The sequence below is a fragment of the Ovis canadensis genome, chromosome 10, assembly GCF_042477335.2.
Source record: "Ovis canadensis isolate MfBH-ARS-UI-01 breed Bighorn chromosome 10, ARS-UI_OviCan_v2, whole genome shotgun sequence".
Taxonomy (NCBI): Eukaryota; Metazoa; Chordata; class Mammalia; order Artiodactyla; family Bovidae; genus Ovis; species Ovis canadensis.
Window position 1 is genome coordinate 20825566 of NC_091254.1, and position 72089 is coordinate 20897654.

The following is a 72089-nucleotide window of genomic DNA, read 5'->3' on the forward strand; positions in this document are numbered from 1 at the left end:
TTCAATTGACTATATTCGTTGGCATTGACTTGCTCAGAGTAGGAAAGTTAAACAATTTTTGTCAATTTCATATGTTATTTGGCAGAACATTTTGCATTGTAACCATTAACTCCTAAAACACATGAAGCATTTGGATAAGACATGATTTGGTAAAAGATATGGAAGTTTTTGTTTCTGGATTTTTGGTAAATTTTACCTATAACTTGTCATTACAATCTTCATAGTCTTTTGAACAGTCCAATAGTTTTTATAACTACATTTTCAAATAAATAATATTTCTGATTCTGTTTGTGACTTTTTTAGTTCAGCAGCAGAAAACAGTTCTTGTTCTGAAACCAAAACATTTTAAAGTCTTTAACTCTGTAACAATTTTAACAATTTGTTCTGTTTTCATTTCTTTCTTTTTTCCTTTCTTCATTCTTTACTTTTCCTTCCTCCTTTTTAAAAATTTTCTTGCTTTTCCTTTTTAAAAATCTTAATCTCTTTTTCAAAAAGTACCAGACTTTCTTTTATCATTTGGCTATATTATTTGGTCTTCTAGGAGGTAAGAGCATTTCTTCTACAGTTTCTCATACAGTCATTATGAGATTAAGCTCTTTCACATCCTTATATGCCTACACCCTGTGCATGTCTCAGCCTGGATGGAATCTGATCTTTTGGCCACTTATTGTCTTAAGGAAGGCATATCTGCCAGAAAGTCGATACTTATCAAACACTTACCTTAAAATAACTCATGACAGCCCATCTACTTATTGAACGCTTACACTACAACAGCTTGTAAGTCCTTAAAGACAATCTTTCCTGCTTTTATCAGAATCAACAATAATTCCCACCAAGTTGAACTTTCTTATAAAATAAAAAAAGCCTCACAGACTTAGAGAACACATTTATGATTGCCAAGGGAAAGACAGGGTGTTTGGGGAAGGACAGCTAGAGTTTGGGATGGACATGTACACACTGCTGTATTTAAAATGGATAACCAACAACAAACTACTGTATAGCACATGGAACTTGGCTCAATGTAATTTGGCAGCCTGGATGGGAGGGGAGTTGAGGGGAGAATTGATATGTATACCTATATATAATGTATGTGGCTGAGTTCCTTCTCTATTCACCTGAAACTATCACATTGTTTGTTGATTAGATATACCCCAATAAAATATAAAAATTAAAAGAAAAAACAATACCCACCAGGCAACTTAAAAACATTATGCCTTCTTGCCATTATAAGATCTTTTCCCACTTCCCCAGAATATTCTTTCACTTTTACTAGAATTTGTCTCTAGAATTACTTAAATTTTAAGATCATTCAAGTAAGCTATTTTTTATTTGCAGAATGAATTTACACACGCACACACACATGCATGCAGTCACATAAAGAGAGAGAAGTGTTTAGAAAAAATTGATTCATTATTGGTGACACTATTATTATTGATTAAATCTTTAAATTTCTTTTTAAATTGCATTTAGTTTCTTTTGGAAGGAGCATGTTTAGCTCATATTCACTGAACTTTTTGTAATTAAGTAGCAATTTAAAAATAAAAAACATCTAAAGAGTGTTTAAATCTACAATGTTTCAAATATGGTTTCAATTTTCATGGATAGTAGAAACCTAGTAGATTTCCTATCTGCCTACATTTCCAGCAACTGTTGGGTTTCTAAGGACAAAAATTATAAGTAATTTCCTTCAATTTTATATTCAGAGAGATTAGTATAGTACTGATTTCATAATATGCAGCCTGTAACTAAATTATAATTATCTATAAAAATTAATAGATTATTAAAATAACTACTTTGGCTTTTAGAGATTCTTTGAATTTTATATAACATATTGAATGTAGATAATTTATTTAGGTATATGTCTTTTTAATATGAATAATAAATTAGAATGCATTACCTAAGATAAATACCTAATTATATACAGCATACAGAGTTTTCATTAAATATTTTTTCTATTTTGCTTTGATAAATATAACCTTATACTTATTCGAATAATTTACATAATATTGCTGATATTTTCCAATGAACCAGAAGGAATTTCTGTTAAAAAATGTGTTTTTTTTTTTTTAAAGGACTTATTTCAGTTACAGTTTTTGATTTCTGTTGTGCTCTGCTTAGTTGCTCAGTCATGCGTGACTCTGTGTGACCCCACAGAGTGTAGCCCGCCAGGCTACTCTGTCAAGGATTCTCTAGGAAAGAATGGGGTGAGTTACCATGCCATCCTCCAGGAGGTCTTTCCAACCCACAGATCAAACCCAGGTCTCCCGGATTGCAGGAGGATTCTTTACCATATGAAACATCAGGGAAGCCCAAGAACACTAGGGGGGGGTAGCCTATCTCTTCTCCAGGGGATCTTCCCCACCCAGGAATCAAACTGGGGTCTCCTACGTTGCAGGTGGATTCTTTATCAGCAAAACTACTGAGAGAGTAAATTCCTAGGCAGGTTGATAAGAAGTCTGCAGTGCCTGAGGGAGAGAAAGGGGTCTGGGGCTTTCAAAGAGGAGAGAGGGGACTGGAAATTCAAGGAGAAAAAAAGGGAAAAGTTTTTCTCTTTTTTTTTTTCCTACATTCCTTAGTTTTAGTCACATAAAAGCACAGGGCAAATGATTTCACAACAAACAACTCAGTTTAAACTAAATACTAAAGACTATTTCATCCAATTCCTAGGAATGGCAATGCCAAAGAATGCTCAAACTACTGCACAATTGCACTTATCTCAGACAATTGTAAAGTAAAGCTCAAAATTCTGCAAGCCAGGCTTCAACAATAGATGAACCGTGAACTTTCAGTTGTTAAAGTTGGTTTTAGAAAAGGCAGAGGAACCAGAGATCAAACTGTGAAAATCAGGTGGATCATCAAAAAAGGAAGAGAGTTCCAGAAAAACATCTATTTCTGATCATGAACATCTTTACTGATCATGGCAAAGCATTTGATCACAATATACTTTGAAAAATTCTTCAAGACATGGAGACACCAGACCACCTGACCTGCCTCTTGAGAAATCTGCATGCAGGTCAGGAAGCAACAGTTAGAACTGGATATGGAACAACAGACTGATTCCTAATAGGAAAAGGAGTACGTCAAGGCTGTATATTGTCACCCTGCTTATTTAATTTATATGCAGAGTACATCATGAGAAACGTTTTTCTAGCAGTCATGTATGGATGTGAAGGTTGGACTATAAAGAAAGTTGAGTGCTGAAGAATCGATGCTTTTGAACTGTGGTGTTGGAGAAGACACTTGAGAGTCCCTTGGACTGCAAGAATATCCAACCAGTCCATCTGAAAGGAGATCAGTCCTGGGTGTTCATTGGAAGAACTGATGCTGAAGCTGAAACTCTAATACTTTAGCCACCTGATGTGAAGAGCTGACTCATTAGAAAAGACCCTGATGCTGGGAGGGATTGGGGGCAGGAGGAGAAGGAGAAGACAGAGGATGAGATGGTTGGATTACACCACCGACCCAACAGATATGAGTTTGAGTAAGCTCCGGGAGTTGGTGATGGACAGGGATGCCTGGTGTGCTGCAGTTCATGGGGTCGCAAAGAGTCGGACACAACTGAATGACTGAACTCAACTGAATATTATGTAACAACAACGTCTCTAGCTTGAGGACAGTTTCTCCTTCCTGAAATTCTTCTGACTAACCCTGTCACCTTAAAATGTAAATTGTAGGAGTGGGTCTAGTAGAATCTTTATAACATTGAGACATTCTTTTGATTTACTGTAATAACCAATTAAAATCAAATAATTCCCTTGCTAAGACTAGAGAGTGGGGCACTCTCCATGCTCTTTCTGATGTTTGTGTTAGAAATTTTCTCTGTTCCTTTCCATATTTTAATAAAACTCTGCTACACAGAAGCTGTCACTATGTTCACTGTTTCCTCATGTATTTGCCGTGAAGTGATGGGACCAGAAGCCACTGAGGTTATTGATATTTCCTCGAAATCTTGGTTCCAGCTTGTGCTTCTTCCAGCCTACTGTTTCTCATAATGTACCCTGCATATAAGCTAAATGAGCATGGAGACAATATACAACCTTGACGTACTCCTTTTCCTATTCAGAATCAACCTGCTGCTCCATGCCCAGTTTTAACTGTTGATTCCTGACCTGCATCCAGATTTCTTAGGAAGCAGGTCAGGTGGTCTGGTATTCCCATCTCTTTCAGAATTTTTCACAATTTATTGTGATCCACACAGTCAAAAGCTTTGGCATAGTCAATAAAGCCGAGATGTTTTTATGGAACTCTCTTGCTTTTCGATGATCTAGTGGATGTTGAAAATTTGATCTGTGGTTCCTCTGCGTTTACTAAATCCAGCTTCAACATCAGGAAGTTCACTGTTCTCTTACTGTTGAAGCCTGACTTGGAGAATTTTGAGCATTATGTTACTAGAGTGTGAGATGAGGGCAATTGTGCAGTAGTTTGAGCATTTTTAGGCATTGTCCTTTGGGATTGGAATAAAAACTGACCTTTATCAGTCCTGTGACTGCTGAGTTTTCCAAATTTTCTGGCATACTGAGTGCAGCACTTTCACAACATCATCTTTTAGGATTTGAAATAGCTCAATTGGAATTCCATCACCTCCACTAGCTTTGTTCATAGTGATGCTTCCTAAGGCCCAGTTGAGTTCACATTCCAGGATGTTGGTCTCTAGGTAAGTGATCACACCATCATGGTTATGTGGGTTGTGAAGCTCTTTTTTTGTACAGTTCTTCTGTGTATTCTTTCCACCTCTTCATAATTTCTTCTGCTTCTGTGATGTCCATACCATTTCTGTCCTTTATTGTGCCTATCTTTGCATGAAATATTCCCTTGGTATCTCTAATTTTCTTGAAAAGATCTCTAGTCTTTCCCATTCTATTGATTTCTTCCATTTTTTGCATTGATCATTGAGGAAGGCTTTCTTATCTCTCTGTGCTATTCTTTGGAACTCTGAATTCAAATGGGTATATCTTTTCTTTTCTCCTTTGCTTTTCACTTCTCTTCTTTCCACAGCTATTTGTAAGGCTTCCTCAGACGTCTTTTTTTTTTTTTTTTGCATTTATTTTTCTTGAGGATGGTCTGCATCCCTGTTTCCAGTACAATGTCACAAACCTCCATCAATAGTTCATCAGGCACTCTGTCTATCAGATCTATTCCCTTCAATCTATTTCTCACTTCCACTGTATAATCGTAAGGGATTTGACTTAGGTCATACCTGAATGGTCTAGTGGTTTCCCCTACTTTCTTCAATTTTAGTCTGAATTTGGCAATAATTCTTCCATGATCTGAGCCACAGTCAGCTCCTGGTCTTATTTTTGCTGACTGTATACAGCTTCTCCATCTTTGGCTGCAAAGAATATAATCAATTTGAATTGGGTGTTGACCAAGTGTAGAGACTTCTCTTGAGTTGTTGGAAGTGGGTGTTTGCTATACCTTTGTGTTCTATTGGCAGAACTCTATTAACCTTTGCTGTGCTTCATTCTGTACTCCAAAGCCAAGTGTGCCTGTTACTCCAGATGTTTCTTGACTTCCTATTTTGTATTCCAGTCCCCTATAATGAAAAAGATATTTTTGGGCAGGGGTGTTAGTTCTAGAAGTTCTTATAGTTCTTCCTAGGACTGTTCAACTTCAGCTTCTTCTACATTACTCGTCAGGGCATAGACTTAGATTACTGTGATATTGAATGGTTTGCCTTGGAAAGTAACAGAGATCATTCTGTCATTTTTGAGATTGCATCCAAGTACTGCATTTCAGACTCTTTTGTTGACTATGATGGCTACTCCATTTCTTTTAAGAGGTTGTTGCTCACAGTAGTAGATATAATGGTCATCTGAGTTAAATTCATGTATTCCCATGCATTTTAGTTCACTGATTCCTTAAATGTGGATATTCACTCTTGCCATCTCCTGTTTGACCACTTCCATTTTGCCTGATTCAAGGACCTAACGTTCTAAGTTCCTATGCAGTGTTGCTTTTTACTGCATTGGACCTTGCTTCCATCACCAGTCCCATCCACAACTGGGTGTTGTTTTTGCTTGGACTGCATCTCTTCATCCTTTCGGGAGTTATTTCTCCACTGTTCTGCAGTAGTATATTGGGCACCTACTGACGTGAGGAGTATATCTTCCAATGTCCTATCTTTTTGCTGTTTTCATATTGTTCATGGCATTCCCAAGGCAAGAATACTGAAATGGTTTGCCATTCCCCTCTCCAGTGGACCACGTTTTGTCAGAACTCTCCACCATGACCCTTGATCTTGGGTGGCCCTGCAGGGCATGGCTCATAATTTCATTGATTTAGACAAGTCTGTATTTCATGTGATTAGATTGGTTAGTTTTCTGTGTCATGGTTTTCAGTCTGTCTGCCCTCTGATGGAGAAGGATAAGAGGCTTATGAAAGCTTCCTGATGGGAGAGACTGTCTGAGGGGAAAACTGAGTCTTGTTCTGATGGGTGGGGCCATGTTCAGAAAACTTTAATCCAATTTTCTGTTGATGGGTGGAGCTGTGTTCCCTCCCTGCTACTTACCTGGGACCAAACTATGATGAAGGTAATGAAAGTAATGGTGGAGTGAAGAAGTGAAGTTGCTCAGTCATATCTGATTCTTTGTGACCCCATGGACAGTAAATAGCCTACCAGGCTCCAACGTCCATGGAATTTTCCAGGCAAGAATACTGGAGTGGGCTGCCATTTCCTTCAAGTGTTCTTCCCAACCCAGGGATTGAACCCAGGTCTCCTACATTGCAGACAGACGCTTTACTGTCTGAGCCGCCAGGGAAGCCCAAAAATGATGGTGACCTCCTTCAAAAGATCCCAAGCATGCACTGCTACACTCAGTGCCCCCAACCATGCAGAAGGCCACCACCAACCCACGCTTCCACCGGGGACTCCTAGACACTGACAGGCAAGTCTGTATTAGTCTCTTGTGGGGTCACTGCTCCTTTCTCCTTGGTCCTGGTGCACAACATTCTGTTTGTGCCCTCCAAGAGTCTATTTCCCAATCCTGTGTAAGTTCTGACAGGTCTATGGTGGGATTAATGGAGACCGCCTCCAAAAGGGCTTATTCCATACCCTAGTCTGCTGCAGCCAGAGCCCCTGCCCCTGTGGCAGACCACTGATGACCCAACCTCCACAGGAGACTCTCACAGTTATGTCTCAGTCTCTGTGGGTCCCTGCGTCCTGATGAACGAAGTTTGTTTGAGCCCTCTGAGCATCTTTTGCAGGAACGGGGTTTGATTCTAAATGTGAAATTGGCCCTCCTCCCATCTTGCTGTGGTTTCCCCCTTGACAGTGGAAGTGGGGTATCTCCTCATGGCCACTCCAGTGTCACACAATCACTTGCATATTTTTTATATTGAGAATTTAGCTCAAAGTTACATGATTCATCCACGGTTTCCTGGAAGGTGATGGGGCTGGCAGTGGAGTCCACGCCTCCTGACCCTAGTTGGTATCCAGTGGTGCATCCTTCTTCAACTTCCTCACCTTCCTCCTGTTCTTTTTCCCTGTTGTGTTAAATGACATTGTACTTGTGAAGTCGCTCAGTCATGTCTGACTCTTTGTGACCCCATGGATGGTAGCCTACCAGGCTCCTCAGTCCATAGGATTTTCCAGGCAAGAGTACTAGAGTGGATTGCCATTTCCTTCTCCAGGGGATCTTTCCTACCCAGGGATCAAACCTGGGTATTCTTCATTGCAGGAAGACACTTTACCATGTGAGCTACCAGGGAAGAACATTGTAGTTAACACAATGTAAATCATGATGCACTCTGAAAGTTTGGTTTCTCAAAAGTGTAAATTGAGGGGAAAATTATTATAGTTAGTGTGGAATTGATTCATGTGTTCTTTTTGAAATGTTTTAATCAAATAATTAAATTTAGAATAGTATTAAGCCACCTGAATGATCTGTGGTCAGTCAGATATTTACACAGTAATACTAATTTTAAATAGGGGAAAAATTTAAGGCATGTACTATTTTTATAACAGCAAGTGATATATGTTATCATAACTGACACACACGAATGTGTGCACACATATGTACATATATGCCTGTGTTGAAATGTTCTTTTCTAAGATAACCTTTACATTATCTGAAAATATCCTTCTCTTTTCTACCTCATTTTTCATATTTAATGTAAGTTATATATCCTGACTCAACATTATTCCATTAGTTCTCAACTTTTTATCACCTCTCATATTCTCACTTTTATTCTCAACCTCTTTTCTTTCCTTCTCAAAGAATTCAATTTTTTAACTCTTCTCTGGCTAATTTTCCCTTAGCTGTGTCCTATACTGCTTTCTATGATTACCTCAATTTTCTAAACTATAGCTTCCATGCCTCTCATCATTTTCTCAAAAGTTTACTCCAAATTAATATTACTTTAGAAAGCCCAAGTAGATGGGGGGGAGCAGAAATATTTGTCAAATGCAAGTTTTATGAATTGCAAAATGCCTTTTGAGTTATAAGAAAGAAAATAGACTAAATACATAGCAAAAAGAGAATTAGATGCAGAGAAAGACTTCTGATTAAAAGGTGTTTTTTTTTTTTTTCTTTTGACAATAAGGGAACTGTTATATCTACTTCCCAGAAGGATTTTAAGAATTGAAGAGACTCATTTCTCTGATAGATTAGGTGTAATTTTGCCTGGAGGTAGGTGATAGAAGAGAGCCCATGTACTGTGATATGAAATAACGAATAATAGGTTTTGAGTACCTTATAGCAGCAGTTCATCTCGTTTTTCTTCCCTGAAAATTTTTAAGTTGTCTACAGTTTGGATATAGGATTCTGTCATCTAGCAACTTTTGGATTAGCTACAATTTCTACAAAGGTGGCCTTGTCAGAATCTGTGAAATATTGCACCATCCAATGTAGGTGCTGAAAGAAATTTCCCACTTTGTTTAAAGTAACTGCTTCTTCCTTACCCCACTCCACCCCTTTTCGGTAGTGAACACCTAACTGTTGTAAAAGAAAAGTACGATGTATTTTTATAATAAAAGATTCTGAGTAAAAAAATAAGCAAATCAATTCTTTCATAAGAACAGTTTACATTTCATATTGTTTAACATGATAAGTAAATGCCAAAGAACATTCAAACTACCACACAACTGTATTCATCTGACTTGCTAGCAAAGAAATGCTCAAAATTCTCCAAGCAAGGCTTCAACAGTACATGAACTGAGAACTTTCAGATGTTCAAGCTGGATTTAGAAAAATCAGAGGAATCAGAGATCAAATTGCCAACATCCATTCGATCATAAAAAAAAAAAAAAGAGAGAGAGAGAGAGAGAGTTCCAGAAAAACATCTACTTCTGCTTTATTGACTACACTAAAGCCTTTGACTGTGTTAATCACAACAAACTATGGATAATTCTTAAAGAGATGGGACTACCAGACCACCTTACCTCTCTCCTGAGAAATCCATATGCAGGTCAAGAAGCAACAGTCAGAATAGGACATGGAAGAACACACTGGTTCCAAATTGGGAAAGGAGTGCATCAAGGCTGTATATTGTCCCCATGTTTATTTAACTTATATACAGAGTACTTTAAGCTAAATGCCAGGCTGGATGAAGCACAGGCAGGAATCAGGATTGCCAGGAGAAATGTCAATAAACTCAAATATGCAGCTGACACCACCCTTATGGTAGAAAGCAAAAAGTAACTGAAGAGCCTCTTGATGAAAGAAAGTTGAAGAAAGTGAAAAAGCTGGGCAAAACTAATACAGTATTGTAAAGTAAAATAAAGTAAAAATAAAAATTTAAAAAATAAATTAAAAAAAGCTCTGAAAAAAAAAAACAACCTCAATGTTCAATAATCTAATATCATGGCATCTGGTTCCATCACTTCATGGTAAATAGATGGAGAAACAACGAAAATAGTGACAAACTGTATTTTCCTGGGCTTCAAGTCACTGTAGATGATGACTGCAGCCATGAAATTAAAAGATGTTTGCTCCTTGGAAGAAAAGCTATCACCAACCTAGAAAACATATTAAACAGCAGAGACATTACATTGCTGACAAAGGTCCATCTAGTCAAAGCTATGGTTTTACCAGTAGTCATGTATGGATGTAAGAGTTGGACCATAAAGAAGGCTGAGTGACAAAGAATTGATTCTTTTCAATTGTGGTGTTGGAGAAGACTCTTAAGAGTCCCTTGCACTGCAAGGAGATCCAACCAGTCCATCCTAAAGGAGATCAGTCCTGAATATTAATTGAAATAATAGATGCTGAAGCTGAAACTTCAATACTTTGGCCACCTGATGCAAAGAACTGACTCATTTTAAAAACACTGATGCTGAGGAAGATTGAAGGCAGAGGTGAAAGGGGACAACAGAGGATGAGATGGTTGCATGGAATCACCAACTTGATGGACATGAGTTTTACCAAGCTCAGGGAGTTGGTGATGGACATAGAAGCCTGGCATGCTGCAGCCCATGGGGTCACAAGAGTCAGACACAACTGAGTGACTGAAGTGAACTGAACTGAAAGTAATAAGGGTTCAAAAAGCCATGGCTTTTTCTTATTTTATTTATTATCAATCATATGCATATTTACTACATCCTTAAATATGCATGCACCTCAATTACATTTCCTGTTACCATAGCTGACAAAATCTTTAAATTTAAAAATTATTAATCTACTTTTGGAGAAAAAGCAGTCCAATCACAATATTTCCAAACTTTAATGTCTACAATAATATAAATAAGGGATTACATAAAAGTCAAACACAATCACCAGAAGCTGCTGAAGAAATCAACTATAACTGCTATCATCAGTAATTTTAGAAAAATATAGCCTGGAAAAGTAATAGAAAATAACATAAGATCCCCATGAGGCTACCTTTCTCCCCCACCAGTTACACCTCCAAAAAGTAGTAAGTGAAGATAAAATAAACTACAGAATCCTGAGACTTTTTACTGATGATTTCCAAATGGATGATACTGGGTTCAGAAGCAAGTATATTGGCAACTGGATGGAATACTGGAAACAATTCAGAGAAGAAGTAGAAATACCTACTACTTCACTTCTAGGTACAAATGAAAATATAAGATTAATAGTTTGTTTTCCCTGGAACAAAAATACAGTGAAAGATAAAGAACAACTATAATGACTGATTATTATCTGCAGTTTTGCACAGAGATCACTAATGGACATTATTGATATGACTGAAGAAATTTTTGCATGTATAAGTGCTATATTAGATTTTAGTTTTTATCATGTGTAAATCAACATTTTACTTTCTAATGTAACAATTATGTTGGATTTATATAAGAGAATGCTTATGTTTTTAAGAAATATATGAAATGTTTTGGGATAAAATGTAATGTGATCCATAATTTTTGAAAGTTTCAAAAAAAGTGTGTGTGTGTGTTTATAGAGACAGAGAAAGCAAATTTTAGTAATTTTCTGAATTTAGGTGAATGACTTAAAAGAGCTCATTTGTTTAGTCTTGCCATACTTTTATCGGATTATGTTTTTTTTTTTTTTTCAAAATATGAAATCAGGAGAATACGGCACAGAAAAACTATCTAGGCAGGATACATATTATGGACACACACAGAGTTTGATTTTAGCACAGTTACCGTGAGTATTCTGGGAGGTTTTAGAAGACCAGTGAGATAGGCTTGTATTCAAAGATCCCTCAGAACTGTGAAAGGTGGACTATGTGGTGATTGTATCAAAAGACCAAGTACAGGACCAGTGCAGTAGAGCCAGGTGGAGTCAGTAATCAGACATGCAGAGGACGATGCAAAACATTTTTTTTTAAGTTGGTGAAGTGAAGTTAAGTGGGCCTTAGAAATCATCACTATGAACAAAGCTAGTGGAGGTGATGTAATTCCAGTAGAGCTATTTCAAATCCTGAAAGATGATGCTGTGCAAGTGCTGCACTCAGTATGACAGCAAATTTGGAAAACTCAGCAGTGGCCACAGGACTGGAAAAGGTCAGTTTTCATTCCAATCCCAAAGAAAGGCAATGCCAAAGAATGCTCAAACTACCACACAACTGCACTCATCTAAGACCCTGGTAAAGTGTTGCTTAAAATTCTCCAAGCCAGACTTCAGCAATACATGAACTTCCAGATGTTAAAAAAAAAAAAAGGAAGAAAGAAAAGGCAGAGGAACCAGAGATCAAATTACCAACATACTCTGGATCATGGAAAAAGCAAGAGAGTTCCAGAAAAACATTTATTTCTGCTTTATTGACTATGCCAAAGCCTTTGATTGTGTGGATCACAATAAACTGTGGACAATTCTGAGAGAGATGGAAATACCAGATCATCTGACTGAACTCTTAAGAAACCTGTATGCAGGTCAGTTAGAAGCAACAGTTAGAACTGGACACATAACAAAAGACTGGTTCCAAATAGGAAAAGGAGTACATCAAGGCTGTATATTGATATTCTGCTTATTTAACTTCTATGCAGAGTACATCATGAGAAACACTGGACTGGAAGAGGCACAAACTGGAATCAAGATTGCCAGGAGAAATACCAATAACCTCGGATATGCAGATGACAACAGCCTTATGACAGAAAGTGAAGAGGAACTAAAAATCCTCTTGATGAGAGTGAAAGAGGAGAGTGAAAAAGTTGGCTTAAAGCTCAACATTCAGAAAACGAAGATCATGGCATCTGGTCCAATCACTTCATGGGAAATAGATGGGGAAACAGTGGAAACCGTGTCAGACTTTATTTTTGGGGGGCTTCAAAATCACTGCAGATGGTGACTGCAGCCATGAAATTAAAAGATGCTTGCTCCTTGGAAGGAAAGTTATGACCAACCTAGGTAGCATATTCAAAAGCTGAGGTATTACTTTGCCAACAAAGGTTCATCTAGTTAAGGCTATGGTTTTTCCAGTGGTCATGTATGGATGTGAGAGTTGGACTGTGAATAAAGCTGAGCACCAAAGAACTGATGCTTTTGAGGTGTGGTGTTGGAGAAGACTCTTGAGAGTCCCTTGGACTGCAAGGAGATCCAACCAGTTCATTCTGAAGGAGATCAGCCCTCGGTGTTCTTTGCAGGGAATGATGCTAAAGCTGAAACTCCGGCACTTCAGCCACCTCATGCAAAGAGTTGATTCATTGGAAAAGACTCTGATGCTGGGAGGGATTTGGGGCAGGAGAAGAAGGGGACGACAGCGGATGAAATGGCTGAATGGCATCAATGACTCGATGGACGTGAGTTTGAGTGAACTCCGGGAGTTAGTTATGGACAGGGAGGCCTGGTGTACTGAGATGTATGGGGTCGCAAAGAGTCGGACACGACTGAGCAACTGAACTGAACTGAACTGAACTGAACTGAACATATTTTAAAGATAAACCCAGCAAAAATTGCCCATAAAATCCCGACGCCAGGGTTTGTAGCATAAGCTAGGATGAGAAAAATGTTTGCAAAAAAAAAAAAAAAAAACAACAAACCAAAACAAAACAAAACCAAAGACATACAGAGTAGTAGAGTTTGAGTGTCCATAACGATGGATTATCTGAGAGGCTTGTGTCTCAGGTGACAGGGTAAGCAAGCACGTTGAGACATGGTGCAAATTATCAATGGAAGTTTCTTCAAAAGGAGGGACTCAGTTAACATGTGGAGTCCAGATAGTTGCTGGTAATACGAGGATACCAGAAAACCACAGGTACTTCTAAGAGTGTGGTGTGTCAGTCAGAATGTGTATGCTTAGAGACCTCACTTATGAAGATCCCTGAGCTCTGTAAACTGAAGGAGGTACCATCTTACATCACTCTGTTCCCTTCCTTAGATGCTAATGTAGTTGGGAGAAGAAAATGAAATAAATATAAATGTATTAAGTAACTTAACTGAGAGGGCAGAAAATAAAATCAATTCACAGAAACAGAATAATGATTAAGATAATATAAATTAGTAAATTAGAGAACAGATAAATATAGAATTACAAAAGAAACTCAAGAACTGAGTCTTTATAAAACCAACAAAGTAAATAAACCCAGGGGATTCCAATAAATAAATAATAATGGAAAACAATAGAAAGCAAATAAAATGTGTTAAAATGCAAAATATGAAATTACCATGGAGTATGAAAATAATTCTGAGTGTATTTCCCCACAATCAGTGCAAATAAGATGAATGAGTCTGGGGAAAATTATGAACTATCAAAATTGTACCCAGATTTAAGCAAATGAATAATCAAGAAGGAAACTGGAGAAAACATTGAGTTATTTGCAAATAAACTCTGTGCTAAGATGACTTTACAGGTGAATTTATTCGCAATAATCATGAATGGTGCACATTAGAATCAACTGAAAGGAGGGAAGATTTTGAAAAAAAAAAAAAAATGACTGAGACTAACCCCAAGTTTTCTTGACTTAATTAAGCTCTGTGCTGCTTTTTTTTTAATATAAATGTATTTATTTTAATTGGAGGCTAATTATGTATAGAACAGTCTTTTGGTCTCCGTGGTTGCTGCTAAGTCTTAATATTTAAAAATACACTTAATATTTCTTATAAGCAGAAGCATTTACTTAAGTCATCTCCAACACTAACAAATTTTAATTATTAATCAAGTGAAACATGTTTCATAACTTGTTGGGATCTTCCACTATTTGCTTGTATTTTTCAAATGTTTTATTTTTGCATGGTTAAACATTCAATAATCACTTCTCAAATAATGGTTTTATCAATCTGTAAAATCTTCTGTTATTTTAACTTGAAGTCCAAATATTATAGATGATGAGTGAGAATTGACAACTTTCATAATTGGTGCTTTTTTAAATTTAGCATTCCTTTTAAGGCCCTCAATAGAATTGTTATGCTGTTTATGCCTAGCTTTTAAGAACTCTGTTGCTTTTTTTTTTCATTTTTAAAAGAGACATTTTTATATATAGAATAGCATTTGTATTGGTATGTTACTTTTTTGATCAGCTAATCTATTGAATTATTTTATTGTTTCTAATAGGTTTTTAGTTAATTTACTACACAAACAAGTTTACCATCTGCAAATAATGAATGGACATTAAAAGAAGAGTGAATGCAGATCTCTACCCATGGATGTAAGAAATTACACAGTTTAGCTAAATCAGAACTGCACAAATACTGTGAGTCAAATGGAAACACATAAAAAAATCTTTAAAGTATTTTCTGATGAACTTCCCATTTTAATTTTATTCACTTTCAGTGATAAAAGAGAACTAAAGTGTTTTGCATTTATCCTATGCAAAAAAAAAAAAAAAAAAATCAATGGCTCAGTGATGTGGCCAGAAATGGCTCACATTTCTACAAAATTAATCCTCTAAAATCTTAGTGATATTTATAAGAAGCATAAACATATATAAAAGTTAGGGGGCACTTTATATCAAAGATATCAATAGTTTCTGAGTTTAGGGAAAAAATAATGCTTTCATCCCTTTTATCTTGCAAAAGAATCCCTGAGTTTTCATCTTAGTTTCATATCATCATATGAGACTGGTAGTTCAATTAAATAATTCTGTTTTATTCTTTGCTCTTTCAGTCTTAAACTATGAACTAGAAAACCCCTAAATTTGACAGAATAAAATTAAATGAAATGGAATGGAATGTGTATTATTATCTTATATTAGGAAATTCACTGACTGCATGCAGAAAACAGAATAATATACTTTGATATTTTATATCTATGACATTGAGGTTATTTGGAGTACCATAATCATAGGTTCTCTGTCTGTATGTGGAATAATATTGTTCCCTCAATGTTTTATTTTGGGTTTTAAATGAAACTATATATATGAAAATGTGTCAATTATAAAAATATTTTTCTAATTCAATGTGGCATGGAACTCGGAATACGCTGCATTATAGTTTTTCCAGGAGATGCTATTTTTTTTTTCAATTATTTTGTATTGCTTTTGTGACTTGGTGGATTCATGTTGATGTATGGCAAAACAGATACAGTATTATAAAGTAAATTAAGGCAAAAAAATAGCCATCTGTGTTAAACACTTTAAAGTTAATTGCAATGGTATTCTATGTTGTCATATAATAAAGTTCAAGGTATTTAAAACATACCTTAAATTTTATAAACTCTTAGATGTTTAGAACATTCATTTCATTTTCAGTCTGTGAGTTGCAAGAAATAAGAGGCATAATTTGGGCTACTTCTGTTGAGCATGATTTCATTAGTTATGTGTTTTTGTTTTTTTTTTACCCTAGTTTTCTTTTTTGTTGTTGTTGATGTTGATGTTGTTGATATGTATAGCAGATGGCCACAATCATAGAAATCAGGACAGCAATCAAGGATCAGTGGTATGATGCAACTTTGTCAAGGTCACTGGACTCACCCACTGGGAAAATAGTGGCAACATCTGAACGCAAGTGCTGAGCACTGTATCTGCTTAGTAATCAAACAAGATCAGGACCAAGTGTGACCTAGAACTGCTGAATGAAATAAGAGAAGATAAAAAAAGAGACCAGAAGTTTATTTACAGCAAGGAGACTACATAGGCAAAAGCATCCTTTTTGCTACTTCCGTAGTTTAATGGTCATTGCACTCTTGATAGCTAGTTCCCTGTTCATTGGGATAACATGGTTAATTGCATGAGCCAAAGTGAAGATAGGCACAGATTTGCATAAGAATATTCTCAGCTTTTTTTTTTTTTGAGTACACAAGAATACATGCTGAAATCTGAGCATTTCTGAGAAATGCTCATCAAAATTCAAATTCTCATCTGAGTTCAAAATGATGTGGGTAATTGGAATGATTTTGTGCAAATTCAACATGGACACATTAATGAAAATTATATTATAAATGTCTGTATAACTTTTCAAAAATGTTCAAAGGATTTTAATTTTTATTTTTTTAAAACCATTCTCCCTTTTTCTTCTTGATTTCATTGTCCTGATATCCTCTGAAGCTGAAGGTTTTCTAATTTCAAGTAGCCAATCTTTTCTCCATCTTAAGTTGCTTTTATTTGTTTTTGGTTGTGCTGGGTCTTCATTGTTGTGCCACTTTTTCTCTAGATCCTGCAAGTGGGGGCTTCTAATTGTGATGGCTTCTCTTTGTGGAATCACAGGCTCTAGAGCACAGGGGCTTCAGTAGCTGTGGTGCATGGGTTTAGTTGCTCTATGACATGTGGGATCTTCCTGGAATGGGGATCTAACTAGTGTCTCCTGCATTGACAGGTGGGTTTATTACCACTCAGTCCCAAGGGAAGTCCTATGATGGTTAATTTTATGTGTCAGCATGACTGTGCCATGGGGTGCCCAGATTAAAGATTATTTTGGGTGTGTGTGAAAGCATTTTCAGGTGAGATCATTAGTTGAACTGGTGGACTCAATAAAGCAGATTTAGACTCCCCATCCCAATGTAGGGAACGTTTGCAGACCCAAATCCAACCAAAAGCAGAGCAACAGGGAATATACTCCTTTTTCTTTCCTCATTGCTTTAGTTTTTCATCAAAAATCTAATCAACAATCAAGGTGAGATGAAAAGAGGGGACTTTTATTAAGCCAAACTGGATATCATAACCTGGGAGACAGACTCTCAGAAACTCTGAAGGCTGTTACACTGGTCATGAGTTAGAGATGCAAGTTTATATATATATTGAGACAAAGACGTATGTACCATATTGATAGGTTAACATTAAATATAACCTCCATCAGAGATGTTTTATTCAAATGTACACCTTCAAGGTAGGGTTTCAGGTCAACACAGCACCCTGTACAAAATGAGAAAGAAATATTAATCTTAAAATTATAATGCTTGCCTCAAAAGAAAGGGACTATTTTTCTCCTACCTTACCATGGTTAATGTATAATGTATAATGCAGATGCACACTGCACATTGAGGGAAGCCCATCACAAATGGGGGCATGTTATGTGTGTTCCAATTCTGATTTAGTTTGTCTTGCTATCGGCAAATGTGTGATTTTTCCTCGCCAATGGGACACTGCTCTTCTTTTGCCCTTACAGCCCCTTCAATGTATCTCCTGAACTTCCTGTTCTGTAGACTAAGATTGATATTGCACCACCAGCTTTCCTGGGTCTCCAGCTTACATATGAGCCAGTTTTATTTACATATATACTTTTGGTTCTCTTTCTCTAGCAAAACTTGTCTTTACAAAGTCTCAACTGTCTGATTACTCTCTGCTCCATGATATGAAAAGATTTTCAAATTTAACCTAACACTTGACAGCATTTACACAAGAAATCATTCTTTCTGATTTTCATATCAGAGTTAGTACAATTTTACAGGATGAATACTGACCTTAAATCTTAAAACATAGTACCTACATGTCTTTTCTTGTAATTCCAATTAGTTATTATTTCTTCATGTATAAAATTTTGCTACTCTTTGTTTCTTTCCTAATGTCCACATTTTAATGAAATATTTTTAATTTTACTACAAACCATTAAAAAATCAAATCACATGATGGTTGCCTTGTGAGAAATGTCTTTAAACATTTAAGCATCTAGAGTACTCTTTGAGCCTTGTAAACAGTTCCTATAGCTCAAGGGACAAGACCTATAATTAGTCTAAAGGAAGAAGAATCTATTAATGCATATATGCATGCATGTATTTAGGTATAAATATATATATGAATATATCTGTTTTTGATGGGTCTTTTAGTTGCCTTGTCAAGCACATGAATAAAAGCTTTTTGTTTGTTTGTTTGTCTTTTATTTTATTTTTTTAATAAAACTTACTGCAGCTATTCATCAATCTGTGTTAATGAAGAGATTTGATTTAGCAATGTTGTTCCTTTGTTTGTTCATTTTTCTCTAAGTAATTATTTTAGATTTTTAGTGCCTCCAAATTATTTCACTGTCTTAGAAACTCTGCATTTTTTTTTTCCCCAGAAAGTCAGGAGACTAAGTGTGTGATGTAATATTTGTAATTGTGAGCTAATCTCAAACTTAGCCTTGAGGGAAGAGTGTGAAAGAAACTGTACTTAGAAAACTACTCTAGAATAATTCCTTCCATATATTTTATTTGAATAACCAAGCCAAGTTCTGATAACAATCGGGCATATAGATGCTTTGGATACATTATGCTCTTTACAGGTATTTCCTTTGGAAAAATAAATTGTTTTCTTCAAGCTCTAGGATAATTTCATACCAAGAGTAGCAAACAAACATATTTTAGTGATTGTTATATAAACTCAGTATAAAACAAACAGCAGCAGCATATGATAGGCAGATTGGTTATGATATAAAGATTCCTTAAACCATAAAACTATGAAAAAGTAAACCTTCTCTGGGATTTCATTTCCAGAATTTTTAATATTTCTCCTAGATTTGTTTTATTTGATGAACATAGTGTAAATGTGATTACATTGTATGCCACAAAGCACTATTGAATAGTAAGTAAATGAGTAGTAAGGCAATTGTGCTTTGATCCTTACAACAGTCATGAGTTTGAAACTCTACCTTTCAATAGATAATATTACACTGGCAATTCATTTTGTATCTGTAAAACTAATTCAATTTTTATGTGGTGATGTATATGATAAAACTAGAACAGCAGCAAATGTGGAGCAGAAAGTGCAGATATTATCATTATTGCAACTGTATTTATTTTCAATCTATGGAGTTATGTTTTGCTAAACACAATTTTAAAAAATGAGGTATGTGTGCCTTTAATTAGCACAATCTGTACAGGTTGAATTGCTCTTTATTTATTAATTTTTAATTATGAAACAAAATATCATAGAATACATTAAAGGGTAAATATAGAAGCAGGCGATTGCAATGAGAGATCTAATATGATATTTTTAGATGTGTGTTTAGAAAGCACGCTATTAAAAAAATTCAATGACAGATTCCATAAAAAAAGATACATTAACACAAAGAGACAAGTTAAGCTGCTATATATGTGCAATTAGAATGATTCCAGGATGGCAGCCTTGCATTGGGTCAAGAAATCAGTGTCATGGAATGAAGAGAAAGATAGGAGACACTTGAAAATATGTAGAAAATTATTTGAGACTTAGGGTGATGTAAATAGAATCTTAGACATGAACATTTTCAGAATGTTTTCTTTCTTTCTTTCTTTTTTGAAGTTGATCTGAATGTTTATTTTTTTTCTTTTTTTTTTTGATTGGAGCATAATTGTTTTACAATAATGTGTTGGTTCCTGCCATACAACAATGTGAATCAGCCATAAGTATATTATATCTCCTCTCTCCTGAGCCTCCCTGATCCCATCTCTCTAGGTCATCACAGGGCACTGAGCTCAGCTCCCTGTAGTATACAGCAAATTCCCACTTGCTGTCTATTTTACCCATGGTAGTGCATATATGTCAGTTCTAGGGTCTCAATTCTCCCTATGCTCTCCTCTCACAACTGGGTCCATACGTCCATTCTTTATTCCTACCCTGCAAAATAGGTTCATTATTACCATTCTTCTAGATTCCATAAATATGCATTCATAAATGATATTAGTTTGTTATCTTTCTGACATTCTTCAAACTGTACAGCAAGCTCTAGGTTCTATACCAGTCAAAAGAGAACTGAAATCAGAAACAAAGGGTGGAATGTAAGGAGCAATAAAAAGCAAAATATTCATTAAAATTTATTTTAAAAAACTGAAATAGTTATTTGGCCAATTTTTTGATTGGGTCGTTTATTTTTCTGGAATTGAGCTGCATAAGTTGCTTGTATATTTTTGAGATTACTTGTTTGTCAGTGGCTTCATTTGTTATTATTTTCTCCCATTCAGAAGGCTGTCTTTTCACCTTGTTTATAGTCTCCTTTGTTGTGCAGAAGCTTTTAATTTTAATTAGATCCCATTTGTATATTTTTGCTATTATTTCCAGAATTCTGGGAGGTGGATCATATCATAGAGGATCCTGCTGTGATTTATGTCGGACAGTGTTTTGCCTATGTCCTCCTCTAGGAGTTTTACAGTTTCTCGTCTTACGTTTAGATCTTTAATCCATTTTGAGTTTATTTTTGTGTGTGGTGTTAGAAAGTGATCTAGTTGCATTCTTTTACAAGTGGTTGACCAGTTTTCCCAGCACCACTTGTTAAATAGATTGTCTTTATTCCATTGTATATTCTTGCCTCCTTTGTTGAAGATAAGGTGTCCATAAGTGTGTGGATTTATCTCTGGGCTTTTTATTTTGTTCCATTGATCTATATTTCTGTCTTTGTGCCAGTACCATACTTTCTTCATGACTGTGGCTTTGTAGTAGAGCCTGAATGGATGGCTAAGAAACACATGAAAATATGCTCAACATCACTCATTATCAGAGAAATGCAAATCAAACCCACAATGAGGTACCATTTCACACCAGTCAGAATGGCTGTAATCCAAAAGTCTGCAAGCAATAAATGCTGGAGAGGGTGTGGAGAAAAAGGAACCCTCTTACACTGTTGGTGGGAATGCAAACTAGTACAGCCACTATGGAAAACAGTGTGGAGATTCCTTAAAAATTTGCAAATAGAATTGCCATATGACACAGCAGTCCCACTGCTGGGCATACACACTGAGGAAACCAGAATTGAAAGAGACACGTGTACCCCAATGTTCATTGCAGCACTGTTTATAATAGCCAGGGCATGGAAACAACCTAGATGTCCATCAGCAGATGAATGGATAAGAAAGCCGTGGTACATATACACAATGGAGTATTACTCAGCCATTAAAAAGAATGCATTTAAATCAGTTCTAATGAGGTGGATGAAACTGGAGCCAATTATACAGAATGAAGTAAGCCAGAAAGAAAAACACCAATACCATATACTAACACATATATATGGAATTTAGAAAGATGGTAATGATAACCCTGTACGTGAGACGGCAAAAGAGACACAGATGTATAGAACGGACTTTTGGACTCTGAAGGAGAGGGAGAGGGTGGGATGATTTGGGAGAATGGCACTGAAACATGTATACGATCATGTAAAAAATGAATTGCCAGTCTATGTTTGATGCAGGATACAGGATTCTTGGGGCTGGTACACAGGGATGATCCAGAGAGATGATATGGGGTGGGAGGTGGGAGGGGGGTTCAAGATTGGGAACTCATGTACACCCATGGCAGATTCATGTCAATGTACGGCAAAACCAATACAGTATTGTAAAGTAAAATAAAGTAAAAATAAAAATTAAAAAAAAAACCAAATAAAAATAAAAAACCAAAATATTGAAAATAAAATCATTGTGGTAAATATTCTCAGCCATTACTTCTAAAATTAATGCTTAGCTCTAAAATAATTCAGTTTTCTGACTTACTTTAACTCTAGAAGGAATAGACCTTCCATATTATAACCAGTAGATAATGAGGAAATTATAAACAGGGGACTCACAAGCTCTGTGAATACTGATGCCAAAATATTCAGATAAAAATGTGCAAATGTACCTAATCAATCAGTCAAACAATTCAGTCACTCAATGATGTCCAACTATTTGTGACCCCATGAACCACAGCATGCCAGGCCTCCCTGTCCATCACCAACTCCTGGAGTCAACCCAAAACCATGCCCATTGAGTCAGTGATGCCATTCAACCATCTCATCCTCTGTTGTCCCTTTCTCCTCCTGCCCTCAATCTTTCCCAGCATCAGAGTCTTTTCCAATAAGTCAGCTCTTCACATCAGGTGGCTAAAGTATTGGAGTGTTAGCTTTAGCATCAGTCCTTCCAATCAATGAACACCTAGGACTGATCTCCTTTAGGATGGACTGGTTGGGTCTCCTTACAGGCCAAGGGACTCTCAAAAGTCTTCTCCAACACCACAAATCAAAAGCATTAATTCTTATGCACTGAGCCTTCTTTATAGTCCAATTCTCACATCCATACATGACCACTGGTAAGTCATAGCCTTGACTAGACAGACCTCTGTTGACAAGGTAATGTCTCTTCTTTATAATATGCTGTCTATGTTGGTCATAACTTTCCTCCCAAGGAGTAAGCGTCATTTAATTTCATGGCTGAAGTCAACATCTGCAGTGATTTTGGAACCCCCAAAAAAAGTAAGCCATTGTTTCCACTGTTTCCCCATCTATTTCCCATGAAGAAATGTCACTGGACACCATGATCTTAATTTTCTGAATGTTGAGCTTTAAGCCAAATTGTTTATTCTCCTTTTTCACTTTCATCAAGAGGCTCTTTAGTTCTTCACTTTCTGCCATAAAGGTAGTGTCATCTGCATATCTGAGGTTATTGATATTTCTTCTGGCAATCTTGATTGCAGCTTGTACTTCCTCCAGCCAAGGGTTTCTCATGATGTACTTGGCATATAAGTTAAATAAGCAGGGTGACAATATACAGCCTTGACAAACTCTTTCCCCTTTTTGCAACAAGTCTGTTGTTCCATGTCCAGTTCTAACTGTTGCTTCCTGACCTGCATATAAATTTTCTCAAGAGGCAGGTCAGGTGGTCTGGAATTCCCATTTCCTTCAGAATTGTCCACAGTTCATTGTGATCCACACAGTCAAGGCTTTGGCATAGTCAATAAAGCAGAAATAAATGTTTTTCTGGAACTCTTTTTCTTTTTCCATGATCCAGAGTATGTTGGTAATTTGATCTCTGGTTCCTCTGCCTTTTCTTTCTTTCTTTCTTTCTTTCTTTCTTTCTTTCTTTCTTTCTTTCTTTCTTTCTTTCTTTCTTTCTTTCTTTTTTTTCTTTTTTTAAACATCTGGAAGTTCATGTATTGCTGAAGTCTGGCTTGAAGAATTTTAAGCAACACTTTACTAGGGTCTGAGATGAGTGCAGTTGTGTGGTGGTTTGATCATTCTTTGGCATTGCCTTTCTTTGGGATTGGAATGAAAACTGACCTTTTCCAGTCCTGTGGCCACTGCTGAGTTTTCCAAATTTGCTGGCATATTGAGTGCAGCACTTTCACAGCATCATCTTTCAGGATTTGAAATAGCTCAACTGGAATTCCATCACTTCCACTAGCTTTATTTGTAGTGATGCTTCCTAAGGTCCACTTCACTTCACATTCCAACATATCTGGCTCTAGGGGAGTGATCACACCATCGTGATTATCTGGGTCATGAAGATCTTTTTTGTACAGTTCTTCTGTGTATTGTTACCACCTCTTCTTAATATCTTCTACTTCTGTTCAGTCCCTACCATTTTTGTTTTTTTTATTGGGCCCATCTTTGCATGAAATAGTTTCTAGGTATATCTAATTTTCTTGACGAGATCTCTAGTCTTTACCATTCTGTTGTTTTTCTCTATTTCTTTCCACTGATGGCTGAGGAAGGCTTTCTTATCTCTTCTTGCTATTCTTTGGAACTCTGCATTTAAATGGGTATACCTTTCCATTTCTCCTTTGTTTTTTGCTTCCCTTCTTTTCACAATAATTTGTAAGTCCTCTTCAGACAGCCATTTTGCTTTTTTTTTTTTAACATTTCTTTTTCTTGGGGATATCTTGATCCCTGTCTCCTCTACAATGTCAGGAACCTCTGTTCAAAGTTCATCAGGCATTATGTCTATTAGATCTAGTCTCTTAAATCTATTTCTCACTTCCACTGTATAATCATAAGGGTTTTGATTTAGGTCATACCTGAATGATCTAGTGGTTTTCTCCACTTTCTTCAATTTATGTCTGAATTTGGCAATAAGGAGTTCATGATCTGAGCCACAGTCAGCTCCCAGTCTTGTTCTTGCAGACTGTATAGAGCTTTTCCATCTTTGACTGCAAAGAATATAATAAATCTGCTTTCAGTGTTGACCATCTGGTGATGTACATGTGTAGAGTCTTCTCTTGTGTTGTTGGAAGAGGGTGTTTGCTACAACCTGTGCCTTCTCTTGGCAGAACTCTATTAGCCTTTGTCCTGCTTCATTCTGTACTCCAACATCAAATTCGCCTGTTACTCCAGGTGTTTCTTGACTTCCTACTTTTGCATTCTAGTCCCCTATAATGAAAATGACATCTTTTTTTGGGTGTTAGTTCTAGAAGGTCTTGTAGGTCTTCATAGATCTGTTCAACTTCAGCTTCTTCAGGGTTACTGGTTGGTGCATAAACTTCGATTACCGTGATATTGAATGGTTTGCCTAGGAAATGAACAGAGATCATTCTTTTGTTTTTGAGATTGCATCCAAGTACTGCATTTCAGACTCTTTTGTTGACCATGATGGCTACTCCATTTCTTCTAAGGGATTCTTGCCCACAGTAGTAGATATAATAGTCATCTGAGTTAAATTCACCCAATTCCAGTACACCTTAGTTTGCTGATTCCTAGAATGTTGATGTTCACTCTTATCATCTCCTGTTTGACCACTTCCAATTTGCCTTGTTTCATGGACCTAACATTCCAGGTTCTTATGAAATGTTGCTCTTTACAGCATTGAACTTTGCTTCTATCACCAGTCCCATCCACAACTGGGTGTTGTTGCTGCTTTGGCTCCATCCCTTCATTCTTTCTGGAGTTATTTCTCCACTCATCTCCAGTAGAATATTGGGCATTTACTGACCTAGGGAGTTCATCTCTCAGTGTCCTATCCTTTTACCTTTTCATACTGTTCATACTGAAGTAGTTTGCCATTCCCTTCTCTAGTGGACCCCATTCTGTCAGACCTCTCCACCATGACCTGTCTATCTTGGATGGCCCCACACGAAATGGCTTAGTTTCATTGAGTTAGACAAGGCTGTGGCCCATATGATCAGATTGGCTAGTTGTCTGTGATTGTGGTTAATAGTATCGGAGAAGGCAGTGGCACCCCACTCCAGTACTCTTGCCTGGAAAATCCCATGGACGGAGGAGCCAAGTAGGCTGCAATCCATGGGGTTGCAAAGAGTTGGACATGACTGAGCAATTTCACTTTCACTTTTCACTTTCATGCATTGGAGAAGGAAATGGCAACCCACTCCAGTGTTCTTACCTGGAGAATCCCAAGGATGGCAGAGCATGGTGGCCTGCTGTCTATGGGGTCGCACAGAGTCAGAAATGACTGAAGTGACTTAGCAGCAGTAGCAGCAGCAGTGGTTAATAGTATAACAAAATGGGCACTTCTCGGGTGGCCCTAGTAGTAAAGAATCTCCCTGCCAGTGTAGGAGATGCAAGAGATGATGGTTCTGTTACCCAGGCTTCTTGGGTAGGGAAGACCTTTGGAGTAGGAAACCGCAACCCACTAAAATATTCTTGCCTGAAAAATCCCATGGATAGAGGAGCCTGGTGGGTTAGAGTACATGGGGCTGAAGAGAATCAGAAATGACTAAGCATCTGCACACACATGCACACACACACACACACACACACAGAGTGACATAAACAGTATGAGATTCAAAACGAGGAGTATTGGGAGCATCCATTTTGGGATTCCAGGTCAGCTAATTTTAAATCCTAAAAGATGATGCTGTTAAACTGTTGCACTCAATATGTCAGCAAATTTGGAAAACTCAACAGTGGCCACAGGACTGGAAAATTTCAATTTTCATTCCAACCTCAAAGAAAGGCAATGCCAAAAAAATGTTCAAACTATTGTACATTGCACTCAGTTCACATGCCAACAAGGTTTTGCTCAAAATCCTTCAAGCTAGGCTTCAGCAGGACATGAACCGAGAACTTCCAGATGTGCAATCTGGGTTTAGAAAAGGCAGAGGAACCAACACTTGTTGGGTCATAGGGAAAGCAAAAGAAATTCAGAAAAAAAAAATCTATTTCTGCTTTGTTGACTGTACTAAAACTTTTGACTGTGTAGATCACAAAATAGTGTGGACAATTTTAAAGAGAAAGGTGTACAAGACCACCTTACCTAAAAAAAAAAAAAAAAAATTAAAAAAAAAAAGACCACCTTACCTGTCTCCTGAAAAGCCTGTATATGAGGGTAAAGAAGTAACATTTAGAACTAGACATGTAAAGACTGATGGATTTAAAATTAGGGGAGTAATACAAGACTGTATATTATCACTCTTATTATTTAATTATTTTGCCGAATACATCACATGAAATTCCAGGCTGGATGAATCACAACGTGGAATCAAGATTGCTGGGGGAAATATCAACAACTTCAGATATGTAGATAATACCACTTTAATGGCACAAAGTAAAGAGGAACTAAAGGGCTCTTGATGAGAGTGAAAGAGGCGAGTGAAAAAGCTGGCTTGAAACTCAACTTTGAAAAAATTATGATCATGGCATCTGGTCCCATCACTTAATGGTGACTAGAAGGGGAAAAATGTAGACACAATAACAGATTTTCTTTGCTTGGGCTCTAAAATCACTGTGAACAGTGACTGCAACCATTAATTTAAAAGATGCTTGCTTCTTGGAAGAAGCTATGACAAACCTAGAAATTAGATTTAAAAAGCAGAGGCATCACCTTGCTGACAAATGTCCATATACTTAATCTATGGTTTTTCCAGTAGTCATGTATGGATGTGAGAGTTGGACAATAAAGAAGGCTGAGCACCAAAAAACTGCTGCTTTCAAATTGTGTTTGCAGAAGACTCTAAAAACTCTCTTGAACTGCAAGGAGATCAAACAAGTCAATCTTAAAGGAAACCAACCCTGAATATTCATTGGAAGGACTGATTTTGAAACTGAAGCTAAATACTTTGACCACCTGATGTGAAAAGTTCACTCTGGAAAAGACCCTGATGCTGGGAAAGATAGAGGCAAGAGGATAATTGGGTTTCAGAGGATGAAATGGTGAGATAGCATCACTGATTGAATGGACATGAATCTGAGGAAACTCTGGGTGATTGTAAAAGAAAGAGAAGCCTGGCATGCTGCAGTCCATGGGATTGCAAATAATTAGACATGATTTAGAGAATCAACAGCAATATCAAAATGGGAGCATCAAATCACAGTAAACAAGGGTGAACTGAGAAAGCTAAACCCCTGGGGGGGGGGGAATGTTCCTCCCCTAGACATTACTTGTCTCAAAAATAGTAGAGCAAATATAAATAAAAAGTACTTGTACATACAAACTGCACAAAGTTATACAATATACTATCATATTTTTAAATTAAGAGCTGAATGCACACATACACACAACACACACAGATACATATATACATAGAGTATTTGCCCCCAACATACAAAATTAGGGAATTAAAAATAGGAGCCGATTATACAGAGTGAAGTAAGCCAGAAAGAAAAACACCAATACAGTACACTAACACATATATATGGAATTTAGGAAGATGGCAATGACGACCCTGTATGCAAGACAGGGAAAGAGACACAGATGTGTATAACGGACTTTTGGACTCAGAGGGAGAGGGAGAGGGTGGGATGATTTGGGAGAATGACATTCTAACATGTATACTATCATGTGAATTGAATCGCCAGTCTATGTCTGACGCAGGATGCAGCATGCTTGGGGCTGGTGCATGGGGATGACCCAGAAAGATGTTCTGGGGAGGGAGGTGGGAGGGGGGTTCATGTTTGGGAATGCATGTAAGAATTAAAGATTTTAAAATTAAAAAATAAATAAATAAATGCAGAAAAAAAAAAGGCAACAGGAAGAATTTTAAAAGTTGATATAGATTTTGAGTCAAGGGGCCTTGAATTATAGAGACCCATGTGGGGGTCCACTTGGCAGATAGAAGTTTTAAAAGGAGTTGTTTGAGGAGACGATTGTGTCTTTCCATTAAACCAGCTACCTGGGACTTATTGGGGTGTTTAAACTTTTATGCAATGCCACTTCCAAGACTCCAGCATTGTATATTGTGAGAATTGAAATGAGCACTTTAGTTATTCTCAATAAAGTCTAGAACACTGAAAGAAAGCTCTAGTGAGGCTTTAAATTGTGGCTTTATTATATGCAGAAGCATATGAAACTTTGACATATTGAGTATCAATGAAATAAAGAGATTCCTAGAGATTTTCTAGGACAACTTTCAGGCAATGGACCAACAGTTTATAAAATGTATAGGTGGAGCACATTTTTTTTTTCTAAAAAAAGGCATCCACGTTAAAATGACTGACTATGGGATCTAATTAAAATTAAAAGCTTCTGCACAACAAAGGAAAATATAAGCAAGGTGAAAAGACAGCCATCTGAATGGGAGAAAATAATAGCAAATGAAGCAACTGACAAACAACTAATCTCAAAAATATACAAGCAACTCCTGCAGCTCAACTCCAGAAAAATAAACGACCCAATCAAAAAATGGGCCAAAGAACTAAATAGACATTTCTCCAAAGAAGACATACGGATGGCTAACAAACACATGAAAAGATGCTCAACATCACTCATTATTAGAGAAATGCAAATCAAAACCACAATGAGGTACCACTTCACACCAGTCAGAATGGCTGCGATCCAAAAATCTGCAAGCAATAAATGCTGGAGAGGGTGTGGAGAAAAGGGAACCCTCCTACACTGTTGGTGGGAATGCAAACTAGTACAGCCACTATGGAGAACAGTGTGGAGATTCCTTAAAAAATTGCAAATAGAACTACCTTATGACCCAGCAATCCCACTTCTGGGCATACACACCGAGGAAACCAGAATTGAAAGAGACACATGTACCCCAATGTTCATCGCAGCACTGTTTATAATAGCCAGGACATGGAAACAACCTAGATGTCCATCAGCAGATGAATGGATAAGAAAGCGGTGGTACATATACACAATGGAGTATTACTCAGCCGTTAAAAAGAATTCATTTGAATCAGTTCTGATGAGATGGATGAAACTGGAGCCGATTATACAGAGTGAAGTAAGCCAGAAAGAAAAACACCAATACAGTATACTAACACATATATATGGAATTTAGGAAGATGGCAATGACGACCCTGTATGCAAGACAGGGAAAGAGACACAGATGTGTATAACGGACTTTTGGACTCAGAGGGAGAGGGAGAGGGTGGGATGATTTGGGAGAATGACATTCTAACATGTATACTATCATGTGAATTGAATCGCCAGTCTATGTCTGACGCAGGATGCAGCATGCTTGGGGCTGGTGCATGGGGATGACCCAGAAAGATGTTCTGGGGAGGGAGGTGGGAGGGGGGTTCATGTTTGGGAACGCATGTAAGAATTAAAGATTTTAAAATTTAAAAAAAAAAATAAAAATAAAAATAAAAAATGGAAAAAAAAAATAAAATGACTGACTAAAATTTGGCAACTGACCCATCTCTTATCAGTTAAGGCATGGAAAACAGCTGCATTACAGTGAGCTCCACCATTTATGATGATGGTACTGACGTTCTCCTTGTCCATGAATCCCCACTGCAATTCACTCAGTTAATCCCAAGGGTCACCCCAGGTAGCAAAGGGGTTTGGGGAAGGGGTGTCTTCCCTAGGACCATGGCATCTTACAGAGGACTGCAGATAGGAAGGTCACTCCTTCCTGCTGGTGGAATATACCAGAGGACCCATTTTGTACTGAAAATGTCTCCATTCTGTACTGAGAATGTCTTAGTAGTCATGCCAAGCTTGTGGAGTACTGTTTTCATGATCCAAGACTTAATGGGAAGGTGAGCACTGAAAGTCAAAAGCCCAGAATTAGTGAAAGTCTCCATTCCCAGAAAAATCCAGTATGTGGCCAGCAATTATCATTCTAATGGTGTAGAGTCGAGAATAGCAGCTACTTGCATCAGAAACCAATGAACAAGTTATGACTATTATAGGTGGTCCACGAGATACCAGGGTCAGGAAGGATGTTACAAAAGCATCTACTAAAGGAGTCTTGAAGGCACTAATGGAAATGCCCATTGATTACAATTTGTATATATTCTAGAGTCTTTTGTCACGAGGACCCCATTTAATGTGGGCAGATTTGAAGGTAGTAGCATAGCGAAGTTAAGTAAAGAATACATTGCATTCAGAACTCAAAAGAGAACAAAAACTGTTAAACTTGTGTATCTTTAATCACTGTATTAAATGAGTCTTCTCATAAAAATATATTGTCAATGTAATGTCATATTTGTGTTCCTGGATAAAAGTAGATGCAGTTAAGTTCTTGTGCAGAGAGTGTGTGTAATTGCCAAGTGGCTGATGTATTCCAAGGGTGCTCAAATAAAAGCGTATAGTGTCCTGATAGAGGCTAAGGCAATCTAGTTGAAAAACTATTGAAATAAGTACTGACTAGAATATATGAGTCAAATCTGTAACAGTAGAATAATTTACATAATGCTGATTGGAAGGAGTTAGTTATTTTAATAATATCAGATATTGGGTATGGGGAATTAATTGAAAAATAACAATTTTAAAGTCATAATAATTCACTGTGAGACATAATTTTTTTCCAGACTGAAGAACAGGCAAAACTGGGTTGTCAAGTAGAAAAGCAATGGGTATCAACACCTCTTTAATATTTGTTTCTTATATAAGAAATTTTAGTCCTTGATGACCCTGGTTTCAGTTACATTGGGCCTTATTAACTATTTTAATTGGGGATCATTGGGACTCACTTTTATTATGCCACTTTGTAAGTGCAAAATAAGTTAATATTAATTTGCTACTCCTTGTGTCAGAATGCCTATGCCACTCTGGGATATTTTAAGCCAGTGGGTATCAACTATGGGAAATTTAGGCAATGCTATAAAATGAGGTGTAACAATTTTTCCTCTATTTTATATTTAGTTACCTTTTCAAAATCATTGGGATTTCATGTTCAGATTATGTGATACTATAATTTAAGCATCACTATTAATAATAAATCAATTAAAATCTGCCAGTGGATGCATTTAGCAAATGTTGAAATAAATTTAGGGGCTTCTCAGATAGCTCAGTGGTAAAGAATCTATCTGCCTGTTAATGCAGGAGATTCGAATTTGATCCCCAGGTAGGGAAGACTCCAAGTGGGAGAAATGGCAACCTCTTCCAGGATTCTTGACTGAAAAATTCCATTAACATAGGAGTATGAATTTGCAGAGTCAGAAACGATTGAGTGACAGCACACAAAAAGTTAACTTAGAACCTGTTGTTGAAGCACAAAAGCCAAAAATGCCCTTTTACTGTTTTTGTATATAAATTCACACAGAGATGCACACACACACACACACACACACACACACACATATAAATATATATACAATTTCCTATTTACTTCCTTCCTCCATATCCAGGTTTCTTCCATTCAACCTCCCATCCTTCCTTGATTCTGTTCTTCCTTCCTTTTTCGTGTATGTCTTCACTAGGTATACTTTAAGAAAGTTCTCTTTATGCTGATTATACTTATACGTGGGCTTCCCAGATGGCTCAGGAGTAAAGAATCCACCTGCCAGTGTAGGAGATATGGATTTGATCCCTAGGTTGGGAAGATCCCCTGGAGGAGGAAAGGGCAACTTACTCCAGTGTTCTTGCCTGGAAAATCCCACAGGTAGAAAGAACTTCACAGGTTAAGAGTAAAAGGGGTTGGAGAGTCAGACATGACTGAACAACTGAATTCACATTTAAATGCACACATTTTTCCCCTCCAAAGCTTCAAAAAGTTTGGGTTAGGAACACCTCCCACACTAGAAGCAATTATCTTACATCATAAGAGCTTCAGCTTTGGCTGAGATTTGAATTAACCTTTTATTTCCTGCGTCACAGGGCTGTCATAGGTGTCCTCCTCTTGCACCCAGAGGGCTAAACTTCTACTGCAATGGAGGCACAGACTGCAGAGTGGTGCAGTGAAAAGTTCAGTTCAATTCAGTTCAGTCGCTCAGTCGTGTCCAACTTTTTGCAATCCCATGAATGAATCGCAGCACGACCAGCCTCCCTGTCCATCACCAACTCCTGGAGATCACTCATACTCACGTCCATCGAGTCAGTGATACCATCCAGCCATCTCATCCTCTGTCGTCCCCTTCTCCTCCAGCCCCCAATCCCTCTCAGCATCAGAGGTTTTTCCAATGTGTCAACTCTTCGCATGAGGTGGCCAAAGTACTGGAATTTCAGCTTTAGCATTATTCCTTCCAAAGAAATCCCAGGGCTGATCTCCTTCAGAATGGACTGGTTGGATCTCCTTGCAGGCCAAGGGACTCTCAAGAGTCTTCTCCAACACAACAGTTCAAAAGCACCAATCCTTTGGTGCTCAGCCTTCTTCATAGTCCAACTCTCACATCCAAACATGAACACAGGAAAAACCATAGCCTTGACTAGATGGACCTTAGTCGGCAAAGTAATGTCTCTGCTTTTGAATAGACTATCTAGATTGGTCATAACTTTTCTTCCAAGGAGTAAGCGTCTTTTAATTTCATGGCTACAATCACCATCTGCAGTGATTTTGGGGCCTCCAAATATTAAGTCTGATACTGTTTCCACAGTTTCCCCATCCATTTTCCCATGAAGTCATGGCACCAGAGGCCATGATCTTTGTTTTCTGAATGTTGAGCTTTAAGCCAACATTTTCACTCTTCTCTTTCACTTTCATCAAGAGGCTTTTTAGCTCCTCTTCACTTTCTGCCATAAGGGTGGTGTCATCTGCATATCTAAGGTTATTGATATTTCTCCTGGCAACTTGATTCCAACTTGTGTTTCTTCCAGTCCAGCGTTTCTCCTGATGTACTCTGCATATAAGTTAAATAAGCAGGGTGACCATAAACAGCCTTGACATACTCCTTTTCTATTTGGAACCAGTCTGTTGTTCCATGTCCAGTTCTAACTGTTGCTTCCTGACCTGCATATAGGTTTCTCAAGAGGCAGGTCAGGTGATCTGGTATTCCTATCTCTTTCAGAATTTTCCACAGTTTCTTTTGATCTACACAGTCAAAGGCTTTGGCAAAGTCAATAAAGGAGAAATAGATGTTTTTCTGGAACTCTCTTCCTTTATCCATGATCGAGCGGATGTTGGCAATTTGATCTCTGGTTCCTCTGCCTTTTCTAAAACCAGCTTGAACATCAGGAATTTCTCGGTTCACGTATTGCTGAAGCCCGGCTTGGAGAATTTTGAGCATTACATTACTAGCGTGTGAGATGAGTGTAATTGTGCAGAAGTGTGAGCATTCTTAGGCATTGCCTTTCTTTGGAATTGGAATAAAAACTGACCTTTTCCAGTCCTGTGGTCACTTTTGAGTTTTCCAAATTTGCTGGCATATTGAGCGCAGCACTTTTACAGCATCATCTTTCAGGATTTGAAACAGCTCAACTGGAATTCCATCCCCTCCAGTAGCTTTGTTCATAGTGATGCTTTCTAAGGCCAACTTGACTTCACATTCCAGGATGTCTGGCTCTAGATTAGTGATCACACCATCATGGTGGAGAGCTCTGATGGAATGTGGTCCACTGGAGAAGGGAATGGCAAACCACTTCAGTATTCTTGCCCTGAGAACTCCATGAACAGCATTAAAAGGCAAAATGATAGGATACTGAAAGAGGAACTCCCCAGGTCAGTAGGTGCCCAATATGCTACTGGAGATCAGTGGAGAAATAACTCCAGAAAAAATGGAGGGATGGAGCCAAAGCAAAAACTATACCCAGCTGTGGATTTGACTGGTGATAGAAGCAAGGCCCAATGCTGTAAAGAGCAATATTGCATAGGAACCTGGAATGTCAGGTCCAGGAATCAAGGCAAATAGGAAGTGGTCAAACAAGAGATGGCAAGAGTGAATGCCGACATTCTAGGAATCAGCAAACTAAAATGGACTGGAATGGGTGAATTTAACCCAGATGACCATTATATCTACTACTGCAGTCAGGAATCCCTCAGAAGAAATGGAGTAGCCACCATGGTCAACAAAAGAGTCCGAAATGCAGTACTTGGATGCAATCTTAAAAACAACAGAATGATCTCCCTTCATCTCCAAGGCAAACCATTCAATATCATGATAATCCAAGTCTATGCCCCAAAAAGTAATGCTGAAGAAGCTGAAGTTGAACGGTTCTATGAAGACCTACAAGACCTTTTAGAACTAACACCCAAAAAAGATCTTCTTTTCATTATAGGGGAGTAGAATGCAAAAGTAGGTAGTCAAGAAACACCTGGAGTAACAGGCAAATTTGGCCTGGGAATGTGGAATGAAGCAGGGCAAAGACTAATAGAGTTTTGCCAAGAAAATGCACTAGTCATAGCAAACACCCTCTTCCAACAACACAAGAGAAGACTCTACACATGGACATCACCAGATGGTCAACACCAAAATCAGATTGATTATATTCTTTTCAGTCAAAGATGGAGAAGCTCTATACAGTCAACAAAAACAAGACCAGGAGCTGACTGTGGCTCAGATCATGAACTCCTTATTACCAAATTCAGACTCAAATTGAAGAAAGTAGGGAAAACCACTAGACCATTCAGGTATGATCTAAATCAAATCCCTTATGATTATACAGTGGAAGTGAGAGATAGATTTAAGGGCCTAGATCTGATAGACAGAGTGCCTGATAGAGTGCCTGATGAACTATGGAATAAGGTTTGTGACATTGTACAGGAGACAGGGATCAAGACCATCCCTATGGAAAAGAAATGCAAAAAAGAAAAATGGCTGTCTGGGGAGGCCTTACAAATAGCTGTGAAAAGAAGACAGGTGAAAAACAAAAGAGAAAAGGAAAGATATAAGCATTTGAATGCAGAGTTCCAAAGAATAGCAAGAAGAGATAAGAAAGCCTTCTTCAGCAATCAATGCAAAGAAATAGAGGAAAAGAACAGAATGGGAAAGATGAGAGATCTCTTCAAGAAAATTGGAGATATCAAGGGAACATTTCATGCAAAGATGGGCTCGGTAAAGGACAGAAATGGTCTGGACCTAACAGAAGCAGAAGATATTAAGAAGAGGTGGCAAGAATACACAGAAGAACTGTACAAAAAAAAATCTTCTCGACCCAGATAATCATGATGGTGCAGTGAAAAAGTACTCATCAAACCAACCTTTACCACTCTGCCTTGTCCTTCTTCATGGATTTATAGACCTCCTAACAACTCATCTTCCATTTCTATCTTTTTCTTACTCATAGTACAAACCTTTAGGTGATTATAGATGTTGAAATCTAACAGAGACTAGACATACAAATTCCCTGAGCAGATGAAACCAGTTAGTCATATGCACTAAGCTTAATTTAGCTTATTTTGCAGAGAAGCTAGGTTAACTTGACCTGGGTCACTTCTTGCTTATGCTTCTGAAAATTGTAAGTGAAACTTAAAATAGTTCTTGAAAATTGATATGGGGAATCTACTAACCTTTTCCTTTCCCTCAGAGAATTCTGTTAAGCATAAACAATTATTACCTTCACTCTATAGAGCTGCTTTTCCCTTTTCCCATTCATGTTTTGTTGATTTATTTATTTTTAATTTTAGGATAATTGCTTTGCAATATTGTGTTAGAAATTAGAACACTTCCTAACAGCATACACAAGGGTTGACTCAAAATATATTAAAGACCTAAATGTAAGGCCATATGCTATAAAAATCATAGAGGAAAAGATAGATTTGAATACTCTTTGACATAAATCTCAGCAAGGGTCTCTAGGACCCACCTCCTACAGTAATGGAAATAAAACCAAAAATAAGAGAAAGGAACCTAATTAACCTTAAATGCTTTTACACAGCAAAGGAAATGATAAAGAAGGTGAAAAGACGCTAAAAAGAATGTGAGAAAATAATAGCAAATGAAAACAACTGACAAACAATTCTGTATTCAGTCGTTCAGTTGTGTCCAACTCTTGGCAACACCATGAACAGCCCTCCAGGGTCTTCTGGAGTGGGTTGCCCTTTCCTTTTCCAGGGGATCTTCCTGACCTAGGGATCAAACCACATGTTCTACATTGGCAGGAGGATTCTTTACTGCTGAGCCATCTGGGAAAACCTCCTTTAGGTTACTCATTTTCAATATTGCCACTAGTAAAACAGCATTCTGTTTCTCATCTCCTTGCTTCTGTGGTTGTTCCCTGTTGTTGAATACTTAAAAGGAAAGAAGAATCTACTAACTGAGAAGGATTCATTTCAAAGACACCATTTAACTTATATATAGAAATTATATACATATATGTAACCTCTGGGGTACTTTGCTGGTGAAGGTGATCCTTATCATCCTCCCCAAAACATATACAGTTGCTTTATAACAATATAACTCTTAGCCTAGTGTTTTGGTCTGAGTGCTCCCAGTTTGCAAATTGTTTTTGGTTCTGGCATAAAAAAGTATTACTAACTACTACTTAAATGGTTTGTCGGTTTTACTTTTTTAAATGAACTTTTGGGGGGAAAAAAAGTGAGGGGCAGTGTGGCTAATCTCATAAGCAGCCATCTAGTTCCAAGACCAATGAGCTCACCTTTCAGGGATTGATTTGCACCTAAAAAAGCAATAGGAAGCTTTGGGGGGCAGCAAAGTTAATTCCCCTATTTGAAATACCAATCCTTTTGTATGAGGATATGTGGACACACTTACTCTAGGCCCAAACATACTAACCAGGAGTCTGCATTTATTTAAACAGTTGGGTAACTTGGGCAGCTGTTCTTCTTGTGGTAAGGTGAGGGAAGGGTGCACAGAGATGAACTATTCATTCCATTGCCCCAGAATTCCCCTTTGGATTAAATAATGAACTACTGGTCTCCAAAGTTGTAACCCACGCATACTGTTGAACGTCTGGAAAACTTGAAGCTGGCTGGTGATAGCAGCTACTTCTGCAACATCAAGAAGACAGGTAAGCTGCTTTCCGCAACTTAGTAATTTAGACAGTGGAAAAGGGTAGTACTTCTTTACAGTGGTATAATTTCAATCAACACTTCTTCCACAAGGGTTGCCCCAAACATAGGGACAAACCAGAGTTCTGCCCGGAATAATAAGAAATTCTAACACTGAAGTAGTGTTGGGCCTCTGGATTTGTTATTTATGAGATACAAGCCATGACAGGTAAGACACCTGAACACCTGACCCAGGAAATTGCATCTTACATTACTCTTGCCCTAGATACACCACTACCTGGGTTAGACTTTTTCCCTTCCCCCTATTGCTCCCCTGAGAATTTAAAGTTGGATACAACAATCCCTTGCAGACACACCAGGAAGCAACAAAGTTAAAGTACTTTACCACAGGTGGTAGCTGTAACACAAGCCACTCTCCAGTGGCTCTGGAATTAACTGATAATCCAAGGGCATCCTTCTCCCCAAAAAAGCCTGTCCAAGAGTCAGTGGTAATACACACATTATTGTTCTTTTAAAGACAATTGCTTTATAACATGCAAAAATTCCTTTGAGGGGGAGCCAAGCACAGAGGGATTAGGATAGATGAAAAGCAGAGGTTTTGTTGTTGTTGCTATTGCTCACAGCTCCAAATGAGAAAGGAGTCTAGGCGAGGCCACAGAGAAGTTTGCACATGAGAACAGGAAAAGAGTAAGATGAAGCCATAGTGTGTAGCCTATTTATGGCAATTAGGTTGACATTAGTAGCTTTCTCAGGGAGTTCTTGTGGATTGGCTGTTATGAATAATTTCACAGGTTTAAGGGCAAAGAGCCTGTCCCAAGTTGTCTAGGACCTGAAGCAATTAAGATGGGGGTATAATGACCTGGAGTGTGAGGGGCCACTAAAGGAAGCAATCAGTGTATGGCCTTAATCATTTGCTAAAAAATAGAAACTGGGCTCTAGCCAAGGTCTCAAAACTGAATCAAAATAGAATTCAACTACAACCACAGCAATTATATTAGAGTGGCAAGAAAAAAATGACATTTTATATAATCTAAAGAATGCATAACTACAAGTCTAACCTCACATGTGTTTTTAGACAGAATTTATATAATCCATTTGGCCTGTGAACTCTATGCATAAGGAAAAATCATAAATAGTCTGGTGTTGAGAATATTCAAGAACTGAGGAAGAAATTAATACACATTTCATATCAATCAGAAACTCAACTTAATTCTAAAATGAAATCCTTCAAAATATTCTCAAAATGTAAAAATATAATAAAATGACAAAAGCAACAATTAGAAAAATAATAAAAAGAATTAAAAAGAACAGAAAAGAGAAAGAAAGACTATCATGAGTAAATTAGTACAATAACTAATAATCAGTAACATTGGATGCTAGAAAAGTCTAAGAAAATGGATTGACTGGAAGAAAGATGCTAGAAACATGCATATGTACTTAAAATATTTCTAAATAACTTAAACAAATTAAAGATACAACAATTGAAGTGATTAAAATGTCCTTGTTTGACAGATTAAAATTAATATTAGACACAATGTAAATTTATAAATCAGAACACAGATTTGAAAAATAAATGTATTCTGCAGTGTTTGAAATATAGGGAAAGATTAAGAGATATGAAAAATAGAAATAAAAAGCCTAATATTAAACTACAGGAATTTATCACCAACAGAATAACAGCAAGTTCAGTTCAGTCACTCAGTCGTGTCCTACTCTTTTCGACCCCATGAATCGCAGCACCCCAGGCCTCCCTGTCCATCAGCAACTCCCAGAGTTCACTCAAACTCACATCCATCGAGTCGGTGATGCCATCCAGCCACCTCATCCTCTGTTATCTCCTTCTCTTCCTTCTCCCAATCCCTTCCAGCATCAGTCTTTTCCAATGAGTCAACTCTTCGCATCAGGTGGCCAAAGTACTGGAGTTTCAGCTTTAGCATCATTCCTTCCAAAGAACACACAGGACCGATCTCCTTTAGAATGGACTGGCTGGATCTCCTTGCATTCCAAGGGACTCTCAAAAGTCTTCTCCAACACCACCGTTCAAAAGCATCAGTTCTTCAGCGTTCAGCTTTCTTCACAGTCCAACTCTCACATGGAATTTATCACCAACAGAATAACAGCAAACACCGCTTCAAATATGGAAATCAAAATGTCACAGACTATTAAAAAAAAAAAGGAATTGAGTAGCACTCTATAACTGGAAACTGTTCATTCACATATCTCTTGCAGGAATTGTCATATATGTGATTAAGAATTAGCAAGGATTAAAAAGATTTGAATGGCATATTTCATAGTCTTGATTTTTATAACAGATTATTTTAAACCACGTGGGTAACTGATCATACTTTAGATTATAAAGGGTTTAACAAATTCCAAGGAATCTGTATCATACAAGATACATTCTTTGGACAAAATAAATTAAATTAAAAATTAAAATAAACATATTACTAAAACACCTCATAGTCGTAGAAATTGAAAGCAGTTCTAAATATATAAAACAATATATTGAAAGAAATGAAAGAAAATAATAATAAAGTTCATATACATATTTATTATATTTATAATTCACAGAATAATGGTATAATTTATTAAAACATAGCATTCAGATTCGATAATTGATGGATATTTAGAATCAATTTATTTTAAAATAAAATGATCTAAAGGAGAAAAAATGAAATAATATCAAGAAAAGTTTTTAATAAAGACATAGACTAATAAAATAACAAAAGACAATGAAGAGTATTCAAAAGAAATAAGACTGAAGTCATATATATATATATATATATATATATATATATATATATATATATAAAATTTATTTATCTGTGCCAACTCTTAGTTGCAGCATGCAGGATCTTTAGTTAAAGCATGTGAACTCTTAGTTGCATCATGGACATTTGGATCTAGTTCCCTGACCAGGGATTAACTGGACCTTCAGGGAAATGTCCAAAGCCTTTTTAAGAAGCTAAACTTCAGTCTCATTGATGAAGACAGGAATTTGAAGAGGCAAAATAGTATAAGTTAGTATAATATTTAGAGTATGTAATAGTATACAATATATACATAATATATGTCTACTATATATATAATATATATATTACTATATATATAGTATATATAACTATATATACCATATAAGAGTATATAATATACACTAACTTACATATATACTAGTTTATATACTAACTTGTAACTTAGTATAAGTTAAAAGGGGTACATACATGCAGAGCAGCAGTAATTTTTAAAGGAAAAAATTTATAAACAGTTATTTTTACAACCTTGAAATATTAGAGAGAACATACATTTTCATAGAAAATGTATTATTTATAAGAGGTATCTCAGGCAGAAGTAGGAAATCTAAATAGAACTCTAAATCTTAAAAAATTATATTAGAAATTAAGTACTTAGACACATAATCAATATGATATCAAGTTGTTTTATAATCAAATTTGCCTTATTCTAAAGGAAAAGACAAGTTAAGAAATATGTTAGTATCACTAAATAGAATTTGATGGCTTTATTTCTAAAACACCTTCTAATGTGTTCAAACAAATCTATAAGATTATTGCCATGTCCTAATTATATATATATATATATATACATGAATATTCTAATCAAAATATTGACAACTAGCTCTACATTCAAATTCAAAATGTTTATGCATATATAAGTATACAGGAAACGAGTCATAATCTAGTTTGCATCATAAAATAATTGACAGTTCTGAATCTCTTGTATTTCCATATAGATAGGCTACCCACTCCAGTACTCTTGGGCTTCCCTTGTGGCTCACCTGGTAAAGAATCCACCTGCAATGTGGGAAACCTGGGTTTGCTCCCTGGATTGGGAAGATCCCCTGGAGAAAGGAAAGGTTAGCCACTCCAGTATTCTGGCCTGAAGAATTCCATGGACTCTATTGTCCATGGGGTCGCAAAGAGTCAGACGTGACTGAAAGGATTTTCATTCACTCACTCATAGATTTTAAAATTATTTGTTCCAGTTTTGTGAAAAAATCATTACTGTTTTGATAGTTATTGCATTGAATCTTTAGATTGTCTTGTGCATTATGATTGTTTTACAATGTTTATTCTTCCAACTCAAGAGCTGAGTGTATCTTTCAGTCTGTTTGTGCTGCCTTTGATTTCCTTTATCAATGTCTTATAGTTTCTATATGCAGATCTTCTACCTCCTTAGATAGGCATATTCCTAAGTATTTTATTCTTTTTAATGTAATAGTAAATCAGATTATTTCCTTGATTTTTCTTTATGATAGTTTGTTGCTAATGTGTAGAAATGCAATAAATTTCTGTGGATTAATTCTGTATCCTTAAACTTTATAAAGTTCATTTATGAGCTCTAGTAGCTTTCTGATCAGAGAAGGCAATGGCACCCCACTCCAGTACTCTTGCCTGGAAAATCCCATGGATGCAGGAGCCTGGTAGGCTGCAGTACATGGAGTCGCTAAGAGTCAGACACGACTAAGCGACTGCACTTTCACTTTTTACTTTCATGCATTGGAGAAGGAAATGGTAACCCACTTCAGTGTTCTTACCTGGAGAATCTCAGGGACGGGGGAGCCTGGTGGGCTGCCGTCTATGGGGTCACACAGAGTCAGACACGACTGAAGTGACTTAGCAGCAGCAGCAGCAACAGTAGCTTTCTGATAGAGTCTTTAGTTTTTTTTTTTTTTTTTAATGTATAGTATCATGTCACCTATGAACAGTGACAGTTTTACTTCTCCTTTATGATTTTGGTTCCTTTTAATTTATTTTTCTTTTCTAATTGCTATGGCTAACACTTTCAATGCTATGTTGAACAAAATTGGCTGAAATAGCCAACTTTGTCCTGTTCTTGATTTTAGATGACAAAATTTCAGCTTTTCACCTTTGAATATTGAATTTGATATTCAATATTAGAATTGAATTCTAGATGTTAGATATGGGTTTGTATATGTGGCCTTTATTATATTAAGGTATGTTGCTTCTATGCCCACTTTATGGAGGGTTTTTATGGATGTTAATTAGGTCAAAAGTTTTTTTTTTTTTTTCCCTGCACTTATTGACATGATTTTTATTCTTCAATTTGCTAATGTGATATATCACTTTGGGAAAAAATAACAGAAGAGGAGGAATTATGTTCTTTAATTTCAGATCATACTACAAAACTACAGTTATCAAAACAATTATGGCACTGGCAAAAATACAAATGAATAGAGAGTTCGTAAATAAACCTGTGTATTTATGGCCAAATTAGTATATGACAAAAGAGGCAAGAACATGCAAAGATAAGTCAGTCTTTCAATTAGTGGGACTGGGAAATCTGGAGAGCTATATGCAAAACTATAAAATTAGAATACTCTTTAACATCATATACAAAAGTAAACTCAAGATGGATTAAAGACTTAAATGCAATACTTTATACTATAAAACTCATAGAGTAAAACAAGAAAAATATTCTTTGAAACAAATTGTAGCCATATTTATTTCCATCTGTCTCCTAAAAGGAAAGGAAATAAAGGAAAAAATAAATGAATATGACTTGGTTAAACTTAAAAGCTTTTGCAGAACACAGGAAAACATCAACAATATGAAAAGATAGCTATTGAATGTAAACATATATATATATTTGCAAATGATATGAGTGATGAAGGGTTACTCTCAAAAATATGTAAACAGCACACACAATGAAACATTAAAACAATTGACTAACATAACCAGAAGATGTTCAATTTAAATGATGTGCAATTTGTATGATTGGTGAACTCTGTGCTTCAGGATAAATATGAAATGCTCTTGTGCTGAAAATACTGAAGAAGTTTGTCTGAATAGATATTTTTCCAAAGAAGACAATCAATCAACAATAGGCACATAAAAAGATACTCAACATCACTAACCATCAGGAAAATACAAATCAAAACCACAGTGAGATATCACCTCACATCTGTCAGAATCATTTCAGTCAGTTCAGTTACTCTGTCATGTCTGACTGTTTGTGACCTCATGGACTGCAGCATGCGAGGTTTCCCTGTCCATCACCAACTCCCAGAGCTTGTTCAAACTTATGTCCATGGAGTTGGTGATGCCATCCAACCATCTCAGCCTTTGTTGTCCCCTTCTTCCCATCCTGTCAGAACGGATATTATCAAAAATACCCCAAATAACAAAATTTGATAAGGATATGAAGACAGTGTACCCTCATATACTGTTGGTAGGTAGGAAAACTGGTGAAGCCACTGTGGAAAACAATATGGATGTTTCTCATAAAACTAAAAATAAACCACCTTATGATACAGCAATTCCATTTCTGGGTATATATCTGAAAAAAGCCAAAAACACTAATCCAGAAGATACACATACACAATGTTTGTAGCACGTTATTTACATTTGCCAAAATAGATAAGCTATCTGTGTGCATCAACAAAAGAATAGACAAAGAAGAAAAAGAGGGAGAGGGCTCAAGTTAATGATATTAGAAATGAAAAAGGAGAAGTTACAAATGGATACAACAGAAATACGAAGGGTCATAAGAGACTACACCAATAAATAGACAACTTAGAAGAAATGAACAAATTCTTAGACAGGTACAGTCTCCCAAGAATGAACCAGGAAGTAGAAATAAATCTTACATTATTAGAGAAGAGCTGGAAGTGGATAAATGGATCCTTTTTAAACTCTAATATATTACCAGTTTCTGGTGATGCTGAAGAAGACAGCTGTGTTTACATATCAAGGAAACAATTTACTTCTGATACCTGTGCTGCAGAAAATAGAAACCTGTCAGAAATAAAGAAATATGTTCTTCAAAAAAAACACAAAATTTCCAGCATACAAAAGTCAGATGGCTTCATAGGGTTGCTTAGTGGCTCAGTGGTCAAGAATCCACTTGCAATGCAAGAGCCACAGGAGGCAAGGGTTTGATCCTTGGATAAGGAAGATCCCCTGGAGGAGAAAATGGCAACCCATTCCAATATTCTTGCCTGAAAAATCCTATGGAGAGAAGCATGGTCTGCTACAGGCCATGGGGTTACAAAGAGTAGCAGCAGCAGCAGCTTCGGAAACTTCCAAAAATCTGCAGAGAAAGTGATATACCCAAACTCATTCTGTGAGGCCACAATCACCCTGATATCTAGTCATTTAGTTTTAATTTGAATTATAAGACATTTTTGAAGGGCTTTATTGTTTAGAATCTCAAAAGGCCAATGTTAGGATTTCTGATAGATAGGTAACTTGTGTTGTTTCCAAACTTCTTCAGTATTTTCAACACAAGAACAGCACAAGTTTATTCTTAAACATAGAATTCACTGATCATACAAATTGTACAGATTCAGTATATGTAGAGTTGACATTAATATGGTGTTGTTTTTCTATATCTAAAAATACATCATTATCATTTTATTATAGAGGATTTTAACACATCCTACTCCCTTAATTCTCTTCTATGCTTTAGTATAGACTGATCTTTTGAAATTAGCAAGAAACAGAAATAATTAAATGCAAAATGTGCACTATTATATACACACCAAACAAGTAGACCTGTATAGAAATTTTATAATATTTTTAGTATGCCTTGGCTGCTGAAACACACTGTTGCAGCTATCAATCTTTTCCTTGATGTTCCAATCCTTGATGTTGTCTTTCCATAACATGAAAGATTTCCCTTCATCTGGGGATTCTTTAATGTCTCTCAGTAATGTTTTATAGTTCTCTGTTTAGAGATGTTGGGCATCTTCTATAAAATGTATACCTAGTTATTTGAGACTTTTTGGTGCTACATATAATTAAGCCATAGTTTAAATTTTATTTTCTTATATTTTCATATTGGCTATATAAAAATAACTTCTTTGATGTCAACACTTTATCCACTCATTTTACAAGGGTTTGGATTAATCTTCTGACATACTGAAATATTAAGGAACATGTTATAAACTTTTAAATGAAATAATAATGGCATGCTCTAGACATAGAAAAACAGAATACCATGTCAATGTCAATTTAGCACAAATTAATATACAGCTTTAATTCAATTCCAAAAAAGCAACAGATTTTTTAAAACTTGGCAGCTTAAATCTGTTTTTGGAGAAGGCAATGGCAACCCACTCCAATACTCTTGCGTGGAAAATCCCATGGATGGAGGAGCCTGGTAGGCTGCAGTACATGGGGTCGCTAGGAGTCAGACACAACTGAACGACTTCACTTTCACTTTTCACTTTCGTGCATTGGAGAAGGAAATGCCAACCCACTCCAGTGTTCTTGCCAGGAGAATCCCAGGGACGGCGGAGCTGGGTGGGCTGCCGTCTGTGGGGTTGCACAGAGTAGGACACGACAAAAGCAACTTAGCGGCAGCAAATCTTTTGTTAAAGACTTTTTGTAACAATGGAGATAATCATATAAGTCTCTGCTATTTTTGCATAATCTTCAACAGGTGTATATACTAATACAGCATTTGTTTTATGAAATTGAATTCATTGTAACCTTATAAAAGCTTAATGTGCCAAATGCCTAAACCAAAGGACATGATGAAAAGACTACTGAGTTTTAAAGCCAAATGAAAGGTTGAGTCCTCAATTCTTCCATGAGACTCTTTTTCAATTATCTGTTGTAATTTATAAGGAAAAAAAAAAAAAAAAACATGAGAAAGGGTACCTCTCCCCTACCATTTTCTCCTTTTCAAGGACAAATAATTATTTTGTGTTTACATTTAGTAAATATTCTGTAAGTTCCCACAAAATTATTGCAATTTAAAAAATCCAACTATTAATAAAAATCATCTTCCTGGTTTTGAGTTTTCAAAAAATTTTTAAAAGATTCTATTATTCACCCACAGTTTAATCCTTTCAGCCAGGAATGTACTCATTTTAAAATTTTGAATATGTACCATATGCTAGACCCTGATATAAAATAATGAGCAGCTATTGTTTCAGAAATAAACAGATTGAAATCCAGAAAGTAGATTGACTTAGTCACAGTTACATGAGTAGGGAACAATATGTGTTTACCATGATCATTAGTTTACTATGAATTCTGTAAGATACTGCAGCATTGCAACTTATATCTTATTGATGTTTATTGGTTTTTGTTTATTTTTAATCTATTATTGGGTTAGGTTAATGGAACTACTGACTCTTCATTTTGATCAAGTTGATCACATGGGAGCAACTGTTAAATGGTGAATTGGTGGATCATTTTTGACAATTAAAATTTTTGAGAAAACAAATAAATAACACCATGGTAAACCAGAAGCCAGTATGTATAAGATAAGAAACTTATACCAATGCATTAGTTGGATTTGGACTTTCAAATACTTTTCAGATCCACTTAATTCTTAGAAAACATTAATTATGAATGATGGTTTGCACCATCCCTCCTTTAATTATTTTATTTGCAGTGTCAAGGTTTGCTGATTCATGAAACAGTAAATTTGCCAGTCTATTTGGAGGGTGAAAATAGTTTTAGCTGAAGGACACTAATAATCTTTCTAAGATATTTTAATGCTATAGTGAATCTAGTGGCTATCAATAATAATTAGCAAAACAAAATAAACGTGATAATCACTGATAAATGGAAAATAAAATGTTATATACCATTCTTCCAGTGTTTCAAATGTAACCTAGATTTTAAAAATATTGTGTTATCTTTGAAACTTATAAAAGGCAATATTCTCAAGAAAGATAAAGTGATGATATGGTTATGATTTTGTAAAATAAGTTGTAATAACTGATAAATATAGAAAATGCAATGTATCTGACTCCCTAACTCTCTATCTCCTTGCTAAATCTTTCTTAAAATGGTTATACATGAACTTCCACAAGAATCATTTGAATATATACAATGTCAGGGATAGCAGAAAGGGTGACAATAGCTTAGAAAGGCTGAATAAATTCTGCAAACTAATTATCACAGCAGAAGCAGGTGAAAATCAGGCCTCTAGTAACAAGAGACAATATTATGCAATTTATGGCTTAGAACCCAGAATATGCTTAGAAAGGAACAAACAAAAAGTAGTGATTTGGAACAGCATTGAAAATGGAAATATCAGAGCAAAATCTGTAAAGAAAAAATCTTAAACCCTATCTACCAAACTGCCATAAAATTACCCATCTGTAATGGATAGTATGAAAGTAAAAAGAAAGTGAAGTTGCTCAGTCATGTCTGACTCTTTGCCACCCCATGGACTGTAGCCTACCAGGATCCTCAGGTCCATGGGATTTTCCTGACAAGAGTATTGGACTGTGTGGCCTTTTCAGTGGCTCCCAAAATACATGTGCACACACCAACCACTGGAACCTATGAATATGAATATTTGGAAAAGGGGTCTTTGAAAATCTAAGCTAAGCATCTTGAGATTAGATCATTCTTGGTTACCAGAATGGTCTTGAAACCAACAGACAAGTATTCCTAAAACAGAAAGGCAAATAGAGATAAGATAGACAAAAAGAGAAGACATAGACAAAAAGAGGCAAGAAACAGACTTTCTCCTAGAGCCTTTTCAGGCAACACAACTCTGCCTTCACACTGATCTTTAACTTCTGACCTCCTGAATTATCAAAGAATAAGTTTTGGTTAAGTCAAAAAATTTGGATAATTTGTTATAGCAGTCACAGAAAACTAAAACACCTACCCTCCCCCTGATAAAGGAATGAAAGTTTATTCTCTCTGGGGAGGTTGGTTCCAAGTATCTGGGAATGTGAAGTATAAGTGAAGGCAAAGGAATATACAATTGAAAAAAAAAAAGTGAGGTAAATAAGGAAGTATGCATAATGAACAGAGATGTATTTACTACACATGCTGCATTTCTGATAATGAGGGAAGCCACACTGACCCAGTATACCAAAGTTTTTTTTTTTCTTTTTTTTAAAGAAATGTATCAGCCACAAAACTAAAAATGAAAGTGTTGTGTCCAACTCTTTGTGACCCCATGGACTGTTGGCTGCCTAGTTCCTCTGTCCATAGAATTCTCCAAGCAAAAACGCTGGAGTGTGTTGCCATATCCTTCTCCAGGAGATCTTTCTGACCCATCAATGGAACCTGGGTCTGTCACATTTTGGGCAGATTCTTTGCCATCTGTGCCACCGGGGATGCCCCAACCAGACCCAAAGGACATGCCAAATATTGATGGCGGTTAATTTTCCTTAAATAAAATACATGGTGGCAATTTGAATAATCGACAATGATACTCACACTCTACTCATCAAAGACAAAATTCATTAATGTCTTTAATGAAAAGAAACCATGCAGATCCAATATATTTGGGGAAAACCACTAAAATAAATAAATAAATAAAGTAGATAAACAGAGATTAAAGTAAAAAGAAAATTTCACATACTGCATGTGAAAATGTAAAAAAAAAAAAGATGACTCAGATTGACAGAAAAGATATATTTTATTGACATAAGAATGTGTATGAGTAAACCTATGGCTGATTCATGTTAATGTTTGGTAGAAACCAATGCAATACTGTAAAGCAATTATTCTTTATTTAAAAATAAATAAATTTAAAAAGAAAAAAAGAATGTATAGAATTAACCTTTTACAAAACAAATAAGGATCTCTCAGGGTTTAAAATGTTAGAAAAAAATTGAACAAGCATGAGAATTGTTGTATATAGAGCCAAGAAAATGTATTTTTAAATTGTACCCAGGGTTGTGGGGGGGGGGGAAGACTAGTGGAGGTATTAGAATATCAAACCAGGAAGTCCAAAAACTAAGAAATTGTAGTCAATAATTTAAAAACAAAATTACAGAAAAGAAAGTATCAGTTACAAACAATACAATTTCTTCATGTTAGAGAACAGTAAGATCGAAAAGGTCTACTGAGTGTTCAGCACAAAGAATTTTTTAAAATTTTATATCAGGACATATTATTGCAAAATTTTGCAATTTAAAGTACCAGAGATAGAAGAGAGTATTCCAAAAGCCTTCAGAAAAAGCACACAGACAGAAATTTAAATGATTGAACATTACAGTTTCAGAAACCATTAAACAATCCTGAAATCTTATTACAAAGAACAAAAAAATTAAAAATTCTGAGTGCAACCATTTTCTCTGTGAGAATTCTATACTAATCGTATAATTGCTGCTGCTGCTGCTGCTGCTGCTGCTGCTGCTAAGTCGCTTCAGTCGTGTCCGACTCTGTGCGACCACAGAGACGGCAGCTCACCAGGCTCCACCGTCCCTGGGATTCTCCAGGCAAGAACACTGAAGTTGGTTGCCATTTCCTTCTCCAATGCATGAAAGTGAAAAGTGAAAGTGAAGTCGCTCAGTCGTGTCGGACTCCTAGCAACCCCATGGACCGCAGCCCACCAGGCTCCTCCATCCATGGGATTTTCCAGGCAAGAGTACTGGAGTCAGCTGCCATTGCCTTCTCCAATCATATAATTAGGCATGTGTAAATTCCTAGATATGCAAGTACATTTACCATTCTAAGAAAGTTACTGAAAAGTATCTTATAAAATTTACTTAGTAAAGCAAGAAAGAAAAGATGATACGGTTCAGAGCCTGGGGTTCCAACAACAAAGGAAATGACAGAAGCCCCAAGAGGACATCGAAAATTAACCCTCAACCATATGCTATGCAGCACTTCTGGAGAGCACTCAGGTTCAGCTTGGATTAAAAAGGGAACATTAGAATTATTATAGGGGCCTGCAGCCTCTGAACAGAAAGTGTGTAGGTCATTTAGAAATAAGTAATAAAATTAAATAAATGAAATTTGATATATGTTAGAAAAAGAAAAAAAATTCCAAAAAGTTCTAAAAGAAAACATTAATTCATCATATGTGATCTTAAAAAAAAAAAAAGATGTAAATGAACTAATTATAAAATGAAAAAACAGAAACAGGCTCATGGACTTTGAAAACCAATTTATGCTTACCAGAGGGGAAATGTAGGGGAGAGGAATAAATTCAGAGTTTGGGATTGACATATTCACACATTTTTTTGCTGCTTTTCAGTTGTTAAGTCATGTCTGACTCTTTGTGACTCCATGAACTGGAGCATGCCAGGTTCCTCTGTTCTCCACTATCTCCCAGAGGTTGCTCAAATTCATGTCCATTGAGTCAGTGATGCTCTCTAACCATCTCATCCTCCGCTGCCCACTTCTCCTTTTGCCTTCAGTCTTTCCCAGCTTCATGGTCTTTTCCAGTGAATTGGCTGTTCACATCAGACGGCCAAAGTACTGGAGCTCCAACTTCAGCATCAGTCCCTCTGAAGAATAATCAGGGTTAGGGTTATATAACATAGATAATCATCAAGGACCTACTATGTACCACAGGGATCTGTACTGAAAATTCTGTAACAACCTACATGGGAAAATATGAAAAAGAATAGATATATTTATATGTATAGCTGAATCACTTTATTGTACACCTGAAACTGTACCATCATTATAAAACAAACATACTTCAATATAAGAAAACATCAGTTAAAAAGGGTAACAAATAAATCACATCAAAACAGATGATCAGTATAGTTAGACTGACCTATTTAGTCTTATGACTTCAATAGCTTACATGTTTAACACAGGTACTCAGACTTCCCTTATAGAGACTCTCTTCATTTAACAATTAAAAATTCTTATCCAGAAAAAAATGAAAATACATCAGAAAATGGTTCATGTGTCCATTGTGAAGAAATATCTATATAGTCATAAAGATGTAAATTCTGCAAATTGGTATAACAAAAAATGTATTATAAATAAACAAGATTTGGCAGAAAAGGAATTTCAAACATACCTTCTGTGATATTAAGATAAAAATGGACATTTCTATATACAATAAAAAAAATTGTCATTTTCAGATCTGGAGTTAAATACCAGTTACCATGAGAAATTGTTAAAAGAGTAGGAATGATTGCCTATGTGAAGAGCACTTTGAATTGGATAGATTTCAAGGTAGTTAGAAAATAGATTTTAATTTTATTCTACTCAAAGCATTACTTCAAAGACACTTTCTAAAATTATATATTTTAACTTCTCATTACTGGTTACCTCTCTTTCAAACACAACAAATGAAGGTAGTGTTTATGAGGGATAGATGTAAAAACACACTGACTGAAAGCTTTCAAAGTGCCCTCTTTAGTCCTTTCCACATTTTCTTTTGAGGGATATTTTTTCCATTTTTTGTATAAGTGAAAGTTTCATCTGACTCTTTGCAATGTCATGAACTGTAGCCTGCCAGGCTCCTCTGTCTATGGAATTCTTCAGGCAAGAACACTGGAGTGTGCTGTCATTCCCTCCTTCAGGGGATCTTCCCAACCCATGAATCAAACTCAGTCTCCCATTTTTTACCATCTGAGCCACCAGGGAAGCCCAAGAGTGTTGGAGTGGGTAGCCTATCCCTTCTCCAGGGGATATTCCTGACCCAGGAATTGAACCAGGGTGTCTTGTGTTGCAGGTAGATTTTTTATTAGCTGAGTGATTAGGGAAGCCCTTTTGTATAAAGGTATATGATTAGAATCACTGAACTTCACTGCCTCTGGGAGTGGTAATTTAAAGAGTATTTAGATCTCTAGGAATCTAAGACTCTACCTTAATATGGGGAACAAAAATAGAAATTATCTACTTTTTACAGATAGGATGAATATCTGTGTACCTTTTCAGAAGAAAGGCACCATGGAAGAGGAATTCTTAAAAGAAACATACAGGTTAAGAAAATAAAATGAAAAATGAATGTGAATGAATACCTTTAGTCATGCCCTCCCACCCAATTTCTAGTTTCAGACTCAAGTACTCGAACTAAAACTAAGAGTCTCTCTATATATATGCATGTATATATATATGAAGTGGGGAAGGGCTTTCCTGATAGCTCAGTTGGTAAAGAATCTGCCTGCAATGCAGGAGACTCGGGTTTGATCCCTGGGTTGGGAAGATCCTCTGGAGAAGGGAAAGGCTACCCACTCCAGTTTTCTGGCCTGAAGAATTCCATGGACTGTATAGTCCATTAAGTCATAAAGAGTCAGGCACGACTGAGCAACTTTCACTTCACATGTGAGGAAGCTTGGTGTGCATGCAGTCTATGGGATTAGAGTCAGACATGACTGAATGACTGAATATTAACTATATATATGTATGGAACAAAGGAATTTTGAGAGTGTTTTGAACAGCAAGATCAAATCAGTCAATTTTAAAGGAAGTCAACCCTGAGTACTCATTGGAAGGACTGATGCTGAAGCTGAAACTCCAATACTTCAGTCACCTGATGCTAAGAGCTGACTCATTGGAAAAGACCTTGATGCTGGGCAAGATTGAAGGCAGAAGGAGAAGGGAGTGACAGAGGATGAGATGTTTGGATGGCATCACTGATTCAATGGACATGAACTTGGGCAAACTCTGGGGGATGGTGAGCAGGCAAGCCTGGCATGTTGCAGTCCGTGGAGTAGCAAAGAATCAGACACAACTTGGTGACTGAGAAACAACAAATAGAACAATATCCCCCATGAGCCTGAGTAGGTTCCATTTCTCAAAATATGTGGATCATACTCAGTATAAAATCAAATGCTTCAAAAGACACTTTGAAACACAGACACAGATGAACACACACACACACACAAACATCCTGGTTAAATGGAAAATTCATGGATGAAAAAATAAAAAAGCCTACCTATCATAGGCATGCAATTAAAGCAATCAAAACTTCTAGAATACTTCTGAGAATCAGTGTTCAATCATGTAGTAACAGCATATCTTCATTAGCAACAGAATAAGATAAGAAGTAACCAAAAGAAAAGCATATACTGATGTGCTGCTATATGCTAGCCATTGTGCTATTTCCTACTACTTCCCCATGTTAGACATACAAGCATAATATATTTTCCATCCATAATGTGAAATTTTATTTTAGCTATATTTTAGATTAGGTGTGTGTGCAGAGTCGCTCAGTCATGTCCAACTCTTTTGCACTCCGTGGACTGTAGCCCACCAGGCTCCTCTGTTCATGGGGATTTTCCATGTGAGAATACTGGCGTGGTTGGCCATGACCTCCTCCAGGGGATCTTTCCAACCCAGAGGTTGAACGCAGTTCTCCCACACGGCAGAAGGATTCTTTACTGTCTGAGCCACCAGGAAAACCCATGAATACTGGAGGGGGCAGCCTATCCTTTCTCCAGGGGATCTTCCCAACCCACGAATCGAACTGGGGTCTGCTGCAATGCAGGTGGATTCTTTACCAGCTGAACCACCAGGAGAGCCTGTATTTTAGGTTACTGAAGTACATATTCCGCTTGTGGACACAATGCTCTATGTTCTGCATATATATTACTTAGACAGTCATTCTAGGCCACAGCCATACTGTGGTTTACATCTTGAATGATTATTGGAGATTCAGGATGATTGACATATTTTCAAATTGTATATTCCATAAAGACCTAGTATCCAGAATACACAAAGAACTCTTGCAACTCAATAAAAAAGCACAATCCCATTTTAATCTTTACAATAAACCTCTGAAGTAGGCAGAAAACTTATTTCATAATTAGGTACACTGAACTTTCTAGAGAGGTTAAACATGGAAATCTACCACAGAACCTATGCTCCTATCATGGTTCTCCACATGACAAATGATTTCCTCAATATGAGGGCAATGTTTACATTCCAAAAGAGAAGTTCAGAAAACTTCTCTGGTGAATTCTCAGGAACGAAAGTCACTGAGTTACATAGAATAGAAACAAAGAACAACTTTATAGCACAGTGTCACCAAATTTGACTTTCATTGCAATAATATATAATGATTATTATTATATTTTACTTTTTTTCCAATAACATTATTTCTGATTCTCTTTTATATTCTCCATTGTTATATACTACTTACATAAAGTGTGTTTTGCTGCTTCTCCTACAAAGGCTATTCAATATTTACTCATTACAGAAAACAAACAAATTAAAAAAATGCTGATCCTTGTTTTCAAAATTATACTATACAAAGAACAACTTGTATATAGTAAATTTGTCAATACAGTTATCTTGTTAATTATACTTCCTTTTGAAGCAGTATAAAGCTCATAGAAAGATTGAGAGGAAAGGTCAAAGGACTTCTGTGTGCCTCCTGTTTCTACACATCCAGAGCTTCTTCCTTTATCAATTTACCTTTATAGCTGTACATTTTTACAATGTAATAAACTATACTGACACATTAGAATCACCCTAAGTCAACAGTTTACATTATTGTTTATACTTGTTTTTGTATATCGTATGAGTTTGGACATGTATACATCTTTATGGTATCATACAGATAATGTTTCAGTTCAGTTCATTTCAGTTGCTCAGTCGTGTCTGACTCTTTGTGACTCCATGAATTGCAGCACGCCAGGGCTCCTTATCCATCACCAACTCCCAGAGTTCACTCAGACTCACGTTCTTTGAGTCAGTGATGCCATCCAGCCATCTCATCCCCGGTCGTCCCCTTCTCCTCCTGCCCCCAATTCCTCCCAGCATCAGAGTCTTTTCCAATGAGTCAACTCTTCGCATGAAGTGGCCAAAGTACTGGAGTTTCAGCTTTAGCATCATTCTTTCCAAGGAATCCCAGGTCTGATCTCCTTCAGAATGGACTGGGTGGATCTCCTTGCAGTGCAAGGGACTCTCAAGAGTCTTCTCTAGCAACACAGTTCAAAAGCATCAATTCTTCGGTGCTCAGCTTTCTTCACGGTGCAACACTCACATCCATACATGACCACTGGTAAAACCATAGCCTTGACTAGACGGACCTTCGTTGGCAAAGTGATGTCTCTGCTTTTTAATATGCTGTCTAGGTTGCTCATAACTTTCCTTCCAAGGAACATAATGACATCTGGTTTCACCTGAAGTTGCTGCTGCTGCTGCTAAGTTGCCTCAGTCATGTCTGACTCTGTGTGACCCCATAGACAGCAGCCCACCAGGCTCCTCCATCCATGGGATTTTCTAGGCAAGAGTACTGGAGTAGGTTGCCATTTCCTTCTCCATCACCTGAAGTTAACTATTCTCAAACCTAGAGATATCCAATGCCTTTTTCTTATGGAAATGTTTATCTTAGGCTATGCTAAATGTACTGTGCATTTACCCTAAACTCTGTCTTCAAGTTGGTTCAGCCTCTTGGCTCAGAACCTACTTGGCAAACCAGTATATTATACTCAGATATCGTTCCCCTAATCTATGTAAATGAAACTATTTGTATGGTGATCTGCCCTTCTTCAAAATTCAAGTTAATCATTTTATGGCCTAGGAGGAACCATTTGGTACCAAGATTATCCCAAAATGAATCTTATGGGAGAGGGGCCTGGTGCCATTCTGAGTTTTAAGACATTCCTTTCTTTCATTAACAGACTGCTAGTGACTATATAACATGCAGCTGAAGACTAGCAGGGGGGTACTCTTTCTGCCCTCTTCTGATGCCTATGTCAGAAGCTTTCTCTATCTCCTTTATACTTTAATAAAACTTTATCACACACACACACAAAAGATGAAACTCTATTTTCTGGAGTCCTGTGGGTAAATGTAACAATACATATCATATAGACTACAGAAATAAAATGATAGAGTTTAGCCAATTTTAAAATGAGAAAGAATGTAAAATAAAGTTTTCCAAAACAATTCAACATTGTTAGAAGGAGAAAACTGTAGGTAAAATAGAAAAGAAAAAAAAAATTACATCATTAGTGAAGACAAAAATTAATGGTTGTTTTTAATACAAAACTTTTTTCAAGAGGTTTCTGAAATAGCAAGCAAGCAAAAAAAAAAAGGAGGAAATAAAATATTGAAAATGTTCAAATTGAGATTTTAAAATCAGAAACTTGTCCATTCAAGAACTTTTTCTGGGAAATTGCTACATAATTACAGAGTCAAATATGAGTCAAAACAGATGTGTCACGCTCTAAATCCATTGCATCAAGCCAAACCAAATCAAACAAATAAACAAAAAAAGATGCAGAATTGCAAAATGAGAAGTATAGTAAAAATGAATATAAATGAAGAAGGCAAATCACCCAATGGTATGAAAGTCATTTAAAGGTCATATAATTTGAACCATCAGAAAACAAGCTACCTTTACAAAATGAGGTAACAAATATTTTATGTCCTTCAAAAGTGTTAAATGTCAAGTTATTCCTAACAATACTTACTTGTTTAAAATTTTATATGGTTCTCAGTTAATACTGGAGGTATTTCTGACCTGCTTCAAAAGTATCTATTAATATACATGCAATGATAAAGGCAGTCATTTCCAATAAAAACCAGGACTGATGCCCACAGAATGGAGGAAAGAACTTATCTAAAGGTAAAGTAGTAAAGCACATTGAAAAATCACTTTAATAAGATATGGTCATAAAAATATCCATAGAATTAAATTACCTATCTCAAGTTAAGGAGGCATTCCATCTAACCTTGCTTTACAAGTCTGCCTTAGAAATATTAGTCTACCACAAGAATGCATACTCTTTGAGAATGCATATGCATTTAATATGCATTAAATAATGCATATTCTTTAATATTCTTTGATAATATTAATCAAATGTTCTTACTCCCATACTATTTATCTTCACACATTTGTTTGAAAAACAGATTTCCAAAAAAAAGCTGAATATATACATCTTTCAAATATACTTTGTAATATATCTTGCAAATTATATCAAAGCTTAACACAGACAACAAAAACAGTAAAAAATTTCAAAATATTTTTAGATAGAAAAAAAATAATGTAAGGTGTTAAATTCATAGAAGAATTTTGGAATGGCTTCAACATACTACAGAATCAGAGTATCCTTCACTCCTCTAACAAAAATGGAGGTGGAAAATCCACAAACTGCCACTCAAATCAGTTCAACAACATCTCCTTCCATGGTGATCAGAAATAAGAAAGCAGGAATCAGAAAAGCACAGACACTACTACAATAATTGCTTCCACTTTCCTTTTAAAAGTGATGTCACTATGCCACTATTGCAAATAATAATAATAATGAATCTCCAAATATCAGCAATCTTGTTTGCCAGCATCAATAATTAAATGCATTCATAATTAGGATCTAAGGGGCCACCGTACTATGTAACCTCCTTTTCATGTTGTTTATTTTCTAACTCAACTTTAACAAAATGTTTGAGTCATGTTTTGAAGAATACATTAAAAGTTAGCCACATCGATTTTCAATTCCAGCTAAGATGAACTAACGAGGACAGAATTCGTCCTCTTTTCTGAAGCAATAAAACAATGCAATAGTTTTCAAACTGAATATCAAGAGACAGTGATCCTAAGGGATAAAAAATGTAAACAAAGGTGTTGAAACCTCCAATAACCCCAGTTTAACTACTGTAGAGAATTTTCAGACTATTGGGCAAGGAGAGGTAATTGAGATAAACTTGGAAAACTCAATAAGTTGAAGAGTCTTAACTGAGAGTCAGAGAGAATGAAACAGTAAAAGTCCATAGATTTTCCCAGAGAAAAGACTGCTGGACAGTGAGAATACTAAACATATGCACAGGATCTCAGTTGACTATTCATTTCATCTCAACATACATATGAGGAAACCACCCAAAGTGCCTTGCAAATAGGGGAGTATGTCTCCCTTGTGGGATTCTTTAAGAATCACTCCAACTTGGTCATGAAAATTGCACTCAGAGAGCCATATACATTTTTTTTTTAATCTCAGTTTCTAAAGGGAGAGACTCGACACATCCAGAAGGCCTCCTAAAGTCACTCAAAAGTCTAAAGTTAGCCAGAGCAGTCATTGATAAGGCAGATCAAGGCCTTGTAGGCAAGGTCCTTTATTGAAGGTGATGGATGGATAAGCCACAGAACCTGTGACTCATAAGAAACATTGTTTGCAGATAATTGAATTTAGCTGGATCAACCTGGAAATGAGGGAAGGAGCAAAACTGAGGTGCTATCATAAGCATATTGTTTAAATACATGCACACACACACAGACACACACTTACACATATGAATGAGGAGAGAGAGAGAGAATGGATACCTAGAAATAAACAATAACCAAGTAAAAGTTCAAAAAAGGCAGGGAAAGTGTTGGTGCTCAGGGAACTGTGAGGCAACAAATAACAGCTTTACATTACACAGAGTTAGAGCAAAACTCCATCCAAATGAGTTATAACTAGCATCTTTGACACTCACAGAGAGGGGAAGGCAATGACTATCCCCATGAGCTAGAAAGAGAAAAAAATTAATTACTTTATATGACATTGGGATCGTGTTGCTTCATTGAAGTTTGGTTCATTGAAGTGCAGAGAAAGGGACTATGGGACTTTCTAGGTTAGCTTAGAATAAAAGATAGTTTCTTCCTGTGTTGATTTCTTAGATTTGCCTTCAAAGCCATAAGCCTTCATGTAAGGATTCTAGTTTATTTGAAGCTGCCATATTGAATGGAGATCATGTAGAGAGAACAAGAATTGACTTCCCAAGCAGTAGTAGCCTCCAGCTATTTGAATCTTCCCAGCTCAGACTTCAGATATCTGAGTGAATAGACAGGTGACATGTTCCCAGTCCTTTCAATCACCTGACAGAATCCCTGTGAGACCTTGAGAGAATCATCAGTCAAGCTGACTTCAAAATTCTAACCTCCTGAAACATAAGAAATATTCAATAATTGTTTTAAGCCACAAACTTCTGTGGTGATTTGTCAAATCATTTTGTAGGAAGAGTATTTCCTAATTCCCAGTGTTATGTGAATCTCTTTTTATTCTATCATAAGCCCATGCATTTGACAATTTCCCTCTCTCCTGCAACAAACTGATGACTTTGTTGAATAAATAATTTGATAAGAGTGACTGTAACTTGATCACTTAGTACCAGAAACTGGTAGATAGAAGCAGATCAATATTCGCTGAATATTAAATGCATTATTATATGAATTTTACAATTAAGATGTCAACCTCTGTGGGTAAGTGATACAGAATAGGTACTTATCCCTTTTCTTTAAATTCTTTTACATGTTATGAGATGCAAAAAAGAGAAATACATGAAAGTATTAATTTTTAAGAAATATAAGACCATATTCTTAATATAAATTTTTAAAAAGCATCCTTACTCCTCCATTGGGTACTCTTAAATTTCTAGAATAGATATACTATATTTATTAAATCCTCAAAGTTTTTAGTTTGAATTAATGATTTATTCAGTTGAACCCTATGGCCCCAAGATAAAGAAAGAAAATAGGCAACCAAAAGCTTGTTTTGCTGAAATAGGAAGATTATAGTCAACTCCAGAGTAGATGCATGGTAATATATGTAATATGAATGTATTATAAATACAACATAATACATATAAATATAATACATAAAATAAAATATATATTATATAAATATTATCTATAATTATATAATATATATATCAGTTCAGTTCAGTTCAGTCGCTCAGTCCTGTCCGACTCTTTGTGACCCCATGAATCGCAGCATGCCAGGCCTCCCTGTCCATCACCAGCTCCCGGAGTTCACTCAGACTTGCGTCCATCGAGTCAGTGATGCCATCCAGCCATCTCATCCTCAGTCGTTCCCTTCTCCTCATGCCCCCAATCCCTCCCAGCATCAGAGTTTTTTCCAATGAGTCAACTCTTCTCATGAGGTGGCCAAATTACTGGAGTTTCAGCTTCACCATCATTCCTTCCAAAGAAATCCCTGGGTTGATCTCCTTCAGAATGGACTGGTTGGATCTGCTTGCAGTCCAAGGGACTCTCAAGAGTCATCTCCAACACCGCAGTTCAAAAGCATCAATTCTTCGGCACTCAGCCTTCTTCACAGTCTAACTCTCACATCCTTACATGACTATTGGAAAAACCATAGCCTTGACTAGATGGAACGTAGTCGGCAAGGTAATGTCTCTGTTTTTGAATATGCTGTCTAGTTGGTCATAACTTTTCTTTCAAGGAGTAAGAGTCTTTTAATTTCATGGCTGCAGTCACCATCTGCAGTGATTTTGGAGCCCCCAAAAATAAAGTCTGACACTGTTTTCACTGTTTATCCATCTATTTCCCATGGAGTGATGGCACCGGATGCCATGATCGTCATTTTCTGAATGTTGAGCTTTAAGCCAACTTTTTCACTCTCCTCTTTTATTTTCATTAAGAGGTTTTTTACTTCCTCTTCACTTTCTGCCATATATAAATATAGATTAAAAATATATTTATATTACCAATATATTTAATAAATATATAAATATAATGTATATTTATACTATAGATTATATATAATTATATATGAGATGAGATGAGAAATATATATTTGATATATAATATTTGTACACAATATATAATAAAAATATATTTCAAAATACATGTATATAATATATATTACATAAATATATAAATTTGTATGTACATATATTAACATATAAATATATAAATTGTATAAATTATAAGTAATAATTGTATATACATATAAAAATATATAATATATAAATAAATACTATAAATCTAATAGCTAATATAAATACATAACTTATATATAAATATAAATGTATTATATTTAATGTATCAATTTATTAAATAAATGTATAAAAATCATATAAATATACGATAAACTTATATATACATAAATATATAAAAATATTATACATATTAAAAATACATATAAATTATTTGATATGTAATATAAAAAGTATTATATAATATATAAAATAATATATAATATATAAAAATATTATATATATATATACACATGCAAATATAAATATTGGAGAAGGCAATGGCACCCCACTGCAGTACTCTTGCCTGGAAAATCCCATGGACGGAGGAGCCTGGTAGGCTGCAGTCCATGGGGTCGCTAAGAGTCGGACAAGACTGAGAGACTTCACTTTCACTTTTCACTTTCATGCATTGGAGAAGGAAATGGCAACCCACTCCAGTGTTCTTGCCTGGAGAATCCCAGAGACGGGGAGCCTGGTGGGCTGCTGTCTCTGGGGTCACACAGAGTCGAACACGACTGAAGTGACTTAGCAGCAAATATAAATATATATTTATGCATATATGAATATTTATATGTGAATTTATATTATAAATATATATAAAATATATGATATATATTATATATAATATGTGTATCTGTTTAGTTCAGTCACTCAGTCTTGTCCAACTCTTTGTGACCCCATGAATCACAGCACGCCAGGCCTCCCTGTCCATCATTAACTCCCGGAGTTCACTCAAACTCTTGTCCATCGAGTTGGTGATGCCACGCAGCCATCTCATCCTCTGTCATCCCCTTCTCCTCATGCCCCCAATCCCTCCCAGCATCAGAGTCTTTTCCAATGAGTTTACTCTTCACATGATGTGGCCAAAGTATTGGAGTTTCAGCTTCAGCATCAGTCATTCCAATGAGCACCCAGGACTGATTTCCTTTAGGATGGACTGGTTGGATCTGCTTGCAGTCCAAGGGACTCTCAAGAATCTTCTCCAACACCGTAGTTCAAAAACATCAATTCTTTGGTGGTCAGCTTTCTTCACAGTGCAACGCTCACATCCATACATGACCCCTGGAAAAACCATAGCCTTGACTAGATGGACCTTTGTTGGCAAAGTAATGTCTCTGCTTTTCAATATGCTATCTAGGTTGGTCATAACTTGCCTTCCAAGGAGTAAGTGTCTTTCAATTTCATGGCGCAATCACCAGCTGCAATGATTTTGGAGCCCCCCAAAATAAAGTCTCACACTGTTTCCACTGTATTCCCATCTATTTCCCATGAAATGATGGGACTAGATGCCATGATCTTTATTTTCTGAATGTTGAAATTTAAGTCAATTTTTTCACTCTCTTGTTTCACTTTCATCAAGAGGCTTTTTAATTCCTCTTCACTTTCTGCCATAAGGGTGGTGTCATCTGCATATATGAGGTTATTGATATTTCTCCCAGAAATCTTGATTCCAGCGTATACATATAAATATATATTATTTAATATATATAACAGATCCCTCATGTTCTTTTATTTAGCAGATACTGTGTTTTTAATAAACGAAGGTTTGCTGGTGAGAGCCTGTTATACAGAGTGAAAGTCAGAAATCAAAGGTCAAACACTGTATATTAATGCATATATATGGAATCTAGAAGACTGGTACTGGATGAACCTATTTCCATGGAAGAAATGGAGACACAGATATAGAGAATGGACTTTTGGACACAGTGGGTGAAGGGCAGGGTGGGACAAATGGATAAAGTAGCATATATACACTGTATATACACTACCATGTATAAAACAGGTAATAGGTGAGAAGTTGCTACATAACACATGGAGCCCAACCCGATGCTCTGAAATAGGCAAAGGGGAGACAGGCTCAAGTGGGAGGTAACAAATGCATAATCATGGCTGATTTGCATTGTTTTACAACAGAAAGCAACACAACATTGTGAAACAATCTTTCCCCAATTAAAACAACAACAACAACAACAAAATTGTCAATTTCTACTAATTCTACTGGTGCCATTGTTTCTATCAGCATTTGCTAAGTTTATGTGTTGCATTTTTATAATTCTTACAATTTTTAAAACATTTTCATTGTTATTGTATTTGTTATGGTGGTCTATCTTTGCTGTTACTATTGTAATTGTGTCACAAACCCCACCCATATAAGTTAAGCAAACTTAGTTGACAAATGTGTGTGTGTTCTGACTGCTCCACTAGCTGGCCTTTTCTCTGTCTCTCTCACTCTCCTCAGGCTTCTAGATGCCCTGGAATATTGAAATCAGGGAAATTAATAATAGTACAATTACCTTTAAGTGTTCAAGTGAAAAGAGGAATCACATGTCTCTTACTTAAAATCAACAGGTACAAATACTCAAACTTAGTGAGGAAGGCATGTCAAAAGCCAAGGTGCACCAAAAACTAGGCTTCTTGTACCAGTTAACCAAGTTGTGAATGCAACAAAAATGTTCTTGAAGGAAGCTAAAGATGATACTCCAGTGAACTCTTGAGAGTTCCTTGGACTCCGAGGAGATCAAACAAGTCAATCTCAAAAATTAAATCAACCCTGGATATTCATTGGAAATACTGATGCTGAAGTTTCAATAATTTGGAAACCTGATGGGAAGAGATGACTCATTGGGGCAAGGGGGCACCCAAGGATGAGATAATTAAATAAGATCACTGACTTAATGGACATGAATCTTAGTAACACATTCCAGAAGGCAGTGAAGAACAAGGGAGCCTGATGTGCTGCAGTCTATGGGAGTGCAAAGAGTCAGAAGTGACTTAGTGACTGAACAACAACTCTTGGGAACACATGAATGATATGAAAGTGAACCAGCATCCTTGCTAATATGGAGAAAGTTTTGGTGGATAGTAGATCAAAATAGCCACAATATTCCCTTAGTTCAGTTCAGTTCGATCACTCAACCATGTCCAACTCTTTGCGACCCCATGAATCACAGCACTCCAGGCCTCCCTGTCCATCACCATCTCCCGGAGTTCACTCAGACTCACGTCCATCGAGTGACGGATGCCATACAGTCATCTCATCCTCTGCCATCCCCTTCTCCTCCTGCCCCAAATCCTTCCCAGTATCAGAGTCTTTTCCAATGAGTTAACTCTTTGCATGAGGTGTCCACAGTACTGAAGTTTCAGCTTCAGCATCATTCCCTCCAAAGAAATCCCAGGGCTGATCTCCCTTAGAATGGACTGGTTGGATCTCCTTGCAGTCCAAGGAACTCTCAAGTATCTTCTCCAACACCACAGTTCAAAAGCATCAATTCTTCGGTGCTCAACTTTCTTCACAGTCCAAATTTCACATCCATACATGACCACTGGAAAAACCATAGCCTTGACTAGATGGGCCTTTGTTGGCAAAGTAATGTCTCTGCATTTCAATATGCTATCTAGGTCGGTCATAACTTTTCTTCCAAGGAGTAAGCGTCTTTTAATTTCATGGCTACAGTCACCATCTGCAGTGATTTTGGAGCACAAAAAAATAAAGTCTGACACTGTTAACACTTTTTCCACTCTTACCCATCTATTTCCCATGAAGTGATGGGACCAGATGCCATGATCTTCATTTTCTGAATTTTGAGCTTTAAGCCAACTTTTTCACTCTCCATTTTCACTTTCATCAAGAGTAATGCTGAAAATTCTCCAAGCTAGGCTTCAGCAACACATGAACCGTGAACCTTCCAGATGTTCAAGCTCGTTTTAGAAAAGGCAGAGGGACCAGAGATCAAATTGCCAACATCTGCTGGATCATGAAAAATGCAAAAGAGTTTCAGAAAAACATCTATTTCTGCTTTGTTGATTATGCCAAAGCCTTTGACTGTGTGGATCACAAGAAACTGTGGATAATTCTGAAAGCGATGGGAATACCAGACCACATGACCTGCCTCTTGAGAAACCTATATGCAGGTCAGGAAGCAACAGTTAGAACTGGACATGGATCAACAGACTGGTTCCAAATAGGAAAAGGAGTATGTCAAGGCTGAATATTGTCACCCTGCATATTTAGCTTATATGCAGAGTACAACATGAGAAACACTGGGCTGGAAGAAGCACAAGCTGGAATCAAGATTGCTGAGAGAAATATCAGTAACATTCCCTTAAGCCAAAGCCTAATCCAGACCAAGACCCTACCTTTCTCTAATGCCATGAAGGCTGAGTGAGGCAAGGAAGCTTCAGAAGAAAAATTTGAAGTGTGCAGAGGTTGGTTCATGAAGTTGAAGGAAAGAAGCCTTCTCTTTAACATAAATGTGCAAGATGAAGCAGCAGCTGCTGATACAGAATGTGTAGCAAGTGTTTCAGCAGATCTAGCTAACATAATTAATGAAGGTGGATAGTTGAAACAAATGGCTTCCCGGGTGATTCAGATGGTGAAGTATCTGCCCACAATGTGGGAGACTTGGATTTAATCCCCGGGTCAGGAAGATCCTCTGGAGAAGGGAATGGCTACCCTCTCCTGAATTCTGGCCTGGAGAGTTCTATGAACAGAGGAGCCTGGTGGGCTACAATCCACGAGGTCACAGAGTTGGACATGACTAAGAAACTAACACTTTCACTTGTTTCAATTGAGACAACAGCTTTTTGGTGTAGCCCAATCTTGGAAGAACATGCTACATAGCTACAGAGAAAAAGTTAGTGCCTGGCTTCAAGGCTTCAAAGAACAGGCTGACTCTTCTTAGCTGCTTGTGCAGCTGGTGATTTGGAGTTGAAGCCAGTGATCATTTGCTATCCTAAAAATCCTAGAGCCCTTAAGAATTGTAATACCACTCAAGCTGTGCTTTATAAGTGGAACAAAATAAAAAACCTGAATGACAGCAAATCTGTTTATTACGTGGCTTACAGAATATTGTAGTCCACTGTTGATACCTGCTGTTTACGAAAACAAAACAAAACAAAACATTTCTCAAAAGATTCCTGCATAATGACAATGCATCTGGTTATCCAAGAGTTCTGATGGAAACAGACAGTGAGATTAATGTTGTTTTCATGCCTACCAAGACAACGTTTATTCTTCATCTCATGGATCAAAAATTAATTTGTATTTTCAAGGATTTTTATTTAATAAATACATTTTATAAGTCCATAGCTGCATTAAATGTTGATTATACTGATGGATCTGGGCAAAGTGAAAAACTTCTGGAAATGGTTCATCATTCTAGATGGCATTAAGAATATTTGTGATTTGTGGGAAGACATAAAAATACCAACATTAACAGAAGTTTGGAGGTAGTTAATTTTAAGCCTCATGGATAATTCTGAGGGGCTCGAGGCTTTAATGAAAGAATTAACAATAACTGTGATGAAAACAGCAAAAGAACTGGAGTTATAAATGGATCTAATGATCTGCCTGAAATGCTGCAGTCTCATGATAAAACATTCACAGGTGAGAAACTGCTTCTTATGGGTGAGCAAGGAGAGTAGTTTCTTGAGATGAAAACTAGATTTGATGAAGATGTTGTGAAAATTGTTAAAATTGCAACAATGGCCATGAAATATTAAATAAGCTTAGCTGATAAAACACTGGCAAGTTTTGAGAGGATTGCCTCTAATTTTGAAAGTTTTACTATGGGTGGAATGCTTGCATACAGCTTTGCAAACTACAGAGAGTTGTTCATGATAGGAAGAGAGTCAACATTCTATTGTCTTGTTTTAAGAAGTGGCTACAGTTATCCCAGTCTTCAGCAACCAACACACTGATCAGTCAGTAGCCATAATCATCAAGGAAAAATCTCCCACCAGCAAAAATATTATGAAATGAAAGCTAATTTAAAGGTTATAATTTTAGCAATAAGGTTTTAATTAAAGTAGGTATATATTTTACACAGAATGCTACTGCACATTTAATAAACTACTGTGTAGTATAAATGTAATTTTTATATACCTTTGGAAATAAACAATGTGACTTGCTTTTTAATTGCAAAATTTGCTTTATTGCGGCATCTGGAAATGAACACACATATCTCCAAGGTGTATCTCAGTTGCTGACAAATTTTGTTTTATAATTGTTTCTTTTATGAGCAACAGCTTTGAAATAATTAACATGAGGGGGTCTCAAAGGGCACCAATATAATACATTTAAAAATTTTATTCAATAGATGATTTTCAGTTTATACCAGAAAAAATAGTTTTACTGTTTGCTATATAAAAGAAATAGAGGAAAACAACAGAATGGGAAAGACTAGAGATCTCTTCAAGAAAATTAAAGATACCAAGGGAACATTTCATGCAAAGATGGGCTCGATAAAGGACAGAAATGGTATGGACCTAACAGAAGCAGAAGATATTAAGAAGAGATGGCAAGAATACACAGAAGAACTGTACAAAAAGGATCTTCATGACCTGGATAATCACGATGGTGTGATCACTCACCTAGAGCCAGACATCTTGGAATGTGAAGTCAAGTGGGCCTTAGAAAGCATCACTATGAACAAAGCTAGTGGAGGTGATGGAATTCCAGTTGAGCTATTTCAAATCCTGAAAGATGATGCTCTGAAAGTGCTGCACTCAATATGCCAGCAAATTTGGAAAACTCAGCAGTGGCCACAGGACTGGAAAAGGTCAGTTTTCATTCCAATCCCAAAGAAAGGCAATGACAATGAATGCTCACACTACCGCACAATTGCACTCCTCTCAGATGCTAGTAAAGTAATGCTCAAAATTATCCAAGCCAGGCTTCAACAATACGTGAACAGTGAACTTCCTCATGTTCAACCTGGTTTTAGAAAAGGCAGAGGGAAAAGAGATCAAATTGCCAACATGTGCTGGATCATGGAAAAAGCAAGAGAGTTCCAGAAAAACATCTATTTGACTATAAAACATCTTTATTGACTATGCCAAAGCCTTTGACTGTGTGGATCACAATAAACTGTGGACAATTCTGAAAGATATGATAATACCAGACCACCTAACCTGCCTCTTGAGAAACCTGTATGCAGGTCAGGAAGCAACAGTTAGAACTGGACATGGAACAACAGACTGGTTCCAAATAGGAAAAGGAGCCCGTCAAGGCTGTATATTGTCACCTTGCTTTTTTAACTTATATGCAGAGTACATCATGAGAAACGCTGGACTGGAAGAAACACAAACTGGAATCAAGATTGCCAGGAGAAATATCAATAACCTCAGAGATGCAGATGACACCACTCTTATGGCAGAAAGTGAAGACGAACTAAAAGGCCTCTTGATGGAAGTAGAAGAGGAGAGTGAAAAAGTTGACTTAAAGCTCAACATTCAGAAAATGAAGATCATGGCATTCAGTCCCATCATTCCATAGGAAATTGATGGAGAAACGGCGGAAACAGTATCAACTTTTTTGGGGCTGGCTCCAAAATCGCTGCAGATGGTGACTGCAGCCATGAAATTAAACACTTACTCCTTGGAAGAAAAGTTATGACCAACCTAGATAGCATATTCAAAGGCAGAGACATTACTTTGCCGACTAAGGTCCGTCTAGTCAAGACTGGTTTTTCCAGTAGTCATGTATCGATGTGAGAGTTGGACTGTGAAGAAGGCTGAGTGCCGAAGAATTGATGCTTTTGAACTGTGGTGTTGGAGAAGACTCTTGAGAGTCCCTGGGACTGCAAGGAGATCCTACCAGTCCATTCTGAAAGATTTCAACCCTGGGATTTCTTCGAAAGGAATGATGCTAAAGCTGAAACTCCAACACTTTGGCCACCTCATGTGAAGAGTTGACTCACTGGAAAAGACTCTGATGCTGAGCGGGATTGGGGGCAGGAGGAGAAGGGGACGACCAAGGATGAGGTGGCTGGATGGCATCACTGACTCGATGGACGCGAGTCTGAGTGAACTCTGGGAGTTGGTGATGGACAGGGAAGCTTGGCGTGCTGCGATTCATGGGGTTCGAATGAGTCGGACACGACTGAGCGACTGAACTGAACTGAATTGATTTGCTAGATAAACTTATTTTAGCCTTGATATTTAATTTTGGTTTATTACATTTGGTTTTGTTCTAAAGAAAAGTTGATTTCTACATGTGTATTTCTTATACATTGACATATATTTTTTTCTTTCTGTAAAACAAATCATGTTTTCCTCTACTCTTTTTTAGAATTTCCCTAAAAGGTGACTCAGTTGTTTAAAAATCTGCTTGCAATGCAGAACACCCAGGTTCGACCCCTGGAAGATCCCCTGGAGAAGAGAACGGCAGCCCACTCCAGTAATTTTGCCTGGGGAATTCCATAGAGAAAGGAGTCTGACAGGCTACAGTCTGTCGGTTTACAAGGAATCTAACACAACGGAGCAAATTTCACTTTCACTTTACTAATTTTACTACTGTTTTAGTTTTTTGCTGACCTGAGGTTGAGACATCTCTTCCATCTTGCATTTCTCTAATTTCAAGTGTCCCTAATTAATTTGACCTATGAAAACCATCTAAAAGCCAACAAATTTGATTTACAGCTCATTTCCTTGTTAGTATTGTGACCTTGAGTAAAGGTCACTCAATTTTGAACCTATACTCCATAAAATGAGAAAACTCTCACATGTAATTCTGTGGATAGATACATTAAATAATGCTTCCAAAACATTTAATGTTGTTTGCCATGCAAAAGATGCATAACATTGGACTTGCTTTGCTTTCTATACCATAGAAATAGAACAAACAGGTGGTATATCAGGACAGCAACGATGAGGGATACAGAAACCAAACATCTTGGATTCTAATCTGATCACCATAAATGGATGTTTTGTAATTTTGTATGATATTTTAACATCTTTTTATTTCAAAAATTATCAATAAAATGAGAATAATGTAATCCATATAAAGTGGACTTGAGAATTTAATAAAATAGTAAATATATGATGCTCAAAAAAATCTAGAAAATAATAAGCAGTCACTCAGTAATATAATTATTTTGTTTGTTAATAGTATGTGACCTGGACTTCTCAGGTGGCTCTAGCTCTAAAAAACCCACCTGTCAATGCAGAGACATAAAGAGACATGGATTCAACCCCTGGGTTGGTAAGATTCCCTGAAAGAGTGCATGGCAATCCACTCTAGTATTCTTGCCTGGAGAAACCCTTGGACAGAGGAGCTGGTGGGCTACAGTCTAAATGAAATATAAAATAAAGTTGTGTCATGTCCAACTCTTTGTGACTCCATGAACACTAGCCTACCGGGCTTCTCCATCCATTAGATTCTCCAGGCAAGAGTACTGGAGTGGGTTGCCATTTCCTTCTCCAGGGGATCTTCCCAACTCAGGGATCAAACCCTGGTCTCCTGCATTGCAGACAGATGCTTTACCATCTGAGCCACCAGGGAAGCCTACAGTCTATAGGGTCTCAAAGAGTCTGACAGAATGGAAGTGACTTAGCATGCACACATGATGCTCAGAAAAAAATATCTAGAAGATATTAAGCATTCATTTATTAATGTATTTTTTTTAACCCTGTACGCAAGACAGCAAAAGAGACACAGATGCATAGAATAGTCTTTTTGGACTCTGTGGGAGAGGGCAAGGGTGGTATGATTTGGGAGAATGACATTGAAACATATATAATATCATATATAAAACGAATAGCCAGTCCAGGTTTGATGCATGATACTGGATGCTTGGGGCTGGTACACTGAGACGACTCAGAGGGATGGTACAGAGAGCGACGAGGGAGGAGGGTTCAGCCTGGGGAACACGTGTATACCTGTGGCAGATTCATGTTGATGTATGGCAAAACCAATACAATATTGTAAGGTAATTAACCTCCAATTAAAATTAATAAATTTATTTTTAAAATTTTTTAAAAAGAAAACAAACAAAAAATAATACATTTTTTAAAACTAGTAGTATGTGACGTAGACATTTTTCTGGAGAAGAAAATGGCAACATACTCCAGTATTCTTGCCTGGAAAATTCCATGGGTAGAGGAGACTAACAAGCTACAGTCCATGGGGTCACAAAGAGTCAAACATGAATGAATAACTAACTCTTTAGCCTTATTTCATGTTGTAATAGATTTGTAGCCATGAAATTTCATTGAATTTCTTAATGAATTTGGGTTTTTAAATTGGAACATGAGATAACATTTGTAAGGAGGCCATATTTAATATTATAATTATCTTAAAGATTATTCTCTACAACAAATTGTAAATGTTGGATATTTTTTGCATATTATATTGAACACAAAGCATAGTAAGATTTCAGAATTAACAATTGAATTATTCACTATTATATTTACTCTGTTAGGAATTCCAAGGCCACTGAGACTCCGTGTTCTTTTAGAAGGATTTAGAAGACTGAGAAAAGCTGTTCTACTCAGTTACGGTTTATTATCGTGATATATATAGTATAGTGCAGTCACTCAGTCGTGTCCGACTCTTTGTGACCCCATGGACTGTAGCCTACCAGGCTTCTCTGTCCATGGGATTCTCCAGGCAAGAATACTGGAGTGGGTTACCATTTCCTTCTCCAGGGGATAGGACACAGATTAAAGTCAAACAAGGGAAATGGTGCTTGGAGTAAAACCCAAGATAAGTAAATCATCTAGGTGTCCACATACAGTGAGTCACACAGAGTGCACTTAATTCTGCCATCAGCAATGCATAACAATACATTCCATGTTGCCAACCAAGAAAGCTCACTTCAGCCTTAGTGTTCAGTGCTTAATGGGGGTCAGTCATGTAGTGGCCATGTGACTGATCTCAGCTACTCAAACTTCAGCATCTTCCCCACAGAGCAAAAACAAGCGTGTTCTATAAGTCACACTGTAAGATAAACTTATCCTGTCAAAATGGTACAGTTTCAACACACACGAGACTCAAATCTTCATGTATACACAAGAAGTCATTTGTCACAAATTCAGTGTGGCCCAAGGCTATAGGAATATAAAACACTCTAGGGAAAATATTTCTAGGCTTTAAGAATTATCTCCCAGTAGCTAGATAAGCGTCATTTCTTAAGATAGGCCTTTTTCAGAAATATGCAAGACTTGAGCAATCCAGGTCATCTGAGTTAATTATTAATTGATAATTGCTCTTCTTTATGAATATTTATTTCCATTGTCTTCCTCATTTAGCTATTCCTTTTCAAAATTTTCTCAATATTAATATTGCCAATAAACTTGTTTTATATTAAATCTATAAAACAAACTATTCCATAGTTTATTATATCTACACATTTCCCATGAATTAAAATATTGATGATTTTGTACATATTTTATTTTCTGGTTTCTATGTGTATATTCAATATATGCTTCTTTTCAGAGTTTCTATTATCCTTTTATTCTGACCAGCAATTGTGCATGGTAGCTATTCTTATTTTTTAGTTATTTGACCAATTGTTTTTATTTACTTCATTAAAATGTAGGTTTAT